The sequence below is a fragment of the Asterias amurensis genome, chromosome 10 (genome assembly GCF_032118995.1).
Source record: "Asterias amurensis chromosome 10, ASM3211899v1".
Classification (NCBI taxonomy): Eukaryota; Metazoa; Echinodermata; class Asteroidea; order Forcipulatida; family Asteriidae; genus Asterias; species Asterias amurensis.
The window spans coordinates 9,757,931-9,830,019 of record NC_092657.1 but is presented as its reverse complement, the minus strand read 5'-3'; the positions used below and the strand labels follow the sequence as shown (position 1 = coordinate 9,830,019).

General features: G+C 38.6%; 1 protein-coding gene, 1 long non-coding RNA gene and 3 pseudogenes across 2 annotated transcripts in view; 3 read left to right on the top strand and 2 right to left on the bottom strand.

Annotated features, from left to right (window-relative positions):
* Positions 1-19,226: 19,226 nt before the first annotated feature.
* Positions 19,227-34,516, top strand: LOC139942635 (uncharacterized; annotated as a pseudogene).
* Positions 34,517-35,917: 1,401 nt separating this feature from the next.
* Positions 35,918-40,499, bottom strand: LOC139942997 (integrase/recombinase xerD homolog). The gene is made up of 2 exons (XM_071939812.1): positions 40,025-40,499; positions 35,918-37,112 (listed from the first exon to the last, which is right to left on the bottom strand). The coding sequence occupies exons 1-2, from the start codon at positions 40,284-40,286 to the stop codon at positions 36,121-36,123; spliced, it is 1,254 nt and encodes a 417-aa protein (XP_071795913.1). The 5' UTR covers positions 40,287-40,499; the 3' UTR covers positions 35,918-36,120.
* A 1,010-nt stretch (positions 40,500-41,509) lies between these two features.
* Positions 41,510-49,958, top strand: LOC139943140 (putative nuclease HARBI1; annotated as a pseudogene).
* A 6,951-nt stretch (positions 49,959-56,909) lies between these two features.
* On the bottom strand, positions 56,910-58,563 carry LOC139942634 (putative nuclease HARBI1; annotated as a pseudogene).
* Positions 58,564-69,552: 10,989 nt separating this feature from the next.
* The window catches only part of LOC139943040 (uncharacterized), a 2,638-nt gene continuing 101 nt past the window's right edge, over positions 69,553-72,089 (top strand). The window contains exons 1-3 of the long non-coding RNA XR_011786733.1: positions 69,553-69,941; positions 70,616-70,744; positions 71,259-72,089. The exon at positions 71,259-72,089 is cut by the window's right edge and continues 101 nt beyond it. This is a non-coding gene — a long non-coding RNA (uncharacterized lncRNA). The remainder of the gene's footprint in view (positions 69,942-70,615; positions 70,745-71,258) is intronic.

Here is a 72,089-nt window from a genome sequence, read left to right as displayed (position 1 = left end):
TGTTTTCAAAAACAAGGGGCAGGTCCATTAATTGAAGTCATCCATAAACCTACCAGTGTCACTGCACGCATCGAGCACCCAACCTTTGGAAGGCCACATAGCTGCCACCAGATCCTGAAGAAGCTCCAGTGGCTTTGTTTTTGATTATAAACGTTGTCATTGTCGTCCTTCTGGAAGGATATGGTGTCATTAATCAGAAACAAGTTGGACCTGGCCTCTTGCAGTTGGCTGCTATGCACCCTCGTACTCACCGACCACTATGCACATACCAGTGCACCGACATCCTGGCTAAGAGAGTTTGGCCAGTGGTTGAGTGTCTTGCAGATGTGGCTCTCGAGGCTGTATAAAGAAAAAAAATATCGAAATAAGGACACCGTCGTGTATAATAGGCCTATCGTAAACTGCGTTTCAGTGACTGTTCAAGTATGAAGTGAATAACGTAACTCACGTATTTTGTCTGATTGTTGGATTTGACAACAAAGCCTTTGAACCGTAAGATGTTATGTCAGATTTACATTAAAAAGAATCGAACAATAAAAAACGTTACTTAGGAAACACATAATATATGGTCACGTGATATCCCGACAAAAAACTTATTTTGAGCACTTTGTTTCACTTTCCTTTTTCGAGCAATTGCTCAAATGAAAGCTTGTAACTTTCTCGACCCCCATCAAAATACCTATTGCGTTTTAAATCGAAACTTTTGGGTCAAATCGGCCAAAAATCTGACATAGCATCTTTAAAAGTAATGAAGTTCATGTACTGATCCTTAACAAATGACAAGCATAGTACATTTTTGTCGTCAGGAACATGTTTATTACTTTTTATCATATCTTTCACAGTTGTCTTTCTTGGAAATAAATTTTACTTGGTCAAGCTAGTTAATAACATTGATCATTCATTCTAGTAATGTGCCTAAAGATTCTTTGGTCTTTTCTTCTTCTGCACAACTTTTCTGTCCCACATTTACTTATGCATAACTTGAGAACTTGAGGACAAACAAAATGTGCATTTTGTCAATGTTGATTGCTGCATTATACCACAAAAACACAATAACTTATTAGTAACAACTCAGGTCCAAACCTTAACCTTTCAAAATGTACATGCATACATCAACCAAATAAGATAAATCAAGTGAGTTTACTAGCTGCGTACAAGTAAGATTTAAATTATGGCACAGGATGTGAATGTAGTAAGCGAAAGTCAAAGAAGACTTGTGCTTGGCAGAAAATAACACGGTAAGCGCTACCTAAATGTAGCGAATACACAAAGCTTACAAAACACAGACCCTACAAAACGATAAATCAAAGTTGTGTGGTTTGCAACCTTGTCAAATAGACACAGAGATATGATGCTTCACAAGTAGACATGCAGCTGTTAATCTTGTTCATATCTTTTTGGGACATGGCATATAAAGTGACTATCGTTGACACTTGAGAAGTACGGGCCTTTCTCCTGAATATCATCTAAGCTGATGGCCACAATGTCATCTCCTTCACCAATGAGCCTACAGATGTGTGACACAAGCAACGGATGACTCGATTTCTTGAATGGTCTCACAAACACAAAGGTCAGTCGAATCTCTCTGTTGCAATCTCTGTTGCAATCTCTCTGTGAATAAGTTGCAATTTCTATAATCGCAAACTACTGATTTGCTGCAAAGATAGCTACATCTTTTCTCTTTTTGGCCCTCGAGTACTAAATGCTTTGGAATACCTGATTGTTTAAGATGGTTTATATATTCTACATTATTTACACTGTCACAACCTCTGAAACGTAAGGATCTACTAATTCCTTTGCTATGGCAACAATATTTGGCGGCACTGGCTGGTGAAAATTTGGGCATGTGTTGACTGTGATTGTCTTATCGACAAACAATACATTGCCACTGGTCTTTTGGTTATTTCGCATGAGTACCACGTCCCTAACTTGCACTTTTGCTTTAGCGTTTATACCGTCACACCCAATCACTTTAATAGCGCCAGTGTAATCTGCAAAACTACACTCGACCTCTGCATCAGCTTTTTCTTTCAGTTTGAATACTTCTGCTCGAATGTCTCTCGTATATGGATTGACCTTACCACTTTGCAATTTTGTGGTTGGAGAGGAGTTGCTGACGGTTGGTGTAGATGAAGTGTTTGGATGCATCTATAGTATCTATCTATCATCGTAGTTTCATCATTTCATTGTGTACCCGTTTGTCTTCATTTTGTTCTAGTCGTCAATTCTTCAATGTGTCTTCTTGAAGAGGAAATATTTAACTTTTTGTGATTCCTTCTGGATTTGTTTCGTCGGTTCGTCAAGTTTTCTTTATTTGTAGTGAGTGTACTTGGCCTGTGATTCCTGATGCAATGTTTGTCATGTGTGCCAAGATTGCATCTCCTAGCACTGGCTTCTGTGGCTGTCGGTAACTGCACAGCTCATATTTGAAAACAGACTCAAGATCCTCTGTAGCTTTTGCAGCAAGTGTCAGTCGCTGGAACAGCAGCTGGGGATCCACCTGTACTGCTTCACTATCAATCTTTACTGCCGTTTTCACAGCCAAGGCGACGGCCTCATCCTACTTCCTCTTGAATGCGTAGTCAACAGCCGTTTGTCCATCCATGTTGTTCAGGTTAGCTGTTCCAACAGTTTTCGATGAGTCCACATTGACTGTGCTGGGCTGAAGGGTGTTCTCTCTTTCAGATAGCTGAAAACTGCATGTGTGTCTGTCAGGTCATGTGCTTATCTAGAATTTCTCATGTCGTTGTTTTGTTCACCAGTGCTGTAGTTTACACCCGTGAGCTGCTGCATAGCATTGTTGACATTAGCACACGCAGGCATGGAGAGCAGACATATGAGACGTTGATATGTCATGCCTCGCCCTCGCGTCAAGCCACCGCTGGTCTTCATACTCCTCATCAGGACCTGTGCGATGGTGAGTTCTACCCACTGCAAATACCCATCAGACCGACAAAATAAAGCCCCCCCCCCCCCAAATAAAAACGTGGTCGACCCAACGTGAAACATAAGGAAAACGATGATAAGCAGATAACAATCAACCTGATGAAAGAGCATCTCCAAGACTCAGGGCTTCAAGCATATAGCTACTAACACAAAAAGATGAAGCTGGATGAACACTTTGGCGACAAAATCTTGCAAATGGAGATCAATGGAAAGCCAATTGTGGTAACAATCCTGAGAAAGAAAATAATTATCAAAATGGCAGCTAAGCTGATCAAGACATCACATGAGATGTACCCGGACATGTTGTCAAAGGAGGAAAACCTCAATGTCTTGCCAGAAAGCCTTAGGCTGCTGCTTGGAGGATTGTTTGTAGGGAAGAATATGTCACTGAAGATGGCCTCAATTGGGCAAGCAATTGTGCAAGCAGCCCGACCTCAAGTTCTACTGTCTTCATTGCAGATAGGACTGGGCAAACAAGCAAGTTGATCAAGGTACAGGTGTACATTTGATTATGGGCCTTCTTCCTTTTCTCTCAGTACCTGGGTGATCTGCTGTGGATTACAGTACTTCTTGCGACAGCCATCATGTACCAGTTGGCCAGGAAGTGTATTGATCACATCCTTTCTGCGCTTGTCCTGTTGATGACGTTGCTACCCTTTATACCAAGTGTTGCTGGTGGTCGCTCCTCGCCCACTGCCGACTTCATGCAAATCGCACACAGGGTTTTATCCCAGTGTTGGATTTAACTCTTTAGTTTTTAGAGTGTACTTAAGTCAGCAAGTAGTTAAGTAATCAATAATTACTCTGATCAGGGGCAATTCATAAACTCCATTTTATAATTATTATTATTTATTTGACCTCAACAAACACAAGTACATCAAAAAGTGTAGCAAAAGTTAAACGAAAAGCAACGAACCAATCAAAACAATAACAAATACAATAAATAAACCAGCAAAAAGCACACACTTAATATAAAAACAAAAAGTATATAAAATAAAAACCCAGAACAGAACATGACAGGAGGGCAACTAGATGAGCAAAAGAAAGAACGAATTTAAGAGGAACATGCGGGCATGGGATATAAACCAACTGAGGGAACAACAAAAGTAAACTTGATTACTGTTGCTCGGAAGCATGTTGTCCCACGCATAAGTAGCACCAATCCAGAGGACTAAACGAAACAAAATGGACATAGAACTGACTGTACAACAATAGTGATTAGGTTCACCATGCCTGCAAGCACCAGAAAGTTAAAACTAGTTAAGAGGTTTGGTTTAAACAGACGTCTCTAAGTTGGCGGAAAAATGTCGGCAGAGGAGAGATTACAACAGAATCCTGAATGTGTGAAGGGAATGTTAGCTATTTCTCGGTAAAGCATATCAAGTCAGCAGGGGTACAGTTGAGAAAAATTTCAAGCTCTTGACATTTGTTCCGGATGCTCCCGACTTTATCAAGTGTATTTAAAGTCACTGCCAATAATAATCAACTTAACAGGCAAAAATGTAGGTCTACATGATAACACTCAAAATGGGAAACAAATCTAATAGTTACATTTTGGTTATCTGAATAGCCTCTTACTTTGTTCCTCTTTTGTTATAGGTCTTCAGTTTCAACGTGTAAACAAACAAAAAAACTCACACAACTGTTAATCACACTAATGTCCCAACGACCAAATGTTGCCAGTTATAAATAAGTGTATGACAAAGCCACTAGAGACCTCGGCTTGAAGTTAAATAATTTAGTGAGAAGTTTCTTTAGTCTCAAAACTATGTTAATTCTTAGGGAGAGGGTGTCGCTTACAAATATTAATTCAAAGGCAGTGGACACTATTGGTAATTACTCAAAATAATTATCGGCATAAAAACCTCACTTGGTACTGAGTAATGGGGAGAGGTTGATAGTGTTAAACATTGTGAAAAACTGCTCCCTCTGAAGTGACGTAGTTTTTGAGAAAGAAGTAATTTTCCACGAATTTGATTTCGAGACCTCAAGTTTAGAATTTGAGGTCTCAAAATCAAGCATGTGAAAGCACACAACTTAGTGTGACAAGGGTGTTTTTTTCTTTCACAGTTATCTCGCAACTCCGGTGACCAATCGAGCTCAAACTTTCACAGGTTTGTTATTTAATGCATATGTTGAGATACATCAAGTGAGAAGACCGGATTTTGACAATTACTAATAGTGCCCATTGTCTTGAAGTAATTAACAATAGTGTCCCCAGTGCCTTAAATGGCTAGCTTATTTTATTTTACTCATGTTACTGGCAAAAGTTTCTCGCCATATGCTTGTGACTGTTATTTAGCTGTTGTTTACTTGGCTTAACAGTTGGCTTGAAATCTTCTTTTAAGCAAATGTTTGACGAAAGACACTTGAAACCCAAGTGTTCTCACTTGGTGTGTCTGAATATCAGCACAAAATAACAAACCTGTGAAAGACCTGTTTTAAGACCTCAAAATCAATGCAAAAATTTTTCATGAGAAATTGCCGTTACTCCAAACAACATTAATTCAAAGGGAGCAGTATTCGTAATGCTTAATATCAACATCTCCATTGATCATAACCAAGTAAAGTTCTATGCCAAAAATTATTTTGAGTACATGTAATTGTCCCGTGCCTAAAAGTGGCTCCATGACATCCGGCAGACTTTAGTGAAAAATTCTTTTATGACAATTTGATCAACAAAAGTCAGCTTAATAATATTTCAGGCATTTTATGTTGTAAAGGTGTCCATTATCATGATGATGAGGACAACTACTTTCTAAAGAAACTGCTTTTACTAGAAAAGTCATTATCCAATTGTTGATATCCTGGTGATGTAGTCTTGCAAGATGGCTGCTTGGAAAGTCGGGAAATCTTGGTGATATCTTCCTGGAATATTGTCGAAGATACTCCTTTTCTCCTCCGTGCTTTTTTTCACGAGAGCTTTGACATCATCAACATGGCTGTTGTGAATATGTTTGCCCGATTGTTCCTGAAGGCTTGTCATATTGCTTTATTATCGCTTCCACACACTGTGATGACTCACTCAACCGTTTAATAGCTGCTGCAGTAACCTTTTCACGAAAGCCAACCCACTGCTCTTTAAGCTTCTGGTTTCTTGTTCAACACCAAGATCACAAAGGATGTTATGTTCTAGTTCTCCTTCATGGTTGATGAACCTTTTGTGTGTGCACCAACGAGCCACTCTTTCAGTTAAACAACACTTTACTTCAGCCAACAGTTGCAATGGTTGATATGCATATTTAGATTTATCCGTTGCTTTTAAATACAACAGATACATGTACAGGTCAACTTGCATGCATCATTAAAATCCCATGCTAACAAACACAAGCAGAGAGCTGTTCGACTATAATTGTACAACCGATCTGCACCTTCTCTTGATTGACAAGGATTCTCAGGCACTGGTCCGCCAGGAGCATGCTATGGTCTTGATGTGTACTTTCAAAGTTTTCAAGGTTTTGTATGTCATTTTACATCATTCAACAGGGCATGAAAGACGTTCGACCTGCATGGACATCTCTATCTCTGATGGCATAACGTATTCATCTAACAACCTACCGATGACGTTGAACAAATAATTAGCATGGCTGCTGTATCATTCAGAGTTGTACAAATTCTTAGTTGGTTCACTGTCTGTAGTCTCCATTCCAGAGCAGTTCAATGTTGCAGAGACTTCTGCAACACATACTCCGATGCATTCACGTTGTTCTGGGTTTGACAGGTGCATCACTAGCCTTCAGAAAGGTCCACGCTGCATCCCAGTATCTGCTGAAGATTCGGTGTACAGAAGTTTCCAAATTGACTGAAATGAACAGACAAAATAATAATATACACTGTATTTAGGTAACTAATAACAATAGTGGACACATTTCAATAAGTAAAAAGGAACAGAGGAAAGTGAAGGATGTTTTGCAGGGAGAGGTCACGCCTTTGTTTGATGGAACGGAAAACATTTAGTTTTTCTAAAAAGAAATTAAGTCGGGGGGGATTCTAAAAAAAAAATAATTCTGGATCTGCATCTTGAGTTTAGAGATTTGTATATAATTTCTCAACAAGAATCTGTAGGATCATTTGCTAATTAGACTTGAAGGAAGGCCACCCCTCTTCGTCCCTCTCCACTTGCTTTTCAATTTGCTGCATACATGCATGGTAAAGAGTACGCAATCAAACAATTTCACATCTGCTGATTTAAACATACCATATAAAAGTTGGCCAAGGTGTGCCAGTCTTCAAGTACACGCATCAGTCCCAAAAGCTTCAGTGATGGTTCCTTTGAGGCTTGCTTGTCATTTTGAGCATTGGACTCCCTTTCAAATGTTCCGAGATCACCACCACATATGGTAAGTCTTAGATTGTCAGTTCCATTACCAGGAACCTAGGAGTGAAGCCTGTGCATGATCTTTTCGATGCCCTCTGAAGTATTCTCGTTTTCCATCATGACTCCTAGTCCTATCTGCATGCAAAGAACATGAAAAGAAAACTTAAACATTTTAGTTCAAAAAGGCTTTTTCAATACTGTAACGTCGACTTGAGCAAACTAGAGTCTTCGCTGCAGTTTAACAAATAACAATAACCGCAACACAATAAAAGAAATAACTGTTTTGAAGCCAAATGTCTCAGTGATAAGGATAATGGTTTATTTTTATCCCTTCTCTCTCTTGTCAATTCAACTTCTTTTAATGATTAAATTCTGTTTTATTAACATAAATCTTAACTAAAACCCTGGGTTCGCAATTACTGACCTGGGGCGGATTGCAATAAAAAGGTCGTAGTCGGCGGTCTAAGACCGGTCAGTTATAGCCGGCTATCTGCCTCAGACGGTCTTAGCTTAGTCTGTATTAAAGCCCGTTGCAACAAGCCGGTCTTAGTTAAGTCGGTGAAGAGTAATGAAACACTTACTAAAGTCCCTCACTTAGCTTACTTGCTCCAGCTGTACTGTCCGTCCGTATCTAGCGACTGGCTGCCATTATTCAAACGTGAGAGCCGTAAACAACGATCGATAATGGCCTCGAAAAATAAAAAAAAATAACGTAAGGCGACCAGCCTTTACCCAAGCGGAGAAATTGGCGCTTGTTGAAATTAACGTGGACTGCAGGCACATACTGCAGTCACAACTAAGTAATTTTGTAACATTAGAAGGCAAAAGGAAAGTTTGGAATGAAGTTACCCTCAAAGTACATGTCATCAACCCTGCAGCTTTGAGAAATTGAGGGGAAGTGAAAAAAAGAATGGAAAAACTTAGTAGTGGAGACGAAAAAAGATGTCGGCAAGGTATACTACACGTAGCAACGGTTATATAACGCCAACAAATATCTGACGAGAGTGACTGCCTAATACCAATTTCTGTTTGTAATAATGGATCGTGGAGTTGTTGCTGGTTTTTTGGTTATTCATCGGTTTGAGATTTAACATGATAGATTGATTGCCAATTACAGAATATGCGCCACCTTCTTGTTCAATCGTGTACGGTCTCATAAGTGTTCAAGACATATAAGTGTGTACTTGTTTACTGATTCAGATAGTTAATTTAAAAAAGATATTGCGCTATGATTAAAGGAACACAATGTCTTCGATTGGACGAGTTGGTCTATGAAAAGCGTTTGAAACCATTTGTTATGAAATGCATATGGTGAGAAAAATGTTTTAAAAGTAGAACATAATGATCCACACAAGTATCACTCAAAATTGCACGGTTTTCATTTTATGTCGCGAACTAACACAGTCGGCCAGTCGAAGTTTTCACTCCCATAAATGGCCGACCGTGTTTGTCGACGAGGTAAAACGATATTAGTAGTAGTAGTAGCTACTTACTTTTCAATTCAATTTCAATTCAATATACATGTATTTCCACAAAACTTTTTAAAAATATTATAGTAATACATACAGGTATAACTGATAAGGAAAAAAATAATAATAAACTGGCGGAAAACGTGTGGATGCAAGGCCCGAAATAAGCCAGGTAGCTTGTAGCGGCTTGCCTTTACATAGCAAAGTAGGTAAACTAAAGGTAAAAGCTTAGGACAAAACACAGACGAAACAGACAGACAGACGACAGACATACATACATACATGCGAACTACTAGAGAAAACGACAATGACAAAGTAAGCAAAAACTACAATGACAATTTAGGTATAGAAACTGTCACACTGGGAAGTAAGGAACTTTTTATAAGATATTTTGAACCTAGCCACAGAGGATGAGGTTTGAATAGTCTGGTCAACCGAATTCCAAAGACGAGGACCCTAGTGATGGAGAGTATTTGATGTGTATGATGTGCGTGCGAAAGGGACATGCATGTTGTTACTAGATCTAGTGTTTTGATTAAGGACGTCTTTATTCAAGGTGAAGTAAGACGTGAAAAGGCGAGGAAGGAGGTTATGAGTGTATTTGTACATGAAGGTGTGCCTGTTTGAGATTCATTAATGTCAGAAAGTGTAAGGGTGTGTAATTTAATAACAAGAGTAAATGTGTAGTCACGTGGTTTGGAAAGTGTAGCCAGCCGGTCGCTAGTGCGTGCCCAAACAATATTACATTATTTGAGATAGGGAAGAACATAAGTGCTGTACAGAGAGACCATGGCAAAAGGGTGTAGAAAAGAGCGAAACTTTGACATGATGCCAGTATTGCTAAAGTATTTTTCGAGATGTGAAATGGGCTGGGTCCAGGAAAGTTGGTCATCGATAACAACGCCATAGGAACAAGGTTAATGCTGATATTGGCGTCATTGATGGTTGACTTTGATTTGGAAAAGATCATGTATTTTTTTTTTTGAGAGTTACGAGAGTTGTTTTTACCGAACCAGAAGGAAACTTTTACTAGTTCACTGTTCAGCTCTTCAGCCAAATTAGTCAAGTCAGAATGAAAAAAAAAAGAATAGTCGTGTCATCCGCAAAGGGAGTAAAAGGCAATTTAGTAGAACAATGGTGAAGATCGTTGACATAAATAAGGAAAAGGTCGATGGTGTCAAAAGCTTTGGATAAGTCAATGAAGATACCGGCAGAAAGCGAAGAGATGAGAGAATCGGTGAGATGAGTGAGAGCAATATCTGTAGAATAGCTGCTGCGGAAACCAAACTGATGATCAAACAAGAGGTTGAGGTCAGATAGGAACTTGAATAGACGTTTATAGACAAGACGTTCTAAGATTTTTGAGAAACAGGGAAGGACTGAGATGGGACGGTAGTTAGAGTTTTCCTCAGAGCTGCCATTTTTGAATACAGGAATCACTTTAACAATTTTCAGAGCCAGAAGAAAGCGAGAGGTTGAAAATGTAAGCGAGGGTTAGAGAAATAAGAGGAATTATTGACTCGACAACAGAAGAATTAATACCATGAAAGCCACAACTAGAAACACTCTTGAGACTTTTACCGACTTCAATGATTTCATTTGGACAAGTTGGCATGAAGAAGAAGGAATACGTATTAGGATTGAGAATATGATCAGAAAATTTAGGAAGGAATCTTGCTTGGAAGAGAGGAACCAATGCTGGAAAAGTAGTTGTTGAAAGAATCAGCGATATCTGATGGGTTAGAAGCAACAATATGGCCGTCGATGATTTCATCAGGAAGCTCAACTTTCTTGTTCTTGCCCAAGATGTTATTAATTTCTTTCCAAGTGATCTTAGCGTTACCTTCGTTGGTGATGAATTTGGAGGCATAGTGATCTTTTTTGGCTTTACGAAACAGAGAAGTCAGTCGATTCAGAAACTGTTTATATCGGAGATAGTTGGCATTGGTTGGGTTGCGGAGGAACCGTTTATACGGGTTTTTCTTCATCGGAGAAAAGCACATTTCTAGGTAGAATATGTTTAAGTTTACGTAGAACACCCAAAATTTGGGAAACTGATGTGTGAATCTTTTGCCAGTGAGACTTCCATGTAAGTTTACCGTAAATTTTAACACCCAGAAATCTAAAAGAATTAACTTGGCTTATTTTAGAGATGTTGATATAAATATTGATGTTGTCATCTTTACATATATTTGAAAATAGCATAAAACAATATCTTTTCATTAATTGATAGTTTGTTACATTTAAACCACAATGAAACCTTATGCAGTTCTGAGTTTATTACTGAAACTGCCTCTTTTAAGTTACTATGACTAAAGAAAACATTGGTATCATCAGCGTTTATATAAGAGAAAAGTATTGGACCTAGAATTGAGCCGTGAGGTACGGCACATTTAAAAGTTTTAGATGAAGAGTCATAATCTTTCCAATGAACGAATTGTTTCCTACCAGAGAGACAGCTTTTGAACCACTCCAAGACCTTTCCCCTAATTCCATACCTCTTAAGCTTTGAAAGTCAGATAACATGATCGATAGTGTCGAATGCCTTTGAAAGGTCCAAGAATAATCCTAGTGTGGTTACATTTATCAATAGACGAACTGATTTTGTCAAGAAGGTCAATAAGTGCCGTTTGGGTTGAGAAGTTAGCACGGAAACCATACTGGGAATTATGCAGAATATTATACTTAGTTATAAAGGTATTAAGACGATAAGCAACCAAACGCTCAAGCAATTTGGAGAGGCATGGTAATATAGAAATAGGGCGGTAGTTGCATATTAATTTAGGGTCACCATTTTTATACAAAGGAATAACCTTAGCCTTCTTAAAATCATGTGCCACAATTCCTAGCTCCAGCGATAGGTTAAATATTTTCAGCAACGGCCCAGCAATAATGATACCAATCTTTTTATTAAGATAGCGGTCTAATTTATCATGGCCAGGACTTTCGTTAGACGATAAAGGATCAATACATTTCAGAAATTCACTTTTAGTTATAGGGGTAATAAAAAGAGAATTAGGAAAACCACCTTTGACAAAATCAGTGGGGTTTAATTTTGAATCCGGAATCTTGGGTGCCAGGTGAGGACCAATATTAGTAAAGAAATCGTTAAAATGCTCAGCAATATGTTTTGGGTCGTCTACGGTCGTACCATTGACAAGGAATAAATCAGAAAGATTCATTTGGGTTTCGGAGATAGCATTTATACAACTTGTGTTTTCGATCTATGGTATCCAGTTTCCAATAAAACATATTTGAGTTTTTAACGTTAACAAAACTGGGACCGAACAATACAATTGGCAAATGGTCACCAAGACCTGAAGTAATAATTTCTGCTTGATGAGAGTCTACGTTGCTGGTGAAAATGTTGCAAATAAGAGTAGCTGAATTGCAGGTTATTCTTGTTGGTTTGTCTACAGTAGGGCGAAAGGAGTGTGAATATAAGATATCCAAAAACTCGTGAGTTGGGTTATGGGAATCACTTTTAAGTAAGTTTATATTGAGATCCCCTAAAATGTAGCAGATTTTGTTTTTAGTCGTTAGTTTGTTAATAATTACATCCATTTCTTCGGAAAAGTTACAAACAGCAAGACCGGGAGGTCTGTAAATTAAACCTATGATAATAGTTTTCTTTGCATTTGTACAGATTTCTAAAAAAAATTGATTCAAAACATTCTGAAGCACTAACAATGTCGGACCGAATGGTGTATTGCAAGAGTCTTTTACATATAACATGACACCAACGCCATTTTTGCATAGGTCTATTTTGGTGCTCACATTTATATCAAGGAATGGATAACATAGAATGCGGGGTGCTTTTGAGCCATGTTTCAGTAAGACCGATAATGTGGAACTGATGTTGTATTTCATTTAGAGTAAAAGTGAGATCTTCAAAATTTGTGTTTACAGATTGAAAGGGATGCATTTTCTAATTCCTTTGTTTTGTCTCTGAGTTGTCTTTTTGACAGGTATTGAGCACCACAGGTGTTAAATAAAAGCTGACTAGAATCCGCCCGAACTCAGATTTGTCGGTTTAAAAACACAATCATGGAAACGAAGAGTAGTGTCATTCAATGGCTCAGACATTACAAATTGTTTGCACACGCCGAGTCTCACATTGACCGTCAGTATTCAACTTTACTAAGTCGCTTCTCAATTTCGCACGGTGCGCGTGCAGCGTGACTTCTGATAAGCGCGCGAGGGCAGAAACCCAGTGTGTGTCAGTGGCAAGTTTATGAGTGCTCGAAACCGCGCTTCTCTCCAATGGCGTACATGCCGCGAAGCACTCGCAAAATTCGGTCTAAATACTATCCGGGTTTTTATCGAAACTTGAACAGTTTACCTGAATTAAAAGGAATTCGACGGCAGAGGAATACAGTGAAGTGGCGGCCAACAGAAGTTTTTGATATAGAGGTTTGTAATTTTGTGTATTTCTTTCGTTAAAAATTGCTAGAAATTATGGTTTCAGGGCACGCTTAATACACACACACAGCAAGCTTGACAACGCTCAAAAGTTTGTGGAACGGACCATTTTTGCACAGGGGTAGGTTGTTCAGAAAGAGAGGGACGTTGTGTGTGTGACTGGCTGCCGGCTGTGTAAGCAGTTGCATGTCGGTTGTTGTGACTTGTTTTGTTTTTAATTTAAGCAAAAAAAAAAGCAGATTTAATAATTATCTGTTGGACAAAATGTTCAAATCTTTAGAATCTACTGTTAGTGTTATTATGCTTTTATTTCATATGTTTGTTGTTTATTATTAATTAGGCCTATTGTTTTTTCTCTCTTTTTTTCTGAAATATCTGAAATTAAGATAAATTTTGAAAACACTTAGCCTTACTCAGGCCCAGGCACAACAAAAGTAGTAAGGAGGCCAGATCAGTGTTTTCTTTACTATAAACTTCATGTAACAAATACCTCATTTTTCATATTGACATGAATTTATTTCAGATCACAGAAGAAAGCGCAACAGAGTACCGTATTCACTTCATTGGTTACTCAAAGGCTTGGGACCAGTGGATTGGCAAATCTGACGTCGTTCTTCGAAGTTCCCAGAGAGTGGCAGAAACTCCTGTTGACATCAAAGCATCTGTGTTCTGCAAAAATCTTCAAGTGGAAATCAAGCACAAGTTGGACTCAAGCCGAAAGAACGATCCAAAGGTAGTTTTGTACGTGGATTGTGATCCTGATGTGTTTGAGCATTTGTTTGGAGAGAAACGCAGAAGAATTCGAATTTCAATTACTGTTTTAAGTGGTATATTCGACAAGGACTGGGATACTCGTTGCCTGAACAAGCTAGGCGATTATTGTTTTGTGACTGACAATACAATTGAGTTAAGTTTGACAAAACATCGTCCACTGCTGGAGTTCGTAAAAGGATGGGATGGTGAGCTTCATGAGCATCAGATCCATCGTGGCCACTTTTTGACCTTCGGTTTTGTACGAGGAGACGCCAAAAGATACACCGGTACAATGCATATGTAGTAGTTTGTTTTGAAATGCCAGCCATATGCCAGCAAGTATTCACCCGTCACTTGAACTGAATGTCAATATTCCTATAATTTTTGATTTTGTTAGAGCAAATTATTTGAACAAATCTTTGACAAGTTTGTCATTCGAAGTATTTGAAATTATATGTAAGACACATTCAGTTGAGTTAATATTTTCATCCCGTTTACAGAGTCGAATCAGGTGTTTGGTTTCAAATTTGATTAAACGCTGGAAAAAATCCTGGTCAGGTAGTGGAGCAAAAAAATCATTCAAGAATTGGTGTGATCAAACCTCATTTTGGAAGATCCATGTCCTGTCAACTGAGTTGGCAGGACATGCACTTGTAAACAAAGTCAAAACATTGAAAAGTCAAGCAAAAAAGCTTAAAAGAGAAAACAGGAACAGAGAAATTACAAGACTTGCTAAAAGAAGCCTCTCACATAAACGGTTCAAAGCTAGAGATATAAGTTCTTACAGTCGAAGTCAGCAATTTAAAGTCAAATCTAGACTTAAAGATCATTGCGCAGCAGTATTGAAATTTCTTGGACTGCATGGTTACGAAGCTCACACTGTTCAAGTGAAAAACAGTAACACTAAAGAATTTGAAACATTTACTGTTGTTGACACTGCGGAGAAAAACGAAGCATCAAATTCCTCCAAGCTATCAGAAAAAAATATAGAAAAGATTAACCTTGCAGTTCTGGTTAAGGATTCTTATAACATTTCTGATGAAGCATTTAATGCCCTTGCTAAAATCTCAAATTTACCAAGGTTATGTGCTGTGAAAAAGCAAGGCAAACAAATTGGAAAGAATCTGTCTGTAACAAAAACACCATCAGACAAGCCAGGGATTCAGAGAAGTCTTGAAGAACTGCTTAAGTTGAAAATTGAAGATTTGGCAAGGTGCAAAAAAATTGACGCTGAACACAGTGACATCCATGTGAAACTGACAGGGGACGGAACATTCGTGGGAAAACACATTCACTTTGTTAATGTAACTTTCACTGTTCTTAATGATGAGGACCCTAACTCGCCTCATAGTCATCATCCATTAGCCATTCTTTGTGACCTGGAAAAATATGATAGCTTGAAAGTCCAGCTCTCTGATATCATACAAACTGTGGAGTGTTTTACTGAGTACATATTGGATGGTGTTAAGTATTCCATTGTTTACTATCTGAGTGGTGATTATAAGTTTCTCCTGACAGTTTGTGGCCTCAATAGTGCAAATTCTAAGTACCCTTGCATATACTGTAAACGAGAAAAAGGAACTCTCCACAATTTATCTGTTGAATCAGCATCTCGTACCACTGCAGAAATTGCCTGCCTTGCTCAGAAAACTTCCAAAGTAAACAAATACTGCTGTGCAAGAACTCCATTATTTGCAACAATTCCCATTGACAGAGTAATTATTGACGTTTTACACATGTTTCTGAGGATATCAGATGTGTTATTCAATTTGCTCATCATTGAGTTGCGAAGATTGGATGCCATTCAGAGTCGAGCATTAAAAGAGTTTGACAGGAATCAGGCAACACATTGTGCAGATTTGGAAAAACTCTTGTCAGACATAGGGATACCTGGGTTTTCTTTTTATCTTGGAAAAGAAAGTAAGGTGCTTAAGTGGCGAGATCTAACAGGGCCCGAGAAGATAAAACTTTTCAGGAATTTGCATAGAGTTAAAGACTTACTTCAAGGTATGTCTGAATTAGAGGTGCAGCCTATTATTGACGTTTGGCAGGAATTCTTTGAAATTTATGAGTTGTTGCGATCATTTAATGAGTTCTGCACTGGAACAAATGACGGTCCAAAAATTGAAGAACTAAGAGTTCGTGTAAACCGCTGGCTGGAAATGTTTGTTGGTATTTATCACTACAGGCATGTAACGCCATACATGCACCTTCTAGTGAAACATGCAGCAGAATTGATAGAAAGACATGGTTCTTTGTCTATATTCAATGCACAAGGTCTGGAAAAACTGAATCACCTAATGACAGTAGACTACTTCAAAAGCACAAACCACTGGCAGGGTATCAAGGCACTAGACCAGCTAATGAGGAAGCAAAACAGAAAGTTGTGGCTTGCCAGAAATCAGATCAAACTGCAAAAAAAACACAACATTAAATGCGCCAAGTGCCATAAAACTGGCCATAATTCAAAGACGTGTCATTATCATTAATTTGACAACAACTCAGGAGCTAAGTTAATAAGAACTGAGAAGAGTTCGTAGTGCAAGAACAGCTAGTTGGTTTAAATGTTATGCTGTTAAGCAACAATGAATCTATATAAAGGTTTGCTGATATTAAAGTCAATGCTTTTATGTTAATACAATTTATACAAATTGTGCACTCCTGTGTATTTTTACATGATTTATTTTCGTTAAAATAAACGTCTTCAGGAACGTCCAATATAAAAGGCTGGATTCTCACTGTGATATCATCATGACATGATATTCTTACTAGCTATTTTTAGAGAACAATTGTCCTGAGACGGGGTCTACCAAAGAAGTGCGTGTTTTCGATTTACAATTTTACTCATGTGACATACATTGTGTATAGAAACTCAAGTAATCCAGCAAGTGACCTAGCTGACTAAGTGAACTTCAAAAAAAGTTTTTTTAAAAGAAGATAAATCATGTAAAAAATAACCAGGAATGCGCAAAATTATTTGTGTCCAACTGAATAAGTAAAAATAACAAGGTGTAACATAAAAGCATCATTACTTGTGTTCTATGTGAGTACAAGTACATGTATTTGTAAATTAAGGTTATTGTTTCAGTTTCATTACATGAATTGAATTTAAGTGTTTTAAAAATATGTTATTTACAGCAATTCCATTTAATGAACTTTCAGAGATGCTTGATTTTTTAACCAATTTAAATGTTCTAAGAAAGGAGAAATTGATTGAAATAAAATTTATTTTGGATTCTTTAATAGTGTACAGTTTTTTTAAGTGTTTTAAATTTGTTATTTACAGCAATTCCATTTGATGAACTTTCAGAGATGCTTGATTAAACCAATTTTTACATGTTCTAAGAAAGGAGAAATTGATATAATTTATTGTGTGATTCTTTAATATCTAGTGTACATTTTGTTTTACCCCAGAACATAATGATAAACATGTAGACTAAAAAAAATGCTAAATAAGACTGTCACTCACAACACCCCAGCCTCTAAATTTGATGACATTATAATATTTTATTACAAAATGATACAATAATGAAGCGGATTGATGCACGCGTTTCCGCCCCTCCGGTATGTTACTTCAGTTGAAACCCCCCACACGCAGAGTGGAGCAGGTCCATTTTGCGTACGCCACATTGCAAGTAGGTCATGTGTATGGTACCTGTACTGAAACTTCGGGTAGCGGGTGCATTAGTTGAACGAAAGAAGAAAAAAAAGCTGGCACCATCTTCTGTGTGATCTGAAGTACCTGGTACTTGTGTGGCAAAAATTCACTGGTGCTCGTGAAGAACATGACGGTTGTTTATACACAACGCATCGGGGACGATAGAGCAAGCATTCTAGCGCGCCCTCATTACTTACAACGTAACACGGGTCATGAAGTGACATGAACTTGAATTTTGATTACAGCGGGTGGATTCTTTTAAGATATGAACATCAAAACACCACGAAATGATTGACTAATAATGCCTTCAACAGAATATGAAGTAGCAATAATTTTAAAATGTACAACTTCTTCGCCAACTGTCTGTAAAGTTTGAAACCCTATACGTTGTGCGCAACAGTTTCGGGCCGGGTGTGATCGACGTGCGACGCGCTATGCGTAAATGAGACTGCACTATTTGTAATGAGCTACTGTCGTCACTACTTGCCCTATCATTATCACTCATTGTGTGAAATGAATTCAAATTGGTGACGGCGGACAAGCAGACTGATTAAGAACAATGGGGTGATTATCAAGCTAAGAATAAGAAGATGCACTGTGTACAGAGTGATGAATGCAAAGGTAACAAAATGGCACCACAATATCAAGCAACATGGGGTAACTTGATTTACAAGAAAAAAACAAGTACATTCCAGTAAGATTGATTTGTGAAAATAATATACAATTAAATTTCAAGAAATCTTGTGATAACACTCAGTTTACTCAGCTAACGTGGGTTATACTATGAAGTAAACAAGCTAAGAGATGGGGTTTGCTTCCCCAAGCTGAAAAGTCTTGAACGAACCGCTTTTCAGTTTGTAGGAGAAAACTGCGGGAACGGACATAGGTATGTAGGCGAACTGTACCCTTGAGTCATCAGGATGATCCTCTTTGAGACATTTTCTGCCTGCCAGGATCCTTGAGGTGACGTCCTCGGTGGTGTAGTTGTACGCTCCTCTGTAGGGATTTTTCTTCAAGGTTCGGGCGGCGTTTTTGAGAATAATCTTTCTGTCCATATACCTGAGGAGCTTGACATGAGTTAGTCTTGGGCGAGTCTGAGTAACGGATCCGGAGCGAGATTGATGGTTTCCCGGAGTGCCCGTTCGATTTCAACTTCTTCACCTCCCTCCAGCTTCATGTGGAAAGCTAAAAAGCCCGCCACAAACCCCTCGCAGGACTTTTGATCTTTCTAAGATCTCTCTGGGACAACATGGATGACGATGTTATTTCTCCTGTTCCGGTTTTGAAGATCGTCTAGCTGGTTACCAACCTTGTGCGTATCACTATGGTGACCGTCGAACCTGCTGTTAGTGGCTGTGAGGAGATTCATTAGTTGCTTCTCAAGCATTTCCAGAGATGTTTTCAGGTTGTTAATGTCCTTGATGTTGGCATTGACACGATGATCCGTATCCTGGAGGTTGACTTCAAGGGTGGACAGTCTAGCACCCATGGTCTCCAGAGTAGCGATAATTTTATCCAGCTTGGAGTTCACATGGACCATGACAAGACTGGCAGCCATCTTGCACCCCAACAGTCGCCTTGGGGAATTGGTTCGGTGACGGATCCCGTTTCCCTCGTTGTTTGCTTCCTCGTGTAGGTTTACTCTTCAGGTGATTCGGCCATGGTCGGCAAGGTTGTCAGGTAAGTACGTTGGCAAAACCTTGCGAAAATTTTGCGGTAACTTTCTAAATATTGATTACTTTCTGGGGAGCGCAGAAGGGCCCGTGCGTCACTGTTGAATGTACATGTAGTTTTGGGGCCAGACGGTCTAGGGTCAAGGTCAGATATAGGAACATGGTATAACATATCTTTTGTTAGCTATATTAAGGGCTGAGGGGTTTATCAATTTATATTGTAATCACTTTTGCTTCAGCTGTACAGGAATGAAATTAATAAATAGGTTACATAATTATTTGCCACGTGTAAAGAGCAAATCGTAGGCATCCTCTTTGAGTAACTAGAAATTTTCATTAGGAGGGGGGGGCGGGGCAAAATAACAATGAAGGTGGGGACTAAGGTATTAGGAAGATCATACGTAATCAACCACGGTTAATTTATCACCGAAAACAAATCCAAAAGTGCATTTATATTCTCCAAAAATATAAATGTCCTAGCGTCTACCCAAAATGAACACGTTGATCTTTGTCTGGTTGTTCCAACTATCAGTGCCAACTTACAGTTAGTTTGAGACATATAAATGTCCTAGCGTCTACCCAGAGCGGCTTGCACTCGAAAAAGGAATTATAATAATTATTACGCTTTCTTTGTAGATTGACGTACGCAGTTAGCTTAATGACAATTGAAAAAGTAGTAGGGTTAGGGGACCTGAAACACGACACTTACTTCTTCGCTTTGACCTCCTCTCTGTCTCAGCTGGTCGCCTACAAAAATACGGACATCATCATACAGCTAGCTGCCTCGGTGCCGGAAGGCGTTGGTCTCTGAGGGCAGCCTCGGCACGACTTATTATCAGCTCTTTACTGTCGCTGTCCGACATGATGTTATGGTGTTACAAAGACGTTACCATCTTTAAAGATGTGTAAGGGGGCCAAGGGCACTACAATATTAAGTTGGATGCCGATTCGAATTTAAAGGCAGATGACTCGTTGATATGTCTCTTGGCTCAAACCGGTTTTTATTTGAACACGGCACGAGGGACTTTATGTTGGAAAAGGAGATCGTTCACTAACTTTTCGTTGTCTGTGTTGTCATTTTATCAATTTTTCTATTTATTGTTTATCCACCCATAAAGTGGTGGTATTTGTTGCTTATACCTTTTTTTCATGAACTTTTCTAGTTATTGATTCATTTATTTAGTAGTACTTTTTTCAAAAACTATTTATTGATTTATTTATTTGCTTGTCATATTTCTGGTGTTTGTTGGTTGTGTTATTCTAAGTTTTGGTTGTGTAATCAGATTTTTATGCTTATTTAAAATAAATTTTTATTATTTTTCCAAAAAGTTAATATAGTGTGTTTGCCTCCCTATGGGACTGGATTAAAGGAACACGTTGCCTTGGATCGGTCGAGTTGGTCTTTGAAAAGCGTTTGTAACTGTTTTTCATAAAATGCATATTGGTAGAAAGATGTTGTAAAAGTAGAATACAAAGATCCACACAAACATGCCTCGAAATTGCGTGGTTTTCCTTTTACCTCGTCGACTAACACGTCGGCCATTTATGGTGGTCAAAATTTCGACTCCCATAAATGGCCGACCATGTTAGTTCGCACACTAGAAGGAAAACCACGCAATTCAAAGGCAAACTTGTGTGGATCATTGTATTCTACTTTTTAAACATCTTTCCAACCATATGCATTATAAAACAAAACGGTTACAAACGCTTTTGTTTTGACCAACTCGTACGATCCAAGGCAACGTGTTCCTTTGAAAAAGGCTTTTGAGCTACAGTGCTACAAAGTTAGACTTTTGTTGATCCTGCCCATCACATTAGGGTTTGTTATGTAATTTCATGCGCCCTTACTGTTTGTCTTGCTTTGTATTTACTTTTGTATTTATATTATTTATTTTACAAAGTGTATTTGAAACTGTTTAATGGCCAAATAAAGAATTAGAATAAGAACAAACTGTGCAGACCCAGACGTTCAAATACTTCTTTGCTCCGGCACATGTTGTGAAATGAAACCGTGACAGCAATCGATCCAGCAATAATCCGAGTAAAATGTGCCGATGCGCAAAAAACTCAGAAACTGCGATGGCAACGTAAAGTGTCGTCTATGGAACACCATAGATGTTGTTGACAAGCCAAAATTGTGTGTGAGTGAAAGACGCGCGACGAAGAACGACATAATGCTAATACCTATCCGTTAAAAGATGACCCCTTAGCTAAAAATGACTAGTCTCAGCATGGTCTCCATGACCTGATCCGGCTGTTAAAAGAGATATCTCTATTGTTAATAGAGATATCTCTATTTCTAATGTGATATCTCTATTGTAAATAGAGATATAGAGATGTCTCTATGGTTAATACAGGTATCCCATTAACAATAGAAGTATATATATATATTATAACGCTTAAATCGCATGGGCGCCACCATGTTGTTTCCACGTTAAGTGGTGCCCGCACCCTGCTTTAATGATGCATCTGGGTTTGGGGTACCCGTCAGTCAAAGCGCGAGTGTGTATGTATATCTTTGTGGATGAGTGCAGGCGTCCTTTGTGATTTCACAGTCATAGCGCGACCGTCCAGTAACTTCGCGCGTACATACAGTAAAGAACAATGCATGGGATCAAGCTAGGCACGACAACAGGACGAAGGCTGGTGGGGGTTATTAGAGCACGTTGTGGGACAGGGAGGAGAAAGGGGCACGTAGTGTGGTACGTCTGTTCGAAGGGGGCGGGGAACGGCCAAAAATTAAGGGAACATAGTACAAGGGCTGGGAAAATAATACGGAAGGGGGAAAAAGAAAAACAAATTAAACAGAGAAAAATACACGACTCCGGAGAACCGACTGAGTGACGGGACTCGCGCGGAACGGGGAAGGGTATGGGCCGGAATAAGTGCACAGAACAATTCACGGGTGGGATATAGGGAAGGAAGTACGAATTACAATTAGGATGGGGACAGGAGGAAGGGGCACAAAGTGGTACGTCTGTGTAATGGGAGACGGGCGGGGGAACGCCAAAAATAAAATGACGGGGAAAATTAACATGGCTTGGGTAGGGATTTTTAAAAAAAAATGAACAGGGACTATCATGATATGGGACATGGAACAGGAAAATATTAAACGGGGGGATCAAGACCCTGAAACATGAAAGAACCACACAAGGGACCCGCGTGAAACTGAAAAATATGAGTGTAGCAGTATGCCAAAAGCAGACTGACTCAAGTCTAGTGTTTACTTCCCATAATGCATTGTATCACCTTATAACATGGCCGCCCGCATGTACCAGTCAACTCTCATTATCTGGAATAAAGCTTGACTTATAATCATAACATACGAAGTCGTATCTTCTTACAATGAGTTGTGGGCAAACAACGTCAGGCAAGGAACAATGCCAATGCACCGGATCGCGGGAACGGGAGGCGCAGAGGCGTGGGGTACATATGGGACGGAATAGGGAAGAGGCACACGGTGGGACAGGGATGTGGGGAAAAAAAGAACGGTGCTGATGAGGGGAAAAAGGAACTTGAAAACGATACAGGACAGGAAATTAATCAACTGAACGGGAACAAAATAAACCGACTGGATATAAACTGGAAATCACTGGATGGGATTGAAAAATAAAGCCGAAACAGAAAAAGGACAGACAAAGGGTTACTACGATTTCACAAATCACACTAAGATTCGTTTTAACTTTGGATGGGTGGTTTGCCACAGTGATTCGTATTGTGACCCTGCCCAGCCACTTCAACCCTCCCCTGTACACAACGCTACACTTGCAGCAATTTATACCTAGAGCTTTGATATCTCTATTAATATAGCTATCCCTATTAATATTAGAGATATCTCTAATAATACAACAGATATCTCTATTGTTAATAGACATGTCTTTTTTAATATAGATATCTATATTATTGGAATAAATGTTAAGAATGTACTCCATAACATTGTGCTCGTTGACCTTGTACAATCAAACTTTATTATTGGCTAGTTTTACATTGTGCGACCTATATAAAGACTCACACAGTGTACAGCCGGCGAGCTCAAATAGACAGCAGTAATATTCGAAATGTAATGAAATATGAACAATCAAACGATGACTTGCACCATTTTGGTTTAATTGAAAGTAAACGCATCCATATGTGTTTCATTTGTGATTATTTCGTTGCACTTTGTTATTTCTTGACATTAGGTTAATCAATTTCCCAAAATCCCTCCCCTAGTGTACTAACCTTAAACATAAACAAACATGTACGCCTTGATGTAGCTCTGTACCATGTCCAGTGTGTAGGCAGCCAGTACATTTCACAAATGTATCACCATGCCCAAGAGTTCAACGCTTTCAATTGAGCACATTGACAATAGCTTGCTCGAAATGTGGCTTTTTAGGGAAATTAGAGAAAATGCTATCGCATGAATGCCCCTCAAAAAAAAGCCGACTGCCATTGCAAGTTGTGTTATGCACCCTGTGAACCTCTACCCTCATCTGAGGAGTCAGAAATCATAAAGGCAGCCAAACTTCTGGAAAAAGTTGCTTCACAGCATGTAAGAGGGACTCCAATTCAACCCCAAAATGAAGCTGCAGCAGACAGGTGAACATGGCACAAGCTGAAGGTTCATGGAACTGCAAAACTGAAAACTCCTGGTAGGGTAAGTACATTCAAAAAAGTATATTCATACTTTGTTCAAGTTTGACTTTAAATGTCAGTAACTAAAAGTAAATCATCAATAAATCAATGTTATCATTTTCCCAGTCCGCTTGTGTTCAACTTAAACGTCAAAGTGCAGAGACCACTACCAACAATCACGTGTCCACAAATCAGCCATCTGACAACAAAAGCTTTACACCTGATCGTGCTTTAGCAATGATGAGAGATTGTCAGCTTGCCTGGGAGCAGATCCGCAAAATGCGAAGGTGGATGACATTTCCTTTTCAATAATTGAATTTTTTTTTCAAATTGTATGCATCAAATAAAGCAATTCAGAAACTACCATTGCTTGTAAATAGTTCAACAGTTCTAAAAAGATAATCTTTTATGATTTGTACTGATGCCTTTGCAGATGTATTGGTACACCTGGAGTGACAGTGACATCAGAGCGATAGATGCGGAAACGACAGTCTTCTGACCTCACTAAGTCGAGTAGGTGACGAAATTAGTCAGAGGCTAAACACTATTCCACTGTCCAGGGGTCGAAATTAACTACATTTTCAAGGTAGCCCACAGGGCTAGTAACCCTGAATTTTTACTAGCCCTGAATAAATTTCAGTAGCCCTGGCTGGATTTTTGTTTCCTTCTTTATTGCATTGATTTAATTGCTTTCATATACTAGGCGCCGAGCTAACATTATGTTGACAAAAACCAAACAATGACCATACCCTTTCATTGTAGAAAAGATTAGAATAAAATAATTTTAAAAAACAGTCTATACTCACAAAATTTTTTTTTTTTTGAAGGAGGTTTAACTCCTTCCAAAAAACGCCACATAATGCCGACATCAGACCTGCCAACCTTGTCTTTTATTGTTTGAGTACCACATAGCGCAGCCGCATAAATCAGAAGCCCAGTGCACAGCGGCATAACCCAGAAGCCCAACTACTTGTACTGTTGTCGGCACAATGCTAACAGTCAGTCCGAAAACCGGGAAAAAGAAGAACAAATCGGAGGGGAAAACAAATATAAAAAAATTGGACTTTGAAAAAAAAAAAAACTATAAAAATATTTTCCGGCAAAAATATTCCTCAGACAAAATGTATAGTGGGCAGGGAAAAAAAATCCCTGTGAGGCACGCCCCCGAAATTCCTCAGACTTTATCCCAATGTTGGGCCAACATAGTCTGGTTCCCAGACCCAAAAATCTCCGACTAGGCTCTGTCGAATTTAGGGTCCGGTATCACCCAAAATCACGTGACCAAAAAGGAGGAATTCCTCCTTTTTCGAAGTTATCCGAAATGTTCCGAACGTGTTGTCGTCAACATTCGGACAGTATCGTTGATGGTCGGACATTTCCGGGTGTCTATGGTTGCATTGTAAACAGAATCCATGGAATCATAATGTCAGTCATAATGTCAGTCCTGTTTCTGTCGGCCGTAGATCCAGGAGTTTTTGAAAAAAAGGGTTTTTTTTACCGCGAAATAGTAATAAGCGGTGGTATCCGGCTTGTTGTCTTTCGACGTCTAAGGACGATACCATTACACTGCAGGGGTAAGTTCTAAGGGCTCAGCCTCAGTTGTATTGTTTTCTTTTCTGCTGCTGGTTTTTTGTTATTGTAAATAATTTTTTGAAGTAACAAGGGGAGATTAAAAAAAAAAAAAAATTTCAACTCCATGAGAGGGCACACACCCTGATCATCTTGCATTTTGTATTACCCCTGCGGTATAATGGTATCTATCGTCCAGGTACGTCGAAAGACAACATGGCGGATGCTACCGTTCGTTTATAATTCGGGGTAAAAAACACATTTTTTTACAGTTAAAAATACAATTTTTCAACAGTTTGAAGGTGATTTAGATTCATATGACTCTTGTACATATATTTAATTGTGTCGTGAGTTGTCGGTATTTAGTGCGACCCTTCCGATCAGGTGCAGACATGGTTTCCCTGGAGATGACCCCCGACCCTGACAAGTTGCGTCATGCTCTATTTTTAACCGTGGGTGATACCTGACCTAAGATTTTTAACGAGAGACGTCAAGGAATCTTTGGTCAGGGAACCAGACTAGGGCCAACACTGTTCAGAGCAAAACATTCCTCAAGAAAAATACGGCGATGCCGAACACGTGCGTTGTGTGCACATACATCCATGCATACGGCTATATTTTATGTACTGTACCAGATTGACCAAAACTGGATTGCGCCATTCCCACTCCCTCTGTTACGCATTGGTTTATTCGTTTTCCAGCGGGAGTTAGAATTTAAAATATAATTCTAAGCACAACCTCTTTTTTATCGAAGCGCATAATGATCACTCAGATGCAGGGTGTCTTTGTTTGGTTGTTTTTGCACTTGGGGTCGAACGAATGACAGTTGAAGAAATTGAGAACAAAATTGTCCGTTTGTGTCGCGGACGTTACGTTAGTACAATCAACCGGTTAACCAGGCGATGCGTCGTTTTTGTGTGTGCGTGAGTGTACTGTACGTAATGTAAGTATAGTTATTTACTGCAGGCAACATGATGAGACTCAGGACTTACCCTTCTTGTTATGACAGCGCTAGCGGGAGGGTGATCTGATATCAAAATATTTATTATCGCCCGATAACGAAATAAAAACAAGAGAAAATTCTACAACTTATTGTTAACACAGAAATATTTATGTTTGTTAAGATGTGAATTTGCTTTATTTTTCCACTAGCCCGCCGGGCTACTAAAACTGGGGGAAACGGTAGCCCGGCTGTCAAACTGGTAGTCCCGGGCTAGCGGGCTACCGGCAATTTCGACCCCTGAAAGGATCATCGCAGGGAGATCCTTCACAAACACAAAGGGGACATCTACAGTGACTTTTCCATTTACCCCAGTAGCCTTGTTGGATGGAAGGAGCATGGGCTGAAGACAACCGTGTAAGTTGTCTTTCAAGAGACTACTCTGTCTGTCTTGCCCCGAGAACTAAATAGGCCTCTCGCCTTTGTAGATAGCGCCCTCAAGCGTTCATTATTCTTACTCGCATGTATCATTTTCTCACTATAGAGCCTTCGTCTAATTCTGCAGTTTTGAGCCCCAATATCCCTGTTTTTTCCCTTGGATCAAGCACAATCTGTAAGTTTTTCAGTTTGTCTTATTATAAATCATTCCTTGTCTAGCTCGCTCGATTTATTACTGTTTTCAGGCTAGTTTACTTTCCTTAAAACTGTTCTTGCCAAAATCGGCTACATGTGCGCCTTACATGTACTTTTTTACCATGTGCGCGAAGGCACTTTACGTTCAATGTTTGTCCGGAAACTGGGCAAATCTCATGTTTGGTATTTCAGCATGGATTTAGGGTCTTTTTTGTGACTTTACCCATTCTATCACAGTTTTGTTTATATTTTAAGGCTTCCTTCACGTTATGCTTTATAACTAAATGTATGTTTTATTCTTGTTTATTACAATTTTACACTGGTTCCAATAAAGAAACAAATGACAGTCCGACAGCAGGGGTCGAAATTGCCGGTAGCCCGCTAGCCCGGGACTACCAGTTTGACAGCCGGGCTACCGTTTCCCCCAGTTTTAGTAGCCCGGCGGGCTAGTGGAAAAATAAAGCAAATTCACATCTTAACAAACATAAATATTTCTGTGTTAACAATAAGTTGTAGAATTTTCTCTTGTTTTTATTTCGTTATCGGGCGATAATAAATATTTTGATATCAGATCACCCTCCCGCTAGCGCTGTCATAACAAGAAGGGTAAGTCCTGAGTCTCATCATGTTGCCTGCAGTAAATAACTATACTTACATTACGTACAGTACACTCACGCACACACAAAAACGACGCATCGCCTGGTTAACCGGTTGATTGTACTAACGTAACGTCCGCGACACAAACGGACAATTTTGTTCTCAATTTCTTCAACTGTCATTCGTTCGACCCCAAGTGCAAAAACAACCAAACAAAGACACCCTGCATCTGAGTGATCATTATGCGCTTCGATAAAAAAGAGGTTGTGCTTAGAATTATATTTTAAATTCTAACTCCCGCTGGAAAACGAATAAACCAATGCGTAACAGAGGGAGTGGGAATGGCGCAATCCAGTTTTGGTCAATCTGGTACAGTACATAAAATATAGCCGTATGCATGGATGTATGTGCACACAACGCACGTGTTCGGCATCGCCGTATTTTTCTTGAGGAATGTTTTGCTCTGAACAGTGTTGGCCCTAGTCTGGTTCCCTGACCAAAGATTCCTTGACGTCTCTCGTTAAAAATCTTAGGTCAGGTATCACCCACGGTTAAAAATAGAGCATGACGCAACTTGTCAGGGTCGGGGGTCATCTCCAGGGAAACCATGTCTGCACCTGATCGGAAGGGTCGCACTAAATACCGACAACTCACGACACAATTAAATATATGTACAAGAGTCATATGAATCTAAATCACCTTCAAACTGTTGAAAAATTGTATTTTTAACTGTAAAAAAATGTGTTTTTTACCCCGAATTATAAACGAACGGTAGCATCCGCCATGTTGTCTTTCGACGTACCTGGACGATAGATACCATTATACCGCAGGGGTAATACAAAATGCAAGATGATCAGGGTGTGTGCCCTCTCATGGAGTTGAAATTTTTTTTTTTTTTTAATCTCCCCTTGTTACTTCAAAAAATTATTTACAATAACAAAAAACCAGCAGCAGAAAAGAAAACAATACAACTGAGGCTGAGCCCTTAGAACTTACCCCTGCAGTGTAATGGTATCGTCCTTAGACGTCGAAAGACAACAAGCCGGATACCACCGCTTATTACTATTTCGCGGTAAAAAAAACCCTTTTTTTCAAAAACTCCTGGATCTACGGCCGACAGAAACAGGACTGACATTATGACTGACATTATGATTCCATGGATTCTGTTTACAATGCAACCATAGACACCCGGAAATGTCCGACCATCAACGATACTGTCCGAATGTTGACGACAACACGTTCGGAACATTTCGGATAACTTCGAAAAAGGAGGAATTCCTCCTTTTTGGTCACGTGATTTTGGGTGATACCGGACCCTAAATTCGACAGAGCCTAGTCGGAGATTTTTGGGTCTGGGAACCAGACTATGTTGGCCCAACATTGGGATAAAGTCTGAGGAATTTCGGGGGCGTGCCTCACAGGGATTTTTTTTCCCTGCCCACTATACATTTTGTCTGAGGAATATTTTTGCCGGAAAATATTTTTATAGTTTTTTTTTTTTTCAAAGTCCAATTTTTTTATATTTGTTTTCCCCTCCGATTTGTTCTTCTTTTTCCCGGTTTTCGGACTGACTGTTAGCATTGTGCCGACAACAGTACAAGTAGTTGGGCTTCTGGGTTATGCCGCTGTGCACTGGGCTTCTGATTTATGCGGCTGCGCTATGTGGTACTCAAACAATAAAAGACAAGGTTGGCAGGTCTGATGTCGGCATTATGTGGCGTTTTTTGGAAGGAGTTAAACCTCCTTCAAAAAAAAAAAAATTTTGTGAGTATAGACTGTTTTTTAAAATTATTTTATTCTAATCTTTTCTACAATGAAAGGGTATGGTCATTGTTTGGTTTTTGTCAACATAATGTTAGCTCGGCGCCTAGTATATGAAAGCAATTAAATCAATGCAATAAAGAAGGAAACAAAAATCCAGCCAGGGCTACTGAAATTTATTCAGGGCTAGTAAAAATTCAGGGTTACTAGCCCTGTGGGCTACCTTGAAAATGTAGTTAATTTCGACCCCTGGAAGGATCATCGCAGGGAGATCCTTCACAAACACAAAGGGGACATCTACAGTGACTTTTCCATTTACCCCAGTAGCCTTGTTGGATGGAAGGAGCATGGGCTGAAGACAACCGTGTAAGTTGTCTTTCAAGAGACTACTCTGTCTGTCTTGCCCCGAGAACTAAATAGGCCTCTCGCCTTTGTAGATAGCGCCCTCAAGCGTTCATTATTCTTACTCGCATGTATCATTTTCTCACTATAGAGCCTTCGTCTAATTCTGCAGTTTTGAGCCCCAATATCCCTGTTTTTTCCCTTGGATCAAGCACAATCTGTAAGTTTTTCAGTTTGTCTTATTATAAATCATTCCTTGTCTAGCTCGCTCGATTTATTACTGTTTTCAGGCTAGTTTACTTTCCTTAAAACTGTTCTTGCCAAAATCGGCTACATGTGCGCCTTACATGTACTTTTTTACCATGTGCGCGAAGGCACTTTACGTTCAATGTTTGTCCGGAAACTGGGCAAATCTCATGTTTGGTATTTCAGCATGGATTTAGGGTCTTTTTTGTGACTTTACCCATTCTATCACAGTTTTGTTTATATTTTAAGGCTTCCTTCACGTTATGCTTTATAACTAAATGTATGTTTTATTCTTGTTTATTACAATTTTACACTGGTTCCAATAAAGAAACAAATGACAGTCCGACAGCAGGGGTCGAAATTGCCGGTAGCCCGCTAGCCCGGGACTACCAGTTTGACAGCCGGGCTACCGTTTCCCCCAGTTTTAGTAGCCCGGCGGGCTAGTGGAAAAATAAAGCAAATTCACATCTTAACAAACATAAATATTTCTGTGTTAACAATAAGTTGTAGAATTTTCTCTTGTTTTTATTTCGTTATCGGGCGATAATAAATATTTTGATATCAGATCACCCTCCCGCTAGCGCTGTCATAACAAGAAGGGTAAGTCCTGAGTCTCATCATGTTGCCTGCAGTAAATAACTATACTTACATTACGTACAGTACACTCACGCACACACAAAAACGACGCATCGCCTGGTTAACCGGTTGATTGTACTAACGTAACGTCCGCGACACAAACGGACAATTTTGTTCTCAATTTCTTCAACTGTCATTCGTTCGACCCCAAGTGCAAAAACAACCAAACAAAGACACCCTGCATCTGAGTGATCATTATGCGCTTCGATAAAAAAGAGGTTGTGCTTAGAATTATATTTTAAATTCTAACTCCCGCTGGAAAACGAATAAACCAATGCGTAACAGAGGGAGTGGGAATGGCGCAATCCAGTTTTGGTCAATCTGGTACAGTACATAAAATATAGCCGTATGCATGGATGTATGTGCACACAACGCACGTGTTCGGCATCGCCGTATTTTTCTTGAGGAATGTTTTGCTCTGAACAGTGTTGGCCCTAGTCTGGTTCCCTGACCAAAGATTCCTTGACGTCTCTCGTTAAAAATCTTAGGTCAGGTATCACCCACGGTTAAAAATAGAGCATGACGCAACTTGTCAGGGTCGGGGGTCATCTCCAGGGAAACCATGTCTGCACCTGATCGGAAGGGTCGCACTAAATACCGACAACTCACGACACAATTAAATATATGTACAAGAGTCATATGAATCTAAATCACCTTCAAACTGTTGAAAAATTGTATTTTTAACTGTAAAAAAATGTGTTTTTTACCCCGAATTATAAACGAACGGTAGCATCCGCCATGTTGTCTTTCGACGTACCTGGACGATAGATACCATTATACCGCAGGGGTAATACAAAATGCAAGATGATCAGGGTGTGTGCCCTCTCATGGAGTTGAAATTTTTTTTTTTTTTTAATCTCCCCTTGTTACTTCAAAAAATTATTTACAATAACAAAAAACCAGCAGCAGAAAAGAAAACAATACAACTGAGGCTGAGCCCTTAGAACTTACCCCTGCAGTGTAATGGTATCGTCCTTAGACGTCGAAAGACAACAAGCCGGATACCACCGCTTATTACTATTTCGCGGTAAAAAAAACCCTTTTTTTCAAAAACTCCTGGATCTACGGCCGACAGAAACAGGACTGACATTATGACTGACATTATGATTCCATGGATTCTGTTTACAATGCAACCATAGACACCCGGAAATGTCCGACCATCAACGATACTGTCCGAATGTTGACGACAACACGTTCGGAACATTTCGGATAACTTCGAAAAAGGAGGAATTCCTCCTTTTTGGTCACGTGATTTTGGGTGATACCGGACCCTAAATTCGACAGAGCCTAGTCGGAGATTTTTGGGTCTGGGAACCAGACTATGTTGGCCCAACATTGGGATAAAGTCTGAGGAATTTCGGGGGCGTGCCTCACAGGGATTTTTTTTCCCTGCCCACTATACATTTTGTCTGAGGAATATTTTTGCCGGAAAATATTTTTATAGTTTTTTTTTTTTTCAAAGTCCAATTTTTTTATATTTGTTTTCCCCTCCGATTTGTTCTTCTTTTTCCCGGTTTTCGGACTGACTGTTAGCATTGTGCCGACAACAGTACAAGTAGTTGGGCTTCTGGGTTATGCCGCTGTGCACTGGGCTTCTGATTTATGCGGCTGCGCTATGTGGTACTCAAACAATAAAAGACAAGGTTGGCAGGTCTGATGTCGGCATTATGTGGCGTTTTTTGGAAGGAGTTAAACCTCCTTCAAAAAAAAAAAAATTTTGTGAGTATAGACTGTTTTTTAAAATTATTTTATTCTAATCTTTTCTACAATGAAAGGGTATGGTCATTGTTTGGTTTTTGTCAACATAATGTTAGCTCGGCGCCTAGTATATGAAAGCAATTAAATCAATGCAATAAAGAAGGAAACAAAAATCCAGCCAGGGCTACTGAAATTTATTCAGGGCTAGTAAAAATTCAGGGTTACTAGCCCTGTGGGCTACCTTGAAAATGTAGTTAATTTCGACCCCTGTGTCATCACTTCAACGTCAGACTTGGAGGTAATGTAAATCATTACAGTAGTACGCATCTCAAATTCGCCTTCTAAAATTACGGGGGGGGGGGATTTAAAAAGGTATATTAAAAATAAAACTGAATTGGGTTTTCAATGTTTTCTTAATGATTAAAATATTTGGATAACTAACACACAAATCTGGCTTTTCAACATGTTGAATTTAGAGAGAAGATAATCCGCACATTCGTCTTTGGAGACGACGAACTTCTCACCAAGATTTATGGCATCTGCAGCTGCAATGGTCAATAAACCTTTCAATTTTGTTTTCTTACATTCCTTCTGTAATACTACGACGCACATTGCAAGCTGCTTGCTTATTTTAATATATTGTTTGTTTGACAGCCCGCTATTGCTGCTTATATTGTCAGATCTCCAATGAGTTTGAAAGGCAACAGAAGATCGACAGTGTCATGACCAAAAAACCAAAAAGAGCTAGAACAACTTGAAGAGGAGCTACTATTGCAATTTTTTCAAGACCAAAAAATTGCGGGAAAGCATTCAAAGGAATTGCTAACAAGGCCTTTAAGATCCGATGTGAACTGGAGGAAATGGTAATTCAAACATTTTTCCTTTAAGACTATTTGAAATTTAATTTCAGCTGCAGGTTTTTGTTCAACATCAAATTACCCAACTACTTACCTATATTGTACGTCATATTGTTGTTTGACAAGAACACACGCAGAATATTGCAGATCTGCCATTTGGCACCGGACCCATCGCCAGCGGTCTTGATGACACCCTAAAGAGACACAGGGTAGAAAGGCAGGCGTATCATGGGAAGGCCTTGTTGAGCAACCACGTAGAGAAGTGTTGCAGGGTACGTTCACATTCAATTTAGTTGTATTTTATTGTTCCAAATATGCCTATTTAAAAACAAACTAACACATTTTGAGTGTTTTTATTTATTTCAATTTAGATAGAAGTCATCAAAGACCTTACAGCCACGCCAAAGAATGTGATGAAAGATATATGTGACACCATCCCAGTTGTCAGATACACCGACCTAATACGCGAGGCTTCATCAATTGGTGAAACCTTCATGGAAATATTCATGAAGTTCGCCTATGTACACTTTGCCATTAAAGGAACACGTTGCCTGGGATCGGACGAGTTGGTCTATAAAAAGCGTTTGAAACCGTTTGTTATGAAATGTATATGGTTAGAAAGATGTTTTAAAAGTAGAATATAATGATCCACACAAGTATCTCTCAAAATTGCACGGTTTTCTTTTTACATCGCGAACTATCACGGTCGGCCATTTATGGGGGTCAAAATTTTGACTCCCATAAATGGCCGACCGTGTTATTGGACGAGGTAAAAAGAAAACCACGCAATTTCGAGGCATATTTGTGTAGATCATTGTATTCTACTTTTACATCATCTTTCTAACCATATGCATTTTATAATAAACGGTCAAAAAACGACCAACTCGACCGATCCAAGGCAACGTGTTCCTTTAATCATGCCAAAGCTTTGTCAACAGAAGACTTAAATCAAATTGGCATGTAATAAAATCATGTGGGGAATTGTTTTATTATTTTTATTATTTTCTTAATTTTATAGCTCCTCTGATGCCACAGCTTTATTTAATATGTCCTACGTAATTACATTTCAGACGCCTGTATCACTGACTTCTTGTCTTCATAACCGAGGATGTTTCCAGGTCATTCAATTACCCCCAAGATGCACCTCCTGGAACGCCATGCAGTGGAGCAGCTTCGGAGATTTGGTGTAGGGTTTGGACTCATGAACGAGCTGGGTGGCGAGCTCGTCCACACTGAGTTCAATAGAACAGGTCGTGTTGTTCACGGTATGAAAGACAATCTGCAGCGTCTTCTCACCATCATGAGGCGTCATCATGTTAGCACCACACCAGAAATCCAGGCTCAGGTGATCACTGCTGTAAAAAGACCAAAGGAGGAATAAATGTTTCTGATAACAATATTGATTTAATATACATACATGCAAATAGAAAATTTTGAATGTAACCAGTCACAAAATGTGTTTTTTGAAATATTGATTTTAACATGTTTATAGGGGGGGGGGTAACATGATTAACATAAATAACATAAGAAATTATGGCGGATAAACACAACAAAAGTGTATCTGACGACAATACGTAGATCTACTGTTCTTGCAATTATGAATGTAGCTTTACAGTCTTTCCAACTTTGAATCTCCAACTCAAAGTTTGTGAACAAAAGTTAGCATAGTTAAATTAGGCCTGACTGATTAATGACTGTATATAATGAGTGCTTGTTATAATTATTTGTAAATTTTACCAGGAGTACAGTGCCAAAAATAACTACCGACAGTAATTGGGGTGCTGTGTTATAACTCCCTTCAGTTCAGGATAAAACAAAACAAAAATAGGAATACAGCACCCTGGTTTTTGGATTGAAATACATGTACATAAAATAAACTTGTTCCGTTTTAAACTTCTATTCTATTTCTAAGTGCTTAATTCTTAGTGTTCTGATTGTTAATTTTTTATTGCAATGTATATGTAAACTTAAGATGACTAGTTTACTTCCTATTTCGAATCACAGAGCAGCCATGCTTTCATTATGATCAGGCCACACGACCATGTACACTTTACACGTGTGTACATGACCGCCCGTCTCCATATAGTTCCACGCGTGGCCTATACACAAAACACGTGTATGGAAAACGTAATGTATGTACATGTGTTGTACGTGTGTACACGTCCGTGTAACGAACGAAAAACTGAAAAACATTGTCAAACTTTGTCTGAAAATTAGGATAAAAACCGAGCTGCCCTTACCTTTTTAGACCCACGATCTTCTGCAAAATACACACTCCTTCTGTGAATGGCTCACGTTTCTAAAATGTAAAGTTATTTTTTGGTCTGATTTGCCGTTTTTTGGTGACATTGTGGCGACTACGTTCGAAACGTTTGGAGAAAACAGCATGTCTAAACCCGGCCCAAGATTAAAAAATAGTTGACTTTTGACCCAAGTAAATAAAGAAAACAAACCACTGCGTCATAGATACGCCCACTTAAAAACAATTTGTTTGAATAATTAACTAATCAGGGGAGCCGCTTGTTTATCTTGTATGCAAATTAGGCCTTTACTTCCGTGATGGGCACATTGCACCACGCAAAAGGGGCGGGGTTTAAATGACAAAAGTCATCCGCAAGAGGGCGCTATCTTATTTTATGTATGATACGGCCGTGATTTCGATCTATTGCAACTGTTGTACTTGAAATCTCACCTGCAGCCTTTGAAAATGGCAGCGGTACCGGTACTGAAGGTTTTCTTACTCCATTCTTACGTTAGAAAATTATTTTCTTTTCTAAATTTACCTCATGTAAAGTTAAAGAATAGACAAAAAAAACAACACAAAGGTAATGTTTTGGTGAACATTGTAATGGCGGAGCTGCTCGCCTCGCATAGTATTTATTCATGACATTCACATACTTAATTCAACTCATTTAATTTAAATTTCATCATTATTCTCGTCGGCTTAACTAGCCAATTATTCACATAATCTCATTAAATTCAATTTCAAATTCCAAGTACAGATGAGGGGAGCAAACGTGTTTGCGGATCAGTTTTTATGTATGCATTTCTGGCCTTTTCGGTTTTCCATCTTCCGTGCATGGATATTAAGTGAGATGGGAGTAGGGCCTTTGAAGCTGCGGATGCACCGCCTGACCTCAGGCTATGGAGTCCGAACTTGTGAATATCTGGAACGAATGGTCGGAGGGCTTCTAGTACAATCTCTCTGGTTCTGGTGTAGCTTAACCCATGAGTAGTAGGAACGAGACCGGTTTTGGAACGTGTCATTCTGCGAAGTACCGGTAGAGGAGAAGTGTCAGGATCGCCCATTGCTTGGAAATATCGTTCTGTGATTACAACTGGACAGGTTGGCTGAAATGTTCTTGCAATTGTTATATTATTGCCCTGGCGGTATTGATCAGTTTTTGACTTGCATAAATGTATGACGAGACTGTCACTGAGTATACTACAGTCCGTTCGTCTTACATTACTGATGTCGTTGAAACGAAGGAAACCTGCGTAACAGACAAAGCATACGAATAGGATGCGTAAATCGCCTAATGCTGCACTAGGTTGACCGTGAGCATTATAAAGTTTTGCCATGATTTCAGGTGTTACCGGTTCCTTCCGATTTGGGGTAGAGGCTGTGAGTCTCTTGTAGCCTTGTATGGTTGTTTTGACCAATGGATCGTTTGTAGGTGACGGTAATCCAGCTAAGCTATGTGCCCAGGCAACAGCAGCTGCTGCAGAATCTGCTGCCGTTTTATGACCGGATGAATAAAATGAAGACAAATATAGGGCGAAATCTGTTGGGTTGACGGGAAATGATTTGACGCCGGTCTTGGATGAAGCCCATGATTCCCATCGTTTCCAACTATTGCTGTATTTTATCGTTGTTGAGTGTGCTCTTGATGACATTAATAGCTTTGGTAGGGCTCCAAGGGCAAGTTGCTTTAGTTCCGGGTCAGTTGCTGAATGAGAGAGTGCCAACCATCTATCTGAAACAGACAAAGTAAAAAGAGAGCAGCAAAAGTTGTGCTCCGTACCATAGCCTAAAAGCTATATATATGTATATGCAATAATTGCTAATTCATGGCTAAATTAGCCGGTCTGCAAAAATTCAGAGATAAGGAAAATTATCTGTCGTTTCAGAATATATAGAAGCAAGTGCGTGTAATATGCACTTAATTTGGTGTTGCTACTGAAAAACGTGCAACAAAAGCTCGGCGTCCAACACCAGGCTGAGTTATCAGCGCTCAGTGGCCACGTAAAACCCCCAACTTGTGGAGGGACCGTGGACGCGACCAGGATGTTGGACGTAGGTCGCGCTATCCTTTCTCCGAGCATTTTTTTATTTTTTTTATTTTTTTTTTTTTTGATAGGGCGGGTTGCGGTGGGAAGCGAGGTAAGTTGCTCTACCGAGAGTGATTGCTAAGCTGAAAACGCCCCGTTTTAAGGGAGAATGTGAAAGGAAACCTTACGTAATCATGGCACGCTCTAACGAGCGTGCTGCACCTGTCGTGCAATAACGAAAAGAAAATTAACTTTCTTACTCCATTCTTACGTTAGAAAATTATTTTCTTTTCTAAATTTACCTCATGTAAAGTTAAAGAATAGACAAAAAAAAAACAACACAAAGGTAATGTTTTGGTGAACATTGTAATGGCGGAGCTGCTCGCCTCGCATAGTATTTAGAGAACGCCAAAGAAAGGGTAAAGCAAAAAGGCATGCATGCAATAATATCATCTGAGGAAAAATCGAAGGTGATTCCCATACTGGTTATAAAAAACCATCCATTACGGTGATGCACACAAATCGGCATCGGCTACAATTAGCCCAATTGCAATCAACTGCATTATTATATACAATCATATCTTTCAATCATACGCAATCGTCGCTTCGTCAACAATTTTTGACCGACTGTTTATAAGAAAATATAAGTTTTTTATGCGTGAACGGCACATTCAGGGCAGATGCCGAGAGGAGAAAGACAAAACCCCATGTTCGAAGATCTGAACGATTGTGAAAAAATCGTATCTCAAAGCTAAGCATGAAAAATTGGGATTATTTCGGAAAACTGTGCTCTTACCCAATGATGAAGGGCTGAATGACGTTTGCAATACTTTCCAATCTACAATTGAATAGTCTAGGTGTATGCCGTCTGGGCAGACGAAGGGCCAAAATGCTGATGTTGTCCATTTTGGGATTACTAGAGTGCCTGTTGCTTTGACCGCAACAATGCGTTTAATGACTTGTATAATAAGGGACACGGGGGGACAGAAATAGTTGTTTTCAGATGTCCAGCTTTGGCAAAAGGCATCTACGCCGCATACCGCTTTGCACCAAAATCTAGCGTTGAACCTGGGGAGTTTTGCGTTGTGAGGTGAGGCAAAGCGATCTATTGAGTGGGGTCCCCAAAGATTGTCTATGAGATTGAATGACACAGAATCAATTGCCCAATCATCAAAATCTTTAAATTTGCTTATCTTATCAGCGAGTTTGTTCTCATTTCTAGGTAACCACTCAGGAATTAGGATGAAATCGTGTTTCTTAGACAAAGTATATATTGACAATGCAATGTTATGTAGATCGGGTTTGACACTACCCCGCGTGATTATCTTTGGCACGTTTGAATTGTCAGTACACCATTTGATAGTTTTGTGGGAAACCACGTGTTGAAGTTCTAAGAGTAAGTTAAGGACCGCTGCTAGTTCGCGCCAAGTTGAGCTTTTACGTTTTTCTGATTGTGACCAGTTTCCTTGAATCTTGAGATTTGGTTGGTTTTCAACATATCCGCCGTAACCTACATCACTGGCATCTGAATAAATGGTCATAGATGGGACAAGCCTGAGTCTGATGGAAAAGCCGTTAAGAGAAACGATGTTTTGGGCCCAGAATTCGAGTTCAGCTACAGTGTCGTTGCGTAACTTTATCGATTGATTCCAGGAATCACTTGATTCGATTGATCTATATGAGTCACGAGTCATTAATCTAGCAATGGGGCCCAATGCTAGGGACATCGAGATCACTTGACCCGTGAAACATGCCAGCTGTTTAACTGGTACACAATTGTTGGCTTTGTGTGCCGTAAAAATTGCAGAGATCGTTGACAGAAGTTTGTACAGTTTCTTCTGTGGTATGCGAAACAGCAAATCCCTGGAATCAGTGATGAGACCCAAGTATTTTATTTCTTCGGTGGGTTCCCATATGCATTTTGTTTTACTAGGAACAAAGCCGCTATTGTTGATGGTATTTCGCACTATATTTTTGCTACTTTGCGCTGAAGCATGGTCTGATGAAATTATAAGACCGTCGTCAATGTACATGAAAGAAATAATACCCTGAGAGCGCCAAAAATACACTAGCGGCCTTGTTAGCTTAGTAAAAAAGGTGGCATGCGCTGCTTAATCCAAATGGAAGGGCAGTAAACATGTAATATATAACATGGTTATCGCAATGATGCCAGGAAAAACCCAAGTATTTTTGATGTGGCGGAAATATTTCTACGTGGTGATATCCAGATTCAAGGTCGAAAGAAAAATACACCTGGTTACTGTCAAGTGCTGGAGCGATATGGGCGAGGTCTTCGTACTTGAACTTTGATTTCCAAATGAAATGGTTCGGATGCCGCAAATCTAAAACCAAGCGCAGCTTTTTACCTTCTGCAACGGTTAAAGGGTTACAGCAATATGGCGGCGAGTCTAATTCTACAATGCATCTTTTTGTGATCAATTCGGAAATGGCGGTCTCAACAAACTGGGCGTGGTTTAGGCTGGACTTATTGTTTTTCAAAACAATGGGTGGTGGTTCTAAATAAAACGGAATCTTATAACCTGTTTCTATAACATCTAATCAAAGGGGCTTGCTTTGAGAACATTTCTCCAGAATGAAATACAAGGTTTAAGTTTACCTTTTACGCCTGTGGGCATGTGACCGGGTAAATCGCCTTCAGCCGATTCCCAGTTTCTAATGGCCGGATGTGTCTGAGAGTCCGGTGGCTGGAGTTTGCAGTCTTCGTGGTTGTCGTAGTGCACGTAGGGAAGGGCAACTGGTCCGGACGTGTCCAGTAATGCCGCACTGGAAGCAGGTGCGACTCTCTGGTCGGTATGGGCTGCTGAAATGACTGGGGGCGAAAGGACGAAAAGAATAAGGAGCACGAGATGGGGCTCCATGGCTGAACTGGGAAGGACGAGTGGGCTTCACCTTAGATTTCTTGAGCTCGGCCTTTTTGGATGCAGCAGACTTTTCGGCCTTTTTCAGTCTTTTTTCGTCTCCGGAGTCATCTGCCAACTCGTCCGTGATGTATTCTTTAACGGTTGCCCAGCCTTGTGTAGATCTATCTGCAACCTTGATAAGCTTCTGGCGTTGTTTATTCAGCTCTATAACTGAACTAAATAGACCCAATCCGGAGTTAAGGTCTCCAACTTTTATTGATGCAATGGCCGATTCTACCAGAGCATTGAGTTTTTCAGTATGTCGAAACTGGTCTTTGTTTCCGATGCTCTTAAATTCATACTCAATTTCAGCTGATGTCCGTTGTTTCTTGATTGCAGACTCCACTTTGGTGTCTATACTGCTTGACAAGGTTTGTATTGCCAAAAGTATGTCTTCATTCGAAGCCTCAGGATTCATCTTCTAATTTGTTGTGTACGGTATTATAAGATTAGAGCATAGAGAACGGACGATTGAGCGAGGTAAGTTGCTCTACCGAGAGTGATTGCTAAGCTGAAAACGCCCCGTTTTAAGGGAGAATGTGAAAGGAAACCTTACGTAATCATGGCACGCTCTAACGAGCGTGCTGCACCTGTCGTGCAATAACGAAAAGAAAATTAACTTTGCAAGATCATTGGAGACCATGTATTACAACCATCACTCTGTTCGCCTTGTAATGGCAGTAAACAAAAAACAAGGATCACGCGTTCCATCAGGTAAACCACAGAAGCGGTTCAGAGATTCATACGGATGTGCTGATTGGCAGCCCTCAGTGTTTCCAAATGGAAAGGACAAAGAGTCACTTGAACTAAAAAGAAACTGGCTCCAGCAGGAGTACCCAAAGAAGGACAGAGATGGTGCTAAAGTGAGAGAATATATGAAACTGACTTATATTAGCCAAAGATCTGTCATTATCAAGCAACCAGCTGTTTCCCTTATGAATGTTAAAGAACAGTGGCCTTTCCTGTTTGAGCAAATCTATCTGCTAGATCATTTTCAGCATCTTGTTGGTCATGATACCAAGACAGTCTTCATGGATAACATCACCTCAAAGGGTAAAACAATCATGAGTTTTATGGAAGACAATAAGAAGGTCAGCAAAAGATGGAGAAACTGGTTGAAAGTGCTAAAAATCAGTCAACGACACCAGAGAGAGTTGAATATGCTGGTGCACTTTGCACATTGCCAGACTACTTTGGAGAAGAGGAAAACCTTTCAATCAAGGGATTTCAGGTACCAGATTAGGGATCGTAATTAAGAAGTTGCAATGACATAAATGCATTATACAAATGTGACGTTTCACACATTCTGTTAAACTATGAACACAGTATGGGTGATGTCACATCCTTATGCACACTTTACCCTAACTACAGTTGTATCCACGGAAGCTTCTTAAGCCTAATTGTAAATTATTTCAATAACAGATCTAGATGCCAAGTACAATTATTTAATAACTAATGGATCAGTTGAAAGTTTTCTTTAAATACTTTTCAAGTGGGAACATCTTCCAGTTCTGACTTAAAGCCATTGGACCTTTTCGGTTCAGAAAAAAATAAAAGTTCACAGATTTACAAATAACTTACAGGGTTTATAGAAGGCAATGGTGAAAGACTTCTCTTGAAATATTATTCCACAAAATGCTTTACTTTTTGAGAAAACAGCCAAACAATATAAATTCTCGTTAACGAGAACTACGGATTTATTGTAAACACATGTCATGACACGGCGAAACGCGCGGAAACAAGGGTCTGGGGTTTTTCCTTTGTTTTCTCCCGACTCCGATGACCGATTGAGCCTAAATTTTCACAGGTTTGTTATTTGATATAGAAGTTGTGGTACACAAAGTGTGGGCCTTGGGCAACACTGTTTACCGAAAGGGTCCAATGGCTTTAACCAGATATATTCGGCATTTGTTTATAGACAAAAGGTACAAGTACAACATCAGTATTAAACCCTTACTTTTCAATATCATGAAATAACCAGTGAAAAATTCATCGCGTGTTATATGCTCTTGTTATGAAAAATGCTGACAACAGCTTAAAGGGACACAAAGTATAGCAGTGTCATGGTAATTACCAATGTTGTAAATGGCCTCTAGTATTTATATATTTTGAACGTTATACATGTTTGTGATTTGTTTTCTTTTTCTTTCTGTGTAAAGGAAACTGCAAGAAGCTCTGACTTTGACTGTGACACGGATAGCCCTGTACTGGCCTATGCAGGTAAAAAATACCCTCGAAAATAACTGACATTTTAGTTCCCCAATTTAATTTCACCATTAATAATGACTTGAACATTGAATGATAATTTTCTCACCTGAAGTACATTTGAGTTGAAAATCAATCATACTTAAATTTTTGTGCATATGCTTAGAAGGCTAAGTATAGTATTACTGATGGAACTATGGTGTTTCCCATACTTAATGAAATCAATCTTAAATCAGATGGTTTATTGTTTCCAATAAGACATTTTGTCTACAGCTTTGTGCTCATATTTGAAATTGATAAGTGAACTTGCCAACATTTTTCTCAAAAACTGAAACTCCCACACCCTGGATCATCTGAAAAATACTGCAATATTTTGTGGTCAACAACAAATGTCACCTATTCAACATTTTAAGCCCACAGATTTCCTATGCTCATTAGACTTACCCTGTGTGTCTTAAAAATATTAACTGTGGGTAGATGTAAATAAAGATTTGGTAAAAAAAAATTCCTCATTTTATAACCTAAACTGGTCCTTTTGTTATTTGCATTTGCAAATAAATTCATGTTTGTTTATATGATTGTTTCTACTGCAGGTGACAACCCCTTCCTGAGCACAAAATGTGCAGTCTGCATCGAAAGGAATCCACTACTCAATTGCAGTGATCTTCTCAAGGGTCTTCAGATGTGGTTCGTGGTGTTCTATGTTTTCAATCTACAATACCCACCTAATATTGCAGCTACAAAGGAAGTGATTCATGCAAAGGTAATTATTTTGAAGCACTTGTATTATTTTTTCATTTTGGCCAAGTGGAAACAACTGCAGTTCAACTGCACTAATAGAGCGGCTTTAATGTGATGTACTCATTTTCCAATAGATATAGTCCTCATGTGAGTGGTGAAAAAATTACAAGTCTCTAACCTCACGTTAAAGTGGTGTAATTGCCATTCTATTCGATATCCTCCAGTGCAAAATTTGTCAACGTTCAAAACATCCTTTATGACATAATTCAAGAGAAAAATGGGTTCATTTTTGTACGGGTTGTTTTGGTTCATTCGTGACTTCAATTTGAAACATGACGTCATTGGATTAAACAACTAATGAGTTTTTTTCATCCAAGGAGGCATTTTTGGGGAAAAAAAAGGTATATCACAAAATTGAATTTGACATTAAAGACCCTCTTTAACAGTGTGATTAAGTCAAGAGTGCACAATCCAATAAATTCAGTAAAACTGTTGGAATAAATCAACCACAATTATTTTGTTCATAAATGCAAACAAAGATACAACCGCTTTTGTTCCAGTTAGTTTACCTGCCAAACTTGTGTGACTTAAGACATACAAGTGTAAACCGAAATGAATACTTATGTTCCAACTATTGGCAGATGAATTGATTAACTTGGATTAAAACAAATAATAACTAGGAACTTGCACAAATTTTAGGTCAGATTTAGTTACAGAAGATGTAATTGATCAATTTCGTTTATATGTATTAACTCTGCGCTGCACTCTCGTACAGTCATCGACTGTACCATTGTAAACAAATTTTGTATACTCATTAACGGTACAGTAAAAAATTACGGGTTTTTTAAAGTGCTAAATCGACCATAAGCCGGATAACACTAGTAGCAGCAGAATTAGCTTGGGGTGAGTCTTCGACTTAGTCACCTTTAACTTCGTAGCCGCATAGAATTCCCCTGAGGCTAACCCTGACCCCAAGGTCACACTCCAAGGTCTTAGATCTAGACACTGTTACTTAAGACAATAATCAATCATCCTGTCACTGTTCTAGACATCAGGCAGACACACGGGGTCGATTTCACGAAGCGCTACGAGGCGTCGTAGCTCAAGTTACGATGTATACGCGTCGTAAACTTAGGACGTGCTCCCCCATCGATTTCACGAAACTTACGATGCATTCTAGACGTCGCAAATTCCTTGACAACGAGCTAAGGTACATCGTAACTTACGACCACCCAAAGGGTCGTCTTAACTCACATTGCTCTAGTCTCAAAATGGCGTTAATGCTGCTTCTAGACAGAGAAGCTGGGCGGGCATTACGCCGAGAAAGGTTATTTCCTGACCGAAGATGCCCACTTGATACATTAACGGACGATGAAATTTACAGGCGCTATCGCTTTACACAAAATGGAATTGTTGGTTTATTGGAAAGGGTTGAATTAGAACATGACACAAAGGTAAATTATTAAATAAATAAGCATCGAAGAAAATAATGTTAAATTTTGTTATTTATTACATGAACACATTATGATTTATTTCTGTAAACTTACACAAGTACAAAACACCAGTGATTAAAATCCCTAAAGCAGTAAAAGCAAACTGTCTAGCGCCACCATTCGTTTGCTCAAAAAACATGAAAACTATAAACAAACATGGCGGCATCCACGCGCAGTGTCTTTCTATGCACACAACTCGTTACGTTTTTGTTTTAAGTTATACTCTAGCCGAATCATGTTGAAGCTGTTAAGTTTTACCTAGACAGTTTGACGACTTCTTAATAAAGCTAGGCCTAGTCAAATTTAATTGAACCTTTTTTTTAAAGTTTTTTTTACAACACCATTTTCAGTTTCGCTGTTTTTTTATATATATGGTACAATTAAAATTTAATGGAATTTTGTTATAAAATGATGTTTTAGTTTTAAACAAGTAGTGAGGTGAGTTAGAGTTTAATAGATTGAACATCATATGCAAGAGTAGCCCAGGTTTGACTCCTCTGTAACGTAGGACAAATTCTAGGTTAGACCATGGAGGAAGGAATAGACTAGATCAAGAACATTAAACATTAACAAGTTCCAATGAATTGTGTGGGTGTTGTTACTTGAAATGAATGTGTAATTATAATGTCTTAGTCTTGAATTTAAAAAATGAAATGGGTTGGGTTTGGACAGTTTTGTAGGATACACCTGAAGACTATTTTCCCTTCCACTTAGTCATGATGGTTGATAAATACAATAGTGGGTGGCGTTTATATCCTGACTGAAGGACTATGCCAAGTATCGAAGTAAAAGTAGAAGTTCAACAGTTTTTGGACGGTTTATATGACCCTTATTATTATTTATTTTATTTCATTAAAGGAACACGTTGCCTTGACTCGGACAAGTTGGTCCTTGAAAAGCGTTTTGAACCGTTTATTATAAAATGCATATTATAGTTAGAAAAACGTTTTTAAAGTAGAATATAATGATTCACACAAGTATGACTCGAACTTGAACGGCTTTCCACTTATGTCGCGAACTAACATGGTTGGCAATTTTTGGGAGTCAATAAGGTGACTCCCAAAAATGGCCGACCGTGTTTCTTCGCGACGTAAAAAGAAAACGGTGCAATTTCGAGGCATGTTAGTGTGGATTATTATATTCTACTTTTAAATTATCTATCTAACCATTTGCATTTAATAACAAACGTTTTTCAAAGACCAACTCGACCGATCCAAGGCAACGTGTTCCTTTAAAGGCAGTGGACACTATTGGTAATTACTCAACATAATTTCAAGCGTAAAACCTTTCTTGGTGACGAGTAATGGGAAGAGGTTGATGATATAAAACATTGTGAGAAACGGCTCCCTTTAAAGTGGGGTAGTTTTTGAGAAAGAAGTAATTGTCCACGAACTTAATTTCGAGACCTCAGATTTAGAACTTCAGGTCTCGAAATCAACTATATAAACGCACACAACTTCGTGTGACAAGGGTATTTTTCCTTTCATTATCTCACAAGTTCTATGACCGATTGAGCTCAAATTTTTACAGGTTAGTTATTTTATGCATATGTTGAGATACACCAACTGTGAAGGCTAGTCTTTGACATATATGCCAATAGTGTCCACCGTCTTTAAGACATTTCACAAATTTCTTTGAATTAATAACAAAATAATTAAACTAATACAAAAAGTTATTCGGTGTACTACTGGTTAGAATTACTACCATACTAAACTATTCTATACAGTTTTTAAATTCACGAAGTGATCAACAACATTACATAAAAAGTAGACGGAGGAAGTGGTTGAATAACAACTAAACTGTGTGCACATAGAGATTGAATGACACCACAGTCTCATTATTATGATGTACATTTTTACATAAATAAAAATAAAAGGTGCCCCCAATTAAAAAACAAATTATGACAATTTTGTAATTTTTTTTCAAAATGACCATTGAATGACAAATTATGGGGATATGTTGCCCTCAAGTTGGATCGGGAATGCAACATGTTGTTGGTACGATAAAATCTAATAAATATTATATTTACTTTCACAGCGCAGCAATGCAATCTCAGGACAAATGCAACTCTTGGTAGCGCTACGATTTTTTGCTACTGGGTCGTTTTACTCAATAGATGGAGATCTTCATGATGTCAGTATACCATCTGTGTGCAGAATTGTTCATCGAGTTTGTGGTGCTATCAACAGATTAGCCAACAGAGTCATCAAATTTCCTGTTCAACAGCACATGTGATGACAACCCAGCGAGAGTTCTTCGCCATCGCAGGGTTTCATAAAATTGTCGGAGCTGTTAATGGGAGTCATATCCGATTGTATGGTGCTCCTCTACTGGATGATGAACATCTGTATGTGAATAGAAAGGGCTGGCACAGCATCAATGTTCAAGTCATCTGTAATGCTCAGTATCAAATCACCAATGTTGTAGCCAGGTAGCACTCACAACAGTGCCATCGTCAACAGGAGTGTCATTGGCGACATGTTCACTGATGGCAGGTTTGTCTATTTTTAATTATCATCTGAACACAAGAAAAACAATTATAAAATAAAACAAAATGAATGAGCAACACTAACATTTAGGGAATAACAGTGTTCATACCCGGTCTTCACTGCGTGGTAATGACCTTGGTTGGTGGCTGGCGCTGTTAACGGACCGATCCGGAGTCCGTTAAGAGCGCCAGCCACCAACCAAGGTCATTACCCCGCAGTGATGACCGGGTACAAACACTGTTATTCCCATTAATACATACTTTTTTTAGCGAATTAAACGACTAAAATTGTCTAAACTTTGTGACTTTTCTCTCGGCGGTACTTCCAGATATGTTCAGGGGCCATATTTGAGCTTTTGATGGTTCCCATCTCTTTCGTGCGTTAATCACATTACTGATCTTTGAGACCAGTGACTCCTTGAAAGAATGATCTATTTGCTGTTTTCCAAAGCCGGTCTTTATACCACTATTAACACTCTCACACATGACCGGGTTTTGACCAATATCAGAGACTTGAAACCGTCCAAGGTATTTATTAATGTAAGTTATCACAAAAGCGGAATAAATTTCACCCTGCGAACAGTTTGTTTGAATTAATGACATCAGGTAAGCGATATAGAGCGATCAGAGCCGACTCCAACCGTACTCGCAATAGTTTTATCCCAGTGCAATAAGGTTACTTAATGATTAATACTTTTTAATTTGTTTTGGGGGTTTGCAATTTTGTTACTGTTATTGTCTCTCTGCATATTGTGCGCATACTGTTTATTTGTTCGTTATTGTATGCCTATGTGGTTTTAGGGTTTTCTGTATTTTTTGTAATTTTTGATGTTAACATTTTTAGACTCGCAAGCCGAAGTGAATTTCACTGTATATATTTATATGTGTGACAACAAACAATTGAATTGAATTGAATTGAATTGAATTGAATTGAATATGGAAAAATATAGCGTGTCTGCGTTCCATATTCAACGAGGCCACGGCGCTACATCTTTCCGTATTCCACGAGAGCCAGTGTGATAACTTAAATAAGCTCAATCTTCTGATATCAAATAAAGAGAGTTTATAAAATCTGACTTAAAACAGCCAATCTCATTTAAGCCATTTATGCTGGTCAGTAGAAGATCAAACTTGACCCCCTCACATATCCATAATATACATAACAGACATTTAACAATGATTTTGCTTTATGCTTGAAGAATCGAAACCTTAAATATAACACAACATACCATACACTTTGTTTTTAGTTTGCAAGGATCGTTGATTGGAGACTCTGGATACCCTCTCAGGCCTTGGCTGATGACTCCCATTGACAAACCGACAACAAATGCTGAAAGGAATTATAACAGGTACAGTATATAAGTGCCAACACCTGATGTTTCAATACTCCTACAATATGTTTGTTCCTAATTCTAGTCTTTATGGTAGTGCACAATAGTGCGTTCATCACAAAGGTAATAAACCTGTAGCTAATTTTTATAATTGTGGCTGTTCTTAAGACACCAGTCTGTGGTAAACGCAATGTTGTATGCAGTTTGTCAGGAAATTGGGGCTTCTTAACATAAGAATAGACGAGACCCCTTTAATCTTTCATTGTTGAATAATTTATTTTGATAAATTAACATTTTATGAAGGTTTTCTCCCAATTACAGATCTCATCGGAGGACACGAGTCAAAGTGGAACAGACACTTGGCCAACTTAAGCGGAAGTTTCCTTGCCTTGCACTCGGTCTAAGGGTATCCCCCACAAGAGCCTGCGAGATAATAAAATCCTGCTGTGTTTTGTTTAACTTTGCCAAGATCTTGGGGGAGCCAGATATTGAGGAGGATGTTGAGGTTGACGAGGTAGAGGAATTGCCCTATGAAGGTGTACTTCATGGGCGTATAGTTAATGAATATTTCAACTGAGTAAAGATTTTGTTGAGACCAATTTTTCGCATAAGTTATACAAGAACATAAAACCCAAGAAAGTTTGAATTGATAACATTTTATTTCACTTCTTTGAACAAAAACAGGAAGTCAAAAAAATTCAAACCGGCCACCAAGATTACCCGGTAGCTAGAGAACAATTTAATTGATGGTCGTGGGTTCAATCTCACTTGAGTTATATTCCTGTGAGTTTTTGCACTGAACTCGGTACCAAGTATACAGTGCTTACACACATCGGTGTAAATATATGGGTAAAACCAATGTTAATATCCCTTATGCAATTTTCCATCTATTGGAAACAAATTTGTTTTAAATTTGTCATGCTGCTTATAACAATCTTTCTGATGTTTTATTGACAAAAATATATTTATTTAACCACCTGTGTACATGTGACGTATTGAAATTTAGCTTTGAGAAAAACTCTGCTAGGGTTTGCTACAGCTAATTTTGTTTTCTCAAAATAACAGATAGGCATTCAAGTTTTAAAGGAACATTACAGAACTGTTATTTGCTACAAAAACCATGTACAAAAAACTTGTAGAAGTTTGAGATTGATCGGCCTTCTTGGTCACAAGAAATAGTCTAAAACTGAAAAACACATTTTGCATGACATCGAATGCACAGTGAAAGAATAAAACACTGACAAATTATTTTGATTTATTTCTCATCTAAGTATTCAGACAGAAAATATTTATGGGATGTTTTCTACTATCATCATCAGACCGTGTAAGTTTTAAGTAAATCTGTGTTCTTCCCAGTTTTTTTCTTGTCAAATCTGTGAAAGTTCTTTTAAGCAAAATATTTAATAATAAAAGATGCAAGGTTTGCCCACTCAACAAACACAACAATATGTCTGAAGTTTATTTATTAATGATCATAATGATTAAGTTAAATATATGTAAATAAATTGCAATAAAATATAGGTTTTGGCCAATTTCAACAAAATATTCAATCAAATACTTCTTGACTATATGGTTCAGTTTAGTTTGAAAATGACTGCTTCATCTCATTAGCTATCATTAGTATAAAGGAGTAGGATTTGAAACTGCATGGTGGAGATAAGACACAAGAGTTTGCGGTAACACCATGTAATAACAATCTCTAAATGAGTTGGGGTTGTTCTGAAAAGAACCAATGGCTTAACTCGACGTTTCGATCAGTATGCTCTGATCGTCTTCCAGCATTCTCCAGAAGACGATCAGAGCATACTGATCGAAACGTCGAGTTAACCCAACGGTTCTTTTCAAAACCACCCCAACTTATTTAGAGATTGTTATAACATGGTGTTACCGCAAACTGTACTATATAGTAGAAAGGAGTAATTCAATTCCAAAGACAAATTTCTGGTTGATCCACTGACAAAAGGAGCTATGGAATTAATGAGGAAGAGTGTTTTGAAGGAATTTTATACAACATTGAAGTTGACAGGAACAACCAATAGAAAAATTCTTTGTACATGTACAATTTTAAAACAAAAATTAGTTCTTTTTCAGAAATAAAGCCATGAACACCTGAAGGGTGTGGCTAATATCCTTCAAAGAAGTGGCCACAGAAGTGGACTGCCTTAAACTCTCCTTGCATATTTCTATCCTTTCCCTTTCCAGTTGAAGCTTTTCTCTCTCTATTGCCAATATGTCCTTCTCTCTTGTGCTTTTCTGTGGTCTTGCACTTTGACTGACGACAGGAGTTGACAAACTCGCTGTCTGCACAAGATCACTCTCGTCATCCCCTCCCTCTTCAACGTCTCCGAGGAGGAGGAGGGGGAGGTTGAAGAGGGAGGGGATGACATCAGTGATACCTTCAAGGCAAGAAAAACATATCTAAGCAATGTTGACAATTTAAATAGTTTTATTAACATTCTAAACTTTGATTTTATGAAATAATTGTGAATGCCAATATAGCCAACATGTCTTATTGCATGAAACAAACCAAAAACATTTATGATGTTTATTGTTAGTTTCTTTTTGGAGAAGAAAGGATGTCTCAGATTTAATTTTAAAAAATAAGGGCTACAATTAAAAAGAAAGTCAGTACTTAGAACAAACTTGTTTTTGTATGCCTTTTTTCATTTTATCTTCCAGTAGGCACTAATCCAGTAATCAGATGCTCGAACGGGAGGTTGGTATAAAAACCCATATACTACTTCCATTTTTTTTTATTGCACAATGTGTATTGTGAGTGTCAAGGCGTCACAAACTCTGTATACGGACAGTGCAAAATAACATTCTAAACTTTGTACATGTGCATGCTATTCGTCGTGAAATAAATTTTAAACTTTGCGCATTGCCTGTGAGACTGGAAGATAAATTCATTAAAACAAGTAGCCTTGTTGGATATGGGAAGCAGAAGCGCTATATTTTTCCGCATTCAAATCGCGCATGTGTGATAACTTATAAAATCTACCTGTCTCGACATCCCTTAGCAACGCTAACACATCTGGGACTGTCTCGCCCTCCAGCTTGTCAACACTCCCGTCTTTCGCCACCACTGCCATGGCCTCCAACACGACCTCATGTGTTCTATCAATTGGTGGTTTAGGACCTCCTCCTGAAATTAAGAGAATAAAATAACTGAATTTAATAATCTTAAAATTAAATGTTGTAACTGATTTTATGTGTTAGCATTTAAGCATTAATAAAAGTTTAAAGGGGTTTTACTCTCTACATTGTACTCTCACACACAAGCTAGTGGACTGAATAATTTCACTTACCTGTCTTGTTCATATCCCTGTGATATGCTTTGGCAAGGCTCCGTGCATCTTGCCACTTTTTCCGGACCTCTGAGCCCCTCCGCATTCCCTGATGACCTCTACAGCCTTTTTCCAGTGGTCCACCTTCACCTGGTCCACCTGGACTGAAGCCTTTGCGCGTCCACGCCATTTCTTTCGCCTCTCTTCGTCTCTTGTTAAACGGCTGTTTCGTTATTACACCGCGTATTTGACATAAAACAGCCGTAGTGCAAAAAGGTCATCCTCGTTGTAAAACTTCGTTTTATATAAAGGGCATTTTCAATGCGTTGCAATGCGTCGTTGGAACGACGCGTTTCGTGAAATCGTTTATGCAGTACGTCAGAGCTACGATGCATCGCAGAGCCGCGATGCATCGTAAACCATTACGATGCATCGTAAGTTAAGAAGAGCTTCATGAAATCGACCCACAGTGAGCTAGCTTGAACATACAGAAAAATTAATAGTTAATTTGGGCAGGCCTATTTTACCCAACATACCTAAGATTAAATGCATGCCAACCTAAACTTTATTGAAATTGTGACTAGTGTACAAAATTAGTTGATATTTTTAAACCTTAAATATGCAAAGAAGAGTATAAAAGTCGTGGGCGAGATAAATTTTCAAAAAGAAATGTCAGATGTTGTCTTAAAAAAAACTTTAAAAATAGGTCAACGTGAGCCACATTGATCACATGAGATATGGGTATAACCCAGTTCCAACAAACCAACCATTATTCCGGCCTATCAGGAAGAAACCACACATCTGCCAATCCCAGAACTGCCCATATGTACTGCTGACACAGTTGAAAGCCAAATCATTGTACAAACACAAGTGGATTATGATCCTACTCCTGTTGAGCCGGATCACCAAAAGTCTCTGCTAGAGCCAAACGTTCCCCAAAACATCTGAAAGATTACGCTTTGTACAAGGGATCACACACACACACACACACACACACACCAATACATGTGTACACTGCAGATCGAGGACATACTTTTCATACTATCCAATGGAGGACATTGCCAAAAGTCGAATGGTACTATACTAGGTAAAATCATGGAGTGGAGGTAATACACTTTGCACTTCATGGAGGTAGAAATAGCTACCTCCTTGTACTATATTTTGCTAAAAAAGGGAGATTATTGGTGGTTTTCGGCAAAATAAACATAGTATTTATATAGATTCAAAAGTAAGGGTATTTGGACGATTTGTTTTTTAGTTGTTTTTTTTAAGGCCTATCCTAAATGCAAGTTGATATGTTTCTCCAATTCTACAACAAATTGATACACATTTTGACTCATAATTTATTAGCTGGTATATTTTCTGTTTGTTTTTGTCTTTGGAATGGTTGGTCATGATTTTTTATATTTTTAGACAATAGTACAATTGCTGTCTTGTTAGCCTAAGTCTTGTTTAAGGACTTGTTTTACTGTGGGTACGTCTTCGAAATGTTTTCGATATTAAAAAACTTACTGTAACTGATCAATTCAATTTATTTCCAGGAGTTTTACAGCAAGACAAAGTTAGAAACAAAGCTTGAAACAATGCCAAAGGTAAGTTTTAATTTTGATCTCACAACCATCTTACAAATTGTAATCTGAGTATAACTTTGCCATAATATTACACATTTGATAACAATACTTATTTTCCAGTACGCGCTAACCCACAAATGGTATAAAAACCTATAACCTACTTCCATTTTTTATTGCACACTGCATATTGTGAATGTCAATGCGTTACGCTCCGTATCCGACAGTGCAAAAATGACATTCTAAACTTTGTGCGCATGCATGCTCTTCGTCACGAAATAACGTTCTGAAATTTGAAACTTTGCGCGTTGACGTACGTGAAACTGGAAGATAAATTTGTTATAACATGCGCGCTCTTGGAATACGAAAAAATATAGCGTGTTGGATATAGGACGCAGAAGGGCTACATTTTTTCAAATTCCATGAGCGCTTGTATGATAACTTATACCATAGCGCGTCTGCATCCCATATCCAACGAGCAGCCTCGTTGGATATGGGAAGCCGTATTCCGGATATTATTCCATATTCAGCGTGTTATAACTGATAATAACTTTATAAAAACAAACAATTACAAATTTGTACAATTGACCTTTCTTGTTTATAAATATTTAATATTTCATTGACTTTTTGACTGTAGGAAAAAAAGAAAAAAAAAACTTCACTCGCACTGAGAAACAAGCGTTGGCCGAGTTTTGCAAGGCAAACAGAAAGACGCTGCTCGGCAAAGCTGGACACTGCTCGAATCGGGTAAGTATGAAAATAAGTAATTATGTGGATGACAGTGTCTGACTCTTGTGTGTGTTTTTGTTTTACATTTTCTTTTTAAAATAGATGTTGAATGTGTATTGATAATTCTACATAGAAGGGATTTGTCAGAACCTGCAGACTGCAAATTTACATAAAACAAAGTTTATAGAAGACTCTGATGGCTTTCTAGCTCGGTGAAGAAGGTCCTTCATGGTAAACCACTGATCAACATGTCAGGATTAGAAGAACAGTTTTGTCACAGGCTTTTGTGAAGGACAATCTATCTGCAGATTGCGCAAACATATTTCATTCTGTCAATGTACTTTCTAGCGATCTCAACAGCGTCTGCATTAATAAAACTAAATGTATGTTTCGTTTTTTAAATTTTATTATAAGGGTTGAAGTGAGAAAGCAAACATGTTGGCTAGAGGCCGTGGAGGTGTTAAGAGCAGCAGGAGGGCCACAGATCAGAAAGTGGGATGATTTTCGAAAGAAATGGAATGAGCTGAAGGTCCAAGCCCAATAATATCAGCTTAAGAAAAGTGTCACCGGTAAGCCCAAACCTTAACACTATCGTCATTTGTAGGTATTTTACATTCTCTTTACAAAACAAGACGCTGTTAAAATAAATAAAAATTGTACAAATCCTTTTGCTGTGGCTGCTATGCATCTCCATTGTGGAAAAAGCAATAAAGAAGGAGAGGGGGGGGGGGGGCATAAATGATAAAAATCACTGGATGAATGTGTTTTTAGGTTTCAATGTAACATGGATTTTAGCACACCGATGTCAAAGCAACTGTGCTCAGTACAGCATGACTACAGAAACTCCAACAATGTATACGACACTCTCTTAATGCAGGCCTATCTGGGACTGAAATTATGCTAAAATGTGTTGTAAATTTTGTCTCTTTATTGAGAACACGCAACAACAACAGAATTTTTGACATTTGTTTCAGGTGGTGGACCAGTTCCTGCAGTGGATTTAACGCTTCAGCTTGTGCTAGATGCCCTAGCACCACAATCTAAGTATGGGATTCAGGGGCAGGACTCGGAAACAAACCCCTTACTAGTTGAGGTAAGTAACAAAGTTGAGCAGATATAACCCAAATTCCAGCCATGTAAAGGTTTTTCCTTAATCAGTACATTTGGAAGAATTGTGTTTAATTCAAGCTTTATATTCAATGTTTGAGAGTCGGGTTGTTTCAAATAAACTTGGGGTTACGGCTACAGTACAAGACACTCTTAAGGAAATATTGTTTTCATTACACAAAAGAAAACAAAAATCTTTAAATAGATTTAAAAAATAAAATGAACATGATGTGGAAAACAGCCACATTTTGTTTTCCTGAAGGGGTACTATTGTAAATTTATTTCTGTAGTTTAATTTACTTGCAGGATTCAGAATCTCAGAACACCGAATCTCAGGAGTCCCAGAGATCAGAACTTCCAGAGAAGGAAAACACCAGCAATGGGATGACTGCCAATGACACAAACAGAAGCAATTCCCTTAACAACAGCAACACAGAGAGCTGCAGTACCAGCATTGACAACAGCACTAGCTGCAGCAAAAATATGCTTCTAAATCAGCAAAAACCTTATTCAAGGGCAGCGAACCCTCGACACATTGAAGCAGAAGAAGAGCTTCTGAGGATTGAAAACATAAAGGTAAACCTTTTGAGGGAAAATCTGGAAGTTCAGCGAGGAATTTTGACCTGCCTTCAGACATTAACAACCTCAGCCCTTTTCAGTTCATTCCACTCATAATTTACCTTTAACAATCCTATTTGTAATTGTCAACGACCAGTCTTCCCACTAAGTGTATCTCAACAAATGAATAACATAACAAACCTGTGAAAATTTGGGCTCAATTGGTCATCAAAGTTGCAAGATAAAAATGAAAGAAAAAACACCCTTGACAGAAAGACAACGAACATGTTAAAGGGTCTGTGTACTTTTTGTAGGTCACAAAACACAACGTCCACAGATTTACATTAAACTTACAAATTTTGAAGATAATGATAGTAGAAAGCTACCCTGAAAATATCACTTGCCGGGGCATGTAGTTTTAAGAAATGATTAAAACAATGTCATGAAACTAATTTTCATCTCCGTGATCATGGGACAAAAATTATTTTAGCATGTACAAACGTAATTCCAAGACTATCATTATCTTCAAAAGCTATAAGTTTAATGTAAATTTGTGGACATTGTGTTTTGTGTTACAAAAAGTACCCAAATCCTTAAATCAAACATGAAATTTGTGTATTTGTAATAACCAATTTCTAATTATAAGGTTTTACAAAGCTGTTAAATTGAAAAATAAATTGACAAAGGTTTATGTTCCACAACTTGTTTAAAATATTAAAATGTTTGTTACCAACTGGTTGATGAACAAAATAAAATAAAAGAAATTGTTAGTGGTGAAAACGAACACCCCAAAATAATTGCTGTCTGATTATAATATAGGGTTAGTGTTATAATCTACTTAAAAGTTTGTTCCTCAATAACTCCATGACACCTTGCACTGAAATTGAATGGACACAGCATACCTTGTTTTGTTAGAAAATTAAACAAAAGCCACAAACTTTCAAAAGAATACTCGTGTGAATCCTTGTAATTCAACTTTATTCTTTTTATAGCTACATTCAAAGGTAGTGTGTCCCTTTAATTTGACATGGTGCAGTCTTAACCTAACTTATAAACTTAACTTAATCTTCCCCCCTAACCAAAGGAATTATGAATCAGTTCTGCCCTGGCTTGGTTCCCATTAATCTGTGCAACAATTTCATCTTCCTCCAAGTTGTTGTCGTTTTCCCCATCTTGCTGGTCATTTTCTGGATCAAGGTGAGGCTCCCTCAGATCCTTGCTGATGTTGAATAGCACACAACAGGCAGTTATGATGTTGCAGGCTTTTCTTTGCACGATCTGCATCCCTTTACCAAGCAGGCACCGAAATTTATTTTTCAGTTGCCCATTAACTTGTTCAATCAGCACTCTAGTGTGGGCATGTGCCCATCCAAAACAAAAACAAATGATTTAGACGATGTTTATAATTGTCTGTTTCTGATAATTTGTAAGTTGATATTATCATAGTTCACCAGCATGACAATCTTGATCTTTGCTGTCTATTTATTCCATGCTTTGTTACTGTCAATGCAATAATTGTTAAAATAAATTATTTATTTATTTGGGTATAGTGAATAAATATTGTTTAAAAATTGATTTTTGGTTCACACCAAACTTTAAATTTTTTCTTGAGAATACATCAATAAATCAAGCTTTAAAGTTGTAGCTGGCTTTGTTTTGTTCAGTACCTGTTGTATGTTCTTTCTAGTAGGTTGTTGGGATGGGCAACAGGTGTCATCAACCATGGTCTCTGTGCGTACCCTGAATCACCCAATAGAATACCCTGGAGATCACGGTTTTCAAACATTTGACCGATGAGACTCTCCTGCAAGATGCGGCTGTCGTGCGTGCTTCCGGGCCAGCGTGCACATACGTTGGTGATTTGGAACTGTGCATTGCAAATCAGTTGCACAGTGATGCTGTACTTGCCCTTTCTGTTAATGAATAATGCTCGTCAGGCCCTGCATGTGGATTACAAAAATACTGAACGTTCAAACTTGGTGGACAATCTAAATGCCCCTTTTTAAGAGTCTATACCTTAAGGTGCAATGCAGCTTTGTGATGCCCTCATGAAACTGTACCAAAACAATTACAAAACTGCACCTTACATTAAAGTGGTGCAATATTTATCTCATTTAGTTTCATGCTTCTTCATGCAATTGTAATGAACCTTGGAGCAAATTGAGACCATTTAGGCCTATAAATCTAAAATCAAGATGTGCACACTATATATTTGCAACTTTAATGACATATGCATGTCTCATTTTAGTATTGCCTCTAGTTGACTTCCCTTCCAGCTCCAACCGAAAAAGTTTGGGACCAACTGGAAATATTGCATTTTTCAGAATATACGCCCGACTAGAAATTTAACCATTGAAAACAAACACTAGAAATAAATGTAGGCCTACAAGTTGAACGCAAAATATGATAATTTGAGAAGTTTTTGCTTACCTAGTTTGCATCCATGAAGCCCAATATGGGTTCCGTCAACTATGCCAACTACTTGGGGGAGCCCGGACACTGCAAATAGTTGTCTCTGCGTATCTTGCACTGCTACCGATGTTGTTGAGAATTTGATAGTATCATTTCTTAGATGACATAATACCGCTGTCACTCTTCTCAGCACTCTTGAGCAAGTGGAGATGCTACAGCCATGCATCTCACTGACACAATCAAACAGTGAGCCAGTCGCATAGAACCGTAATGCAATAAATACTTGCAAACTCGGTGGTAGAGCATGGTTTCTCATTGTACACGTACGATCTCGCGTGCGGGGTTGTGCGGTCACTTAGTTTGCCAACGCGCATGCGCGAATAATTGATGCAAACTCGCGACCTTGCCAACGATAGCCACACCTATATAAACAATAACTTTTTATAACTTTTTGAGGAGACTTTCGCGGGGATTTCAAAGGGGACTCTGATGAAAAACTACGAAAATATAGACCATCTTTTCTCAATGAAATCAGCAAGTTTTTATTCACGCCAAAGAATTTAAACATCGGACGAAAATAACAGATTTACCGGTTGCTAAAGGTAGGATATAACACATATTATTTAACGGAAAAACGTCCACAATTAAGCAAAATTATCTCACGATTTGGAGTTTTGGGGGACTAATTTTAATTAGACGTACACAGAGAATATTATCATTAACCTCAATGTACAGTGTTTGGTTTACTCGAAATTAAATATCTGTTTCTTTAAATAATTTTCAGAACAACAAAAATGGACGAACATATGGCAGTTTTAAGCGCCCTCTGCCGTGTTTGTGGCAAGAGGAACATTAGTTCAGCTCAAAAACAGAAAGGGAAAAGTGTGATAAAGATAACGGCAAGCCTGCAGACAAGAATAATGAATACCTTCTCAATATGGCCGGGGATGACCCAAATGTGCATCCAAAGTGCATGTGCCAGGCATGTCTTTCAAAGACAGGGTACAGCACTCAACACCCAGAAATTGCAGTCTCTTGGCAACAACATTGTATCGATTGCCAGGTATGGGCAAGATACCTCCACCAATGTAAAGGGGGAAGACCAACTAAAAAGAAAGGGGGGCCTGGCAGACGTCCCAACATAACTCCAACAGAGGATGCCCCTGAACCCCAGCCCACAAGTATTGACAAAATACCTCAGAGGCCACTTACATCACCTGTCACTAAAGAAATGGAAAAGGTGGCAACTCACATCCTGAAAGCGAAACTTCACCAATCCAAAGGACTGACAGCAACATTTGTAACCGGGGGACAGGTGAATAAAAATACTTAATATGACTTTTTTGGGATTATAATTTTCAACAAAGTATTTAAATATTTATGCTTAATATAATTATTATATATATACAAACAATTTCAATAAGTACACACAGGACAAATATGAGATAGACTTTCTCTCAGTGCTTGGTCAACTCATGCTGATTATGGCCTTGTGAAATAAATTCTGGTCCAGTTAAAATATTGAGCTACAAGCCCTGAAATCTTGTGGATATTCCCCCCAAATTCGAGCCCTGAAATATCTAAAACTTCATCCTATGTACAACATATTGTAACGGGGCTGGAAACCGCCTGTTCAAGTAATAAACTCGGCAAGAACGTACACTCGGAGATCAAGTTACTCGTCCGTAGGTGATAACACTTTTATTGGGTCTCAGATGTCTTCACTTATTTCTGTATGTGCGTAACGTACGTAAACTAAAGCCTATGTGGATGACGGTGAGTCGGAGCGTCAATGTGCGTCTGCAATCGAACACTCGCTGGTTGTAAGACGCGCTCCTAGTACAGTCTAGCCGCTTCTCACCGGGTTAGAACAAGTCACGATCTGAACCCCGAGCTCACATTTGGCTCGTCTTTAATAGCTTTTAGCAAGCGTTAATCTTACAAGAAGCCAGCGTTACAACAACAAGATGCCAATCGCACTACTCTGATTGGTCATTAAACACAAACGCAAGGATTATTCCAAGTCATAATAATCCTTGGCTAACTTAAGGCGCAGGTAGCCTAACTTGGATAGGTCATCGAACTTTGGATATTTAAGTATAGAGCACTAATTATTAATCACATTAGACAAATACAAGCTGATGACTTTGAACTTATTTCTTATCTTTCCTAGGTTTGGTAATTTAATTAAGTTTATAAAGGCACCTGTGTTGTAATAAAATAGATAATAACGTGCTTACTGAAATTTATTACTAACTTGTATTTTCGTTACACTCCCCAACTTAAGACAGAAATGCGTGCTCGCATTTAACTAAATTTGAATTAGATACATGTAAGACTAAGAGCACAACTTATAAATCAAACTTGTCCAATCTTTCAACTTGAATTTGTCTTTAAATCATAAATGTACAGTAATTAGTGAATGACTTCTCTTGGATTGTGTTGTGAAAAACGCTACACAAAAAAATTCTGCTAGTTAGTATAACCATTTTCAGTCTAAAAGAAATCTGATATTCAATATTTCTTAACGAGACAATTTCCGGATAATTTAAACAAACTGGTTGACTGTACCAGGCAGTCTCTAGTCCTATTCCCCTTAAAAGAAAAATCCCATGAACTTAATTAAATCATTAGATCGTTAAATCATACCTAGTGACAAACAAATTTAGAATATTCAACCATTTCATTGCAAGCCTACACTCATTGGTCCTCTAGTTTAGTCATGTAATTTAAATAATACACAGTAATAATAATGAATATTGAATGTAAGCATCAATTCTTAGTCTCTTGCTTTAAAATAACAGCAAGATACAAATATCACAAAAACGAAGTTGGTCCTTATTTGTAGACACATGTTATTAAAATTTCCTTTGAGGTTGCTGCAACATCAATAAGAAATTGTAAGATCAAACAGCAAAAAGGGTAAAATTGTTAAAGTTTCTTACCGCAACTCTTGTGCACGACGGAACCTAAGGGCGCCGCCATTTTACATTATTCGCGCCTCAACTTTAGAGGGCGCTACAATTTTTTGTCGTTTCTGCTGACGCATCGCGTCCGGAAGCGGCATAGTTATTATTTTCATTTAAAGCTTAATTCCCCAATTTTGTTTTTATGAACCCATTTTACACTGTCCCTGTGTTCGTTCTTGTGCCAACTTGTATCTTACCAAGCTTTTGTGACGACTTTTTCTCACGGGTTGCTATGGTCATGTACACGGGAACTGTCGAGGGTGGCTAACCCTGGCGCGCCGGATGGCCGGGCTTGATAGCCCCCTTCGCTGAACTCTACACACTCTGGTTGTCTTTCTAATTTAACATTTACTGTATTAACATGGACTGTTGGAGTAACTCAGTGCAGTTTGCTTCTGGTAGTGATGACAAGGTAGACCCAGCATTGAATTTTACACCCCAAGTGACAAGGTGTGGTGGATGACTGAAGATTACTCTTCATACGATGAGGCCTTTCCAAATAAATTTGAAATGGTCCCGCCATGCAGGTACACCCCCCTGCTACGCCTGGCTGGGGCAGTAGAAGGAGCTTATTCCCTCACTGGTGTTACCTCAATAACACCCCCCTCACACAAGAAGCATAACTCTCCTGAGTTATAGGTAGAACAAGTTTGAAGAAAGACGAGATGAGAGATGATTCACTTCAATTGAGATTTATGGACGTGTGCCACTTCCTTGGTCCAGCTGGCTGACTGGGGGACGGCAGGTTATACTCGGTGTATTTAACCTCGTATTTCCTGCTGTCAGGGAAGACAGCCGACTCTGTAACGTGGCGAACCGTTAAGCCAAAATCAATCCTATGGAGTTGATCACCTCGGCTTTTTGTAGTCTTGGTATTTAGCGCTTGTTGCCTCATCCAAGCAACCTCTCCACCGGCTGCCGTCTTAGGTTGGTCTTTTCTTGCGGCTTGGAAGTAAAGGGGATCCGGGTCAGATTGGCCATTGCTGGGAGATTTGGGGTTAGCATGGTTAGATCTGACGGAGGTCGTTGACGTTGTTGCCTTGAGCTGCTTCTTTTTGTCTTCCTCTTCTTTAATTCCATCTAATATTTGTTTCGTTGTTTTCTCGAAGTCTTCTACGGCAATTTTATCACAGAGGGGGCTGGGCTGGCTGGCTCGTAATCCATTGTTTTCTGGGGTGTAGGGGTTGACATTGTATCTAAAAGATCTTGGAGGTTCCGCTTACCATGCTTACTCTCCTCTCTTCGGTCCCATTCTCCCCTTTCTTCTCGACGATCGCCTTCTCCTCTTCTCTCTCGCCTGTCGCCCTCTTCTCTCTTTTCTGATGTTCGGTGGGCATCTCCATCTCTTTTATCTTTCATCTGGCGGTCTTCTGTCTCTTTCCTCCCTCATCTGGCAGTCATCTCTCTCTCTTTTCTCTCGCGCTTGATGTTCACCCCTCTCTCCCGTCATGTATTTTCTTTGACTATTTTCTGGCGTCCACCGTCGTCTTCCCTTGTTGTCATTTATGTGGCTGCAAATATTTATAGTGTGCTACTTGATACTCCATCGACGGTGTGATGTGAAGTGTGATGGTGTGCGCGTTTAGTTCGTCACGTCAAGTTGTTTTCAAACCAGGCATTTCGGCATTTTGTGTCTGTTGGTTTATTTCTACGCGTGCGTACTACACTACGAGTGCATAAGTACTCTATAATGTCCTTTTCTAGTTACTATATTTTTGTTTTGGTTTACACCTGTTTCTTTTACTTCTTCTCAGATTATTTTCTTTGTTGTCTGTCAGAGTTTCCTCCTGTGCCCTTTTGTGTCTATCCTTAAACTGCTCTCGTTTCTCTTATCCTCTGAAGGTCTTTTTCTGACTTTGTGGTCCTCCTGACTTGTCCCGCAATAAGGCTTGAGTCGGTTGCTGTGTATTACTTTCGGTTTTGCTTTTGGCCTTTTCTGTATTCTGTATGTCACATCACTCAGCCTTTTTGTGATGACATATGGGCCTTCCCAGAATCTCTGCAGCCACGAGCTTGATGATTTGTTTCTGTCTCTGTTTCCTTTGTGGATCGTCATGATGTCATGCTGTCCGCTTTGTGTGTTGATGCCTTTCTTCAAAATGATGGCGTGATTTCTAAGCTCATTATCATTGAATTCAATTCTCTCACACTGCCGACAGTCGCCGCATGGTCGTCTGGATAACCCGTCTGCATTACCATGCCAGGTCTGTGTTGAATTTCGAAAGTATAAGTACCCATCATCTCAAGCCATCTTGCCGTCTGACCTTCTGGATTCTTAAAGCTCATTAACCACCTTAACGCCCCATGATCTGAGCGTATCAGAAACTCTCGTCCGAAGAGGAAGTGGTGAAAATGCTTTGTTGCACTGATGATAGCCAGTAGTTCTTTTATTGTCACGCAATATTTGCGCTCAGCTTTGGTAAGAGTTTGCCATTGTAACCCACTCAGTACTATTTCCATCAGTCGTTCAAACGTAGCGGGTGCATTGCAGAGTCCAAAAGGCATCACTTTGAACTGATAGAACCCTGTGTGGGTAGCAAATGCTGTTTTTTCTTTATCTTCATCAGCCATCTCGACTTGCCAGACCACTCCTGTGCTTGGGACATATTGTAAGTCCAGCCCTCTCCTGATCATCATGCTTAAATAGACCAGCTCTATTTAGGATCAATTCCCATTCACTAAGTTTACTGCCGCTTTTCTCAGTTAACTTGAGAAATCGCAAATGTCCAGTTATATCATCAGTGCATGATTGCAAAGGAATAATAGTTGTATTATCAACAGCAAAATATGCAGCACCACAAGGAGAATCGTCAGTTCCAAATGAACAAGTCATTTTCAAGCAAACAATTCAGAAAATAACACCGAAAATCACTCTATATTTATCTCACTTGTTATGACAGGCTTTGTGTGATTCCACAGCAGTCTGCATGTGTGCATAATGGAGACATGTAAATAGCGCCACCAAGTGACCATCTAAAGCCATTGCAGAAAATAGCGCCACAAAGTGATTGGCTTAAGCCAGTGCCGGATCTTCATTTTTTTTTTATTTAATTGAATATTAATTTGATTAAGGGGATAACAAAAAAATGATAAAAGAGAACAAGAACAAATACAGTAATAGCAACAAAATTCCAAGGTCTACCCCCGCGGTACTAATAATATAACACAATTGCTTGCCCGTAGATATAGCTTTAAAGCACCATTAAACATGAAATCGTCAAGGTCCATTTTTGTATTTCACTTTTATCCTAACCAAATTAATTTGATCTGATCCTAATTGTTAAACTTGATTGCAAAATAAATGAAATTTATTTTAAAATCATGTTTTTTAAAAGGAATGTCTAACTTGTTGCAAACTTGACAAAGCACAAAAAGACAACTACTTTAAGACCTCTACCTCGAGGAAAAAATAAGAACCCACACTTTTGAAAACATAGGGCTGTTGCTGAAGGGTGTGCAATATGTTTTTGTAAAGGACATTTGGAAATTGGCCTGAATATAGAAAATATTTAAATCTCAAAAAGGGCAAAAATTCCATGTTTTCCTTTTTTCTTTTTGGCAAAATGGAGTAATTTGGTGCAACAGAAAAAAATGTTGCTTAAGTAGTAAGCATCTGTACTGTTGTGTATGCAAGCACAATGGTATGCTAATTAAATTTATTTTTGTTTGAGATCAATAGGTTGCTTAGTTTTTCTGTAGTACCTTCTGTAAATTTGAAGTAAAACTGTTTTTAAGCTGCTTCTTGTACATGATTTTGGGCTCATTTTTAGGATGTACCATTATTTTCCAGGGGGGGGGGGGGTACTGAAAAAATTTTTAATATCATTTTTGTAAATAGTCTTCATAGTACATCAAAGTTGCAAAGTATAATTGGATTCCGCCGACACCCATCTTTCACACCTGCATGACCCTTAAAAAATCTTACACTTAAATGTATATCATCAAATTTAAACATAATTTTGTTTTGCCCTCTGTACAGGGGTTACAAGTTTCGACTGTTCGTGTTTGGTGATTTTGAGTACTTGTGTAAAATATACGGCCTCACTGGACCTTCAGGTAGGTTTGTCATACTGTCATAACACTAATTGTTGTCTTATCTTAGTAACATAGCATGTTTTCATACCTTGAAACTTTTTATTTTATTTTCACAGGTAGACATAGCTGGTTGTGGTGTACAGTATCACACTCCGACATGCTCCTTCCTACGGAGCTCCACGAGTGCCATACCACTTATCTAGATAACTACATAAATTATCTTGCCAAGTCAACTTTTTAAAACGAAAAAACCGACTTATCAAGGTAATTTATCTCACCAGGAGAGTTGAACGTAGGAATTAGCCACGATAAAATATAATTTTTCAGAATTCATTAAGACAATTTTTGACAATAGTTTTAAAATGCCAGTTTTGATCAAAGTATCATTTCAATTATGAGTAATTTTCACTTTTATCAATGGATAAACCAACGTTAGAAAATTATTTTATGATTTCAAAAGTGTGGTGGTTTATCTAACCCTCACTGGAGGCTCAACTTACCCATAGTCCGGGCCGGGAGAGTTGAACCACTTTGCCAAATATTTTCAAGCATCTCCCATGAATAAACAATAGCAGTCGGTTCAATTATTATGTTATACTTCGTAAGTCAACACTCTAAACTTTACTTAAAACATTTAATTAGGGATCCTATGTTTCATCTCTGCAGAATGGTGCAACATGTATTAATGGCTCAACTCCCCTGCATCTCCCCTACACTAAGCTATGGCCACGAGAAGTGTAGAGTCAAGTGTTTGCAAGCTGATAAAGAAAATATTCAAGTGTATATTGTGGAATGCGGTATTACAAGAACAACTATTTATATTAGCTTATAACAGTTATAATGTGTCCAAGTTTTACGGTTTCAAAATCAATTTCTTTGAAAATTACTTCTTTCTGGAAAACTACATTGCTTCAGAAGAAGCCGTTTCTCACAATGTTTATACTATCAACAGCTCCCCATTACTCGTTACCAATTAATGTTTTATGCTAATAAGTTTTTTTAGTAATTACCAATGCCCTACTAACCACTGCTTTAGTCAATCGAATTTTACTCTTGTGTAGTTAAATAATATAGTGTTTGGCCCTAAAACCACATGCAATTATATTTGAATGCGAACACACGCGATATTGCCAATTTTTATAGCATATATTTTAACAACAATAAAACACCGAGCTTGCCTGGTAAAAACTAAGGTGCAGTAAGTAAAGAACCAACAACAGCAGCGGGTATAATGATCAACACAAGCATTAATCAAAATTGACTCCTATAAATGGCCTACCGTGTTAAAGTCGACGAGGTAAAAGGACAAACAGGCAATTTCGAGGCACATTAAATGTGTGGTTCATTGTATTGTACTAAACCATCTTTCTACACATATGCATTTTATAACAAACGGTTAAAAACGCTTTTCAAAGACCAACTCGACCGGTCCAAGGCAACGTGTTCCTTTAAGTTTTTGTGTCTGCTGATTTCTAACAGAGGAAAGTCAACACACTATATGATAGAGATTTTTTTTTAAAACTTAACAACTGTTGATAATGTTCTTACTTTGCTTTTGGTGTATTTTTTTCCTTGCAGAGTCTATCAGCTCGCAAATATCTCTCCTTGTACTTGCGATGGTGCAATTTGGGTTGTTCACATCGTTTGTACCAACTGAAATAACAACTGCCGGTTCGTGCATTATGTTGTTGGATCTGAGTTCCTGCAAAACCAAATTTATTATTAGCATCATGTCATACAACAATAAACCCATAAAAAACCCAAATAGACATAGTACCTTTGTCATTTTTGAAGTCTTACAAACAGAGGCTCAAACTGACCAATTCGCTAGTGGAAAAATGGATGATATTTTTTATGTTCAGTCAAATTAAGTTTGTGAATAATGTTCTTCTATATTGACCAATTAAGATAAGAACATAAACGCCTTCTTTTGAATAGAGGAATAAGATACCAACTTACTTTATGGACGTCCTTCACCATCGCACCCGGTGTGCAGTTCACTCCCATTCTGTAACCTGATGGACCTTCCAGACTCACATGGCCCTCTACCATGGACCTCCATTGCGAGTCTGCAAACACAGTCACAATCTATAAAAACAAATAGTTTGTTGCTTAGAAAAATATACACACATAGTAAACAAACAAACAAAAATAATCTGTACTTTTCTAGCGAATATGTTTATCTCGGGCTTGCAGAACCCTGTGATCAGGTCTGAAATTTAAGATGTCTTTTGCGTCCATAATATTGTTCATGTTGATTTTGAACCAGATATTGGCCAAGTCGAAACTATCAGTGGGGCGTAAAATCGAAGCCCATTTTCTTGAGCTTTAATGATTTGTACATTAATTTCGTGTAACTTTGGAAAAGGGTAACAAACCCTCACCCCAAGGTCAATTTGGAATTTCAATCAAACGCTTTGGATGGGTTATTATGGGCGGCCATAGGGTCCAAAATAAATTTAGAGGACAAAACCCACAATCAAGAAAAAACTCGCAAAAGAAAGACGAAGTCTAAATAAAAGTTAAAACAAACTCAACAACAATCGAGGAAACGTATTTTTGAACAAAGAAGAATCCAGAATAAAACTAAAAATGACGGAATAAATAAAGTCAACATTAAAAAACAAACAGATAAAAAACAATCACTGAACGAATCCTTCAAAAGAACAGTAAAACCAAAGACCAAAGTACAAATTAATGTCAAACGACTGAGGGCGGTTCTCAAAAGCTAAAGAAGGGTAGCGAGAACTGTCAAGGCCGCGTACGAATGATTGGGCTGCGGCCACCTGGCAGTGCGCGTCATTTTGAAGTCGTGCCCGAATGGTTATTTTTTCCTTTGGCTGCGGCACATTGGCTTCGGCCGCGACGTCACAGATTTCAAGCCTCACGCGGAGCAGAATTGCTTGTGGCCGGGAAAAGTGTGTGTGGACGGTGGTCACTGTCGTCTGTTGCTATAGACGATGTGACCTCTGACGTCATACGAAAACCATAACATGATTCGCGCGCATACCGCCGGGCAAAACCTTAATGTTTTGGCAGCCAGCTAGAAAGTGTACGCAATCCCCGCGAAACATGACGTATATAGTGTTTTGTCAACAGAGGGCGGTTTGAATGTAAACATAGGTCACATTGTCTATAGTAGGGACCTTTAGATTTGGGTGAACGCGGACTTCGTTCACGTTGTAACGTTAGCCTTTTTTCAAGGCGCTTCGCTGCGTCGCTACTCTCGCTGGTCTCTTTTCTTGAGTGGCATGAGTGACATAATTATGTGTGACGCGTGCGCCTTTATGAAGGCTACGTTCAAGTCGAGCACGGCTGTGTTTTTTCCGAACGTACGTCCAAACCATAGTTTTGGGGTTCTCAACTTGTGCAGACAACATCGGTGACGACTTGACGCATGCGCAAAGCCTCAGCAAGATGTAGTCACATGTCAGTTGACGTCTTGGATGCAAAATCTAAAGCTGCATGTTGTCTGCACGTTGTGTCGTATGAGGCGCCAATTGTAAACTTGTAATTTAACGAAGTTATTTACATAATAAAAATAATTGTATCCACTATTTTTACAACACAACGCTTTCGTTGCCCTATATAGTGAAAGTTGTCGAATATGTATATCAAAATAACTGCATGGAGCAAAATTAACAAAATGAATTTACACATAAAAGAAATCATCATTGTTTGCCAAAAAAGAAAAAAAATGCAATCGCGTGTATAATTATATATAAAAGCTTCGTACAACAATGAGTGGCTAGATGGCCTTATAATAAGCTTTCGATTCAAACTGGACCTTCAGAGGCATAAACAAGTACAAAAAAATACATTTCCTATTATAGACAAAGCGGGAAATGGATTAATAGACCGTGGGATGATGCTCCAAATTCTGCTTTTCAGTGCTCTACCCTACACAACTACTTACATTTGGTCTCAAAACTTGAAGAAAATTCAACTTACCACCCAAAAAAAGTCGTCAAGCACAAAACTTGCACAGTATGGATTTATTCGCGAAATGAAGCACAATAATACAGCGAGAATAAATGCCTGAACGTGCAACACAAAAATAGATGACTTATAAGCTCGGCCAATCATAGCGCATATGACATGCATGCGGATGTGTGGACCAATGAAAGAGCTTGTTTCGAAGTCCTGTGGTTTTGTGGCCCTTTTCGAAACGACGGCGCCTGCGTTGGATTCAGCTTCAGGTTCCCTTATCTCGTCTGAAGCCCTGACTGAGCGCGTACGCAAAGCACGCACAATTGCCAAAACAACCGCGGGGCCAAGCTAGCATCCGGAGCCGAAGCCGTGGTTTCGCGAAGGATTTCAGAAAGATGTCGTCTACGCTTCCCAGGAAACTTCGTCCTGTGTGAAGGGAAGAAAGTTGCGAAGATCGGCTCGTTTTATGTTACATGAAAACAACATAAATTTAATCCGAGCTAGTTCGGGAAAATAGTTATCGCTGGCAGGAGTTCGTTGGCCCAGCAGTGGTTAGGAAAAACATGATCATCATGACATGTGAAAATGTGTATGCTTGGACGCCATGGATGATGACATGACAGCGACCTACAAAAGATAAGACCTTCCGATCCAATTTTACCAGAAAGCACAGCGGCAGCTGCTGGTTGGAGCATGGAGGAATAAACTAGTTTATTCCTCCATGGTTGGAGTACCGTGGATGTACTAGTGGAAGTTGAAGGTATTTAGGCAACATTTCTTTCCAGAATAAGTTGTGCTTCAATTCGAAGCAAAGCAGTTAATCATTTTTTTTTTTTTTTCAAGTCATGAAGTTAAACAAAATGAAATGCTCCGATCTCTCAAATAAATGAAACGAAATCAGAGTCACGATCACATGATGAGGATACACATTAATTTTGTTGATGAATCATGATGATGACACACATCGGTTTTAGTTATTTACTTAATACTTGAATTAATAACAAAAAACATACATCATATTCATACATGCACTGTTACAATTAGTAATTACAATTACATGTACAGACTACAGTATGAAAAATAAAAAACATTAAATATTCAATGCACTAGGCCGATTAAAAATGTACACGATTCAGGAAAAATTAAATTGGCCCTTACTTACTAAACTAAAACACTGAAGTGGAGGAAGGGCAAGGGTACATACACGTACCCCAAGACCCCCATACTAATCTTGTGATGAAGTATGCTTGAATAATAATAAATAACATCCCCATCTCTATTCTTAAAATTCTAGAGGCAAACAACCAGATTTCTTTGAGATGTGGTATTAAAATTAAAATTTTGTATTTAAACTAAGGGGAACAAGCCTAATTTTGTTTTCAAATAAGATGAGTAAACTAGGGCCTCATTTATTTGTATTTCTTTTCTTTTCAGTATGACATGTCCGCTCTGGGTTAGTGGTATATCAACACTTTTCGCTGACAATGAAGCGTGCAGGTAGTAGGAGAAACAAAGAAAGGCAGAAACTAATCTGAGAAAGCTAAAGAAGAACAAAAATTGAAGGTAAAAAAAAATAACTTGTTCATTACTCTCGTCCACCAGAAGAAATACTTTTCTTTTGTTTTAAAGAAAAACAAGAGAAAAAACTCAAATGAATATATGGTAAACTGTTGGTATTTGTGAACAGGACCAGTATCCCCATTAAATAAAAAAATCTATATATAAAATCTGTGTAAATTTTTGCAAGAATTTGCTACAAGATAATGAAAAGTTCAAAGTATTGGGTAAAAATGTCCTCTTTATATCAAAAGCTTTCCAGTGCTCTTTATCATACGTTTTGTATGGATTGACCTTTAATAATTGGGCACAAGTTGACTAGGGTATGAGGGCATGCCACTTGGATATGAGAAATTCATAATGCCTAAATAAACTTTGGATTGGATGTGTACTACAATTAAGGAACAATGAGTTGATCTACCTTCACCAAAACTGTACATGTTTGCTTTTTCTACAAATTGTTTTTATTTTGTGTACTGTCTGTTCAGTCATCGAGTATGCTTTTATAATTCGCTTGCAGAACGCGAGAATAGTGATGCCATTAGCAACGAGACAACTGAAGGTGAACCACGATCAAAAGGTTGCTACGCTCTGACACTGGTGATTCTGAAACGCCTCAGCCGAACGTGCTCCCCGTACAGTGTATCATGCAGATTGAAGAAGAAAGTATGTAAAGGAAAATATCACACAGCAGATGTTCCTGTCAACAAATCAATTTCCCCTGCACAGACTTATGCTTTGTGCCAGTTGCGGAGTGGCTTCAAAGGACTCGGACGGGGATGTTTATTCTGATGATAACTAATTTAAACAAAATGTTGGCTGAATCATCATTTTCAATAGAAAAGTAGAAAAAATAAGAAGAGAATTCTGCACAAGTACAATGTGTAAAAAGTAAGCTTTTGGCTTACCAAAATATAAACCTTAAAATAAATGTGCAACAATTTATTTGAGAATTGAATTAACCCATCAGTTACTGTGGTACCAGAAAGACAGTTTGGAACTAGATTTATATTATTTTCATTCAAATTTGTAAAATCTTTATATCTTTAAATTTGTTAAAGGCCCTGTCACACCATGGCGTATCGCCTTAACGTATGCCGGCGTATAGGCCTACAGAAACTAGTTCGAGCATTTTAAAAGTTCAAGAGTGCCCAACTTCCCAGAATCGCATCCATAGCGTACTGAAAGTATCCAAAGCTTATGCAATGAAGTTATGTATGTTACAGGTGGATACGTCAGAATACGTCAAGACTTTTTGGGGATACGCCAGGCATAGGTTATACGGCACATAAACGGATTTATTATTGTTTTAAATTGAATTGTTTGGGGGAATTTAAAAGGGCCTTTTCAA

Coding starts and splice junctions, on each gene's coding strand:
- LOC139942997 (XM_071939812.1), bottom strand. CDS start 40,286: ATGGAGCCCCATCTCGTGCTCCTTATTCTTTTCGTCCTTTCGCCCCCA. Junction 37,113..40,024: donor CATGCCCACAGGCGTAAAAG/GTAAACTTAAAC, acceptor TGTCTGTTTCAG/ATAGATGGTTGGCACTCTCT.